General features: G+C 40.3%; 7 protein-coding genes across 10 annotated transcripts in view; 2 read left to right on the top strand and 5 right to left on the bottom strand.

Moving 5' to 3' along the window:
• Window positions 1-3,447, bottom strand: part of med1 (mediator complex subunit 1) — a 10,772-nt gene extending 7,325 nt beyond the window's left edge. The window contains exons 1-5 of the mRNA XM_010749216.3: window positions 3,234-3,447; window positions 1,802-1,908; window positions 794-872; window positions 466-520; window positions 17-149 (exon numbers count right to left, since the gene is read on the bottom strand). Of these exons, the coding sequence (XP_010747518.3) occupies window positions 17-149; window positions 466-520; window positions 794-872; window positions 1,802-1,908; window positions 3,234-3,357 (498 nt within the window). The 5' untranslated portion in view covers window positions 3,358-3,447. The remainder of the gene's footprint in view (window positions 1-16; window positions 150-465; window positions 521-793; window positions 873-1,801; window positions 1,909-3,233) is intronic.
• Window positions 3,448-27,177: 23,730 nt separating this feature from the next.
• LOC104933574 (neurogenic differentiation factor 2) lies at window positions 27,178-30,904 on the bottom strand. Of its 2 annotated transcripts, none has more exons than XM_010749103.3 (2): window positions 30,498-30,904; window positions 27,178-28,542 (listed from the first exon to the last, which is right to left on the bottom strand). In XM_010749103.3, the coding sequence occupies exon 2, from the start codon at window positions 28,527-28,529 to the stop codon at window positions 27,459-27,461; it is 1,071 nt and encodes a 356-aa protein (XP_010747405.1). In that variant the 5' UTR covers window positions 28,530-28,542; window positions 30,498-30,904; the 3' UTR covers window positions 27,178-27,458. The 2 variants fall into 2 exon arrangements, with proteins under 2 accessions (XP_010747405.1, XP_019120274.1); XM_019264729.2 differs by lacking the exon at window positions 30,498-30,904 and adding an exon at window positions 30,448-30,471.
• Window positions 30,905-34,450: 3,546 nt separating this feature from the next.
• On the top strand, window positions 34,451-44,906 carry LOC104933495 (protein phosphatase 1 regulatory subunit 1B). Its single transcript, XM_019264728.2, has 5 exons — window positions 34,451-34,845; window positions 40,830-40,913; window positions 41,664-41,739; window positions 43,485-43,604; window positions 43,688-44,906. The coding sequence occupies exons 1-5, from the start codon at window positions 34,717-34,719 to the stop codon at window positions 43,822-43,824; spliced, it is 546 nt and encodes a 181-aa protein (XP_019120273.2). The 5' UTR covers window positions 34,451-34,716; the 3' UTR covers window positions 43,825-44,906.
• A 412-nt stretch (window positions 44,907-45,318) lies between these two features.
• LOC104933416 (phenylethanolamine N-methyltransferase) lies at window positions 45,319-48,035 on the bottom strand. The gene is made up of 3 exons (XM_010748888.3): window positions 47,833-48,035; window positions 46,900-47,107; window positions 45,319-46,175 (listed from the first exon to the last, which is right to left on the bottom strand). Exons 1-3 carry the CDS (start codon window positions 48,002-48,004, stop codon window positions 45,737-45,739), a joined length of 819 nt encoding a protein of 272 aa, XP_010747190.2. The 5' UTR covers window positions 48,005-48,035; the 3' UTR covers window positions 45,319-45,736.
• A 4,289-nt stretch (window positions 48,036-52,324) lies between these two features.
• Window positions 52,325-62,741, top strand: aldh18a1 (aldehyde dehydrogenase 18 family, member A1). Of its 3 annotated transcripts, none has more exons than XM_019264722.2 (18): window positions 52,325-52,671; window positions 52,909-53,020; window positions 54,545-54,696; window positions 55,380-55,529; window positions 55,752-55,856; window positions 55,951-56,109; window positions 56,805-56,895; window positions 57,277-57,401; window positions 57,579-57,723; window positions 57,905-57,978; window positions 58,181-58,280; window positions 58,572-58,792; window positions 58,881-59,018; window positions 59,159-59,354; window positions 59,571-59,692; window positions 59,892-60,078; window positions 60,935-61,030; window positions 61,213-62,741. In XM_019264722.2, exons 2-18 carry the CDS (start codon window positions 52,930-52,932, stop codon window positions 61,407-61,409), a joined length of 2,349 nt encoding a protein of 782 aa, XP_019120267.1. In that variant the 5' UTR covers window positions 52,325-52,671; window positions 52,909-52,929; the 3' UTR covers window positions 61,410-62,741. The 3 variants fall into 3 exon arrangements, with proteins under 3 accessions (XP_019120267.1, XP_019120268.1, XP_019120266.1); XM_019264723.2 differs by having other exon boundaries at window positions 52,325-52,710; window positions 55,951-56,103; XM_019264721.2 differs by having other exon boundaries at window positions 52,325-52,710.
• A 2,151-nt stretch (window positions 62,742-64,892) lies between these two features.
• crygmx (crystallin, gamma MX) lies at window positions 64,893-66,636 on the bottom strand. The gene is made up of 3 exons (XM_010748668.2): window positions 66,557-66,636; window positions 65,728-65,970; window positions 64,893-65,501 (listed from the first exon to the last, which is right to left on the bottom strand). The coding sequence occupies exons 1-3, from the start codon at window positions 66,563-66,565 to the stop codon at window positions 65,226-65,228; spliced, it is 528 nt and encodes a 175-aa protein (XP_010746970.1). The 5' UTR covers window positions 66,566-66,636; the 3' UTR covers window positions 64,893-65,225.
• A 419-nt stretch (window positions 66,637-67,055) lies between these two features.
• On the bottom strand, window positions 67,056-68,676 carry crygmxl2 (crystallin, gamma MX, like 2). The gene is made up of 3 exons (XM_010748552.3): window positions 68,649-68,676; window positions 67,841-68,083; window positions 67,056-67,368 (listed from the first exon to the last, which is right to left on the bottom strand). The coding sequence occupies exons 1-3, from the start codon at window positions 68,655-68,657 to the stop codon at window positions 67,093-67,095; spliced, it is 528 nt and encodes a 175-aa protein (XP_010746854.1). The 5' UTR covers window positions 68,658-68,676; the 3' UTR covers window positions 67,056-67,092.
• Window positions 68,677-70,361: the final 1,685 nt, after the last annotated feature.

Raw genomic sequence — 70,361 nt, 5'->3', positions numbered from 1 at the left:
GTCACAGTGAACTGACCGTAGGGTTTTCTCCCTGATGAGCCACTTTGACGTCCACTAACTGGCCAGTGGTGTCCAGCTGCACCTCCACATAAAACATGTCTGAAGTGATGTAACACTCTGTGCCTGATGGGCTGAGGTGAGAGCCAAGCCTATTCAAACAAGACAGAAAAATGACAGATTGGTTTTAGTATAAATTATCCTGTAAGACTGAATCAGCAAGTGATAGTTACAAAGAAAAAAAAAGCATAAATAACATCACAACCGCCAATGTTTTATTGCAGCCCCTTTAGCCATTCAGGGTTTTATTCTTATTTTCAGCTGAATTAAAAAAATAAGATCATTCTCAAATCTCAACCTGACCACCTTTCATCCTACATCAGCCTTTATTTCTTGGTCAGAAGGGTGGCCCTCTGAACCGGGTCATAGTTGGGTGAGAAAACATGAGCAAAAGGGGGAAGAACTCACATGTTTTGCCGAGCGATGGATTCTAGACGATCGGTCATGGAGGGCAGAGATGAGACTGAAAACAAAGGCAGAAAAAAAAAACAGGAAATTTAACAACCACACAATGAGACCTATGTCAAAGAAACACTACGCAGTGTTCCTATTCTCTCAGTGAAGAATCAATTTACGATTTGTTATAAAAAAACACCCTATAACTTCACATTAAAATTAACTAGAATGTTCAACAGTTAATTTCAGTCTAAATACAGTTGTGTTTCCTCTTGTCAATTATGGAAAATGTTGCTCCGCTCTCCCTCGTGTGTCTGTCCTTTACAGTTGACAGTCTCACCTTTCAGCGCTCTCTGCAGGGTCTCCAAACAGGTGAGCAGGAGCTGGTGACCCGCAGCATTCATCACACCGCGTTTCTCCTGTGACACAGCGTGGACAAAAAAAAAAAAAAAAAAAAAAACGGAGAAATTAAATAATAGCTGGGAAAAGATGAAAGTGCTTCATCGACAAGAATTGCTATTCAGGTTTGTTTTTTCACTGGCTTGGTCAGCACAATAGGTGAAACATTTAAATATCACTACTTTAGTTTAACTTACCCAGCAGGTAAGTTAATAAATTAACAGATTCATTGTTATAAATGTATTAAAATAGATTGATGGTTATGGTCTTTTACGAGATAGTCTGGCACTGCTGGGTCGTTATTGATATAATATATGTGTGTTCATGGCATTTTTAGAGGTCCTTGCAGGTTTTAATCTAATTACTCACCTAAAAAAGCTACAGAACTGATTTATTATTTTCAGTGTAGGGGAAGTGTGCTCTACCCCCAAGGAATGACAAAGTTTTGTGACCGACCTGCAGTACCTGCTGCCATGTTACACAGTGGAAGTCATGGATTAAATCCATTTGTTCCAGTGAAGGGGGGAAACGGCATTTCTATGCAATCATGAATTGATCTTGTACCTTTCTATCTGACTAAATCTGACAGACACTGGCAGTCACTAATGTTTGACTGAGAATGTGTGGGAGCGACCTCGTGTTCATCCAGTATTGATTGTTTTGCTACCTTTAGCAGATTCTTCTCGCAAACCTGCTGACGTGTTTTATCTTGCCCTGCGTGCTGTTTGTTAAATTTCGCCTTGTCAGGTCAGTTCAGGTCTGACCACAGCATCTGAGGGGAATCTAGTCTGTTTAGTTTGTCGAAGCGCAACCAATTCCACATCTACTGGTTCCACACTACTTCAGGCTATCTTCAATACTGAAACAGGCCACTGGTTTAAAGAGATGCTTTGTGAATTCAGATCATGTTTTTTCCTCTCTCTCTCAGAGAAATATGTCTCTGACTCACCATGGCCTGACGCACAACTTTGCAGGTCTCCTGCCACGGCCGTGAAGCATTGTGTTTGGCATGAAGCCTCTCCAGCAAAGCAGCCATACGATTCTGCTTCTCTGCCTCTGAAAAAAACACATGACAAAAATACAGGTTATAGACTAGATTTAGATTTAAAGATATTCGCAGCCTCGTCACACCAATTCCCTTCAATGTTCAGCTTACTTTGCCTTTCAACACAAACACACACACAAGTGAAATACAACAAGAACACCATATCATGATCTAATTAGGCTTATCACAGCACAACTGAGTAACAACCAGGCTTCATTCATATGACAGGTTAGTAAACAGCAAATAACCAACATATCTTATAACATACAGTATGACTGTAATACATGTACATGAAAAAGTTTATATTTCTACAATGTGGTGAATTCAGCTGTAAACAACATACACTACGTTGCAAGTTCCTGCTGCTACATATACCTTATGAGCTGTCTACATTTTATTCTGTTTCTTTTATATATTTCATATACTTTATATTTATACTGTTATTACCTTGTCTTCTGTTTTTATTCTGAGTCTTTGCGATGAAATTTGTGCAGCTAAATGACCATAAAGTTTATGATCAGCACTGTTTACTCTATGATTGTATTGTATGATATAATAATAATAATAATATAATAATAATAATAATAATAATAACAATAATAATAAATACATTTTATTTAAAAGCGCTTTTCACTCAAAGACACTTACGTAAGAAGAGCATCAAATCATCAAAACAATGAGACACCACACTAAAAACACAAAAGACTGAGCTAAACATTAAAAGCTATTTTAAAAAAGTGTGTTATACCAAATATACCAAATATACCAAAACATTCACCCTGATAGCACAGCTCACATTAGTTTTTCTAACTTTTTAGGGTTACTTTGGAGCATCAGCAGGACTTGACATGATTAAAAACAACAAAGCAAACATGGAGATAAGTCACAGACAGCAAACACTGACGGTGTCAACAAAACGAGACGAGAGCTAATGTGATCTGTCACAGAGAAACCGGCTTTACAAAGCGCCAAAGCTTCATAAAAAGTGTTAGATTATGTTTATACAAGTCAAACTAAGAGATGAAGTGTGTGTCGCTGTGCTTCACAACCTGTATCAACAAAGTTCATGTTAGCCTGCTGCTAACGCTAATTTAAAGCTAGCCGCTAAACACAACAACACCTCTGCCAGGTGTTACAAACCTCACAGGTAAGTGTTTACTTTTAATTTAAAATATATATACATATATATATGACAATTCAGCTGATTTAACACAAACAAACAAACAAACAAACAAATAAATAAACAAAACGGCCGTTACAACACTCAGGCTAGGTTAGCCTAGCCGTTAGCCTGAGTCGCTGATTATAATAAATAAACGTAAATAAATTAAACTACCTGTCGCCTCTTCGGGTTTGTTCCGATCTCCATGGGTCTGGTTCCCTCCTTGTTGGACCGAGAGAGAGGACAGCTCTCTCGCAGGACTGCCGCTCTGCATGGAGACACCAGGCCCCGCCGCCATTGTTCCCCCCCGCCGGTCGTCCCGTTTCAGTTTCCCGGCTTCGCCGTCCGGGCTTCCGTCCGTCAGTCCGTGCGGTGCCGTCCTTCTTCTTTTTTTGATGTTTTACGGCAGTGTGCATCCTTATTGTTGCATATACTGCCCTCTTCTGGACTTTACTTCCCTTTTCTTTTAAATTCTTTTAATTAACCCAGTTAAAACAAGATATCCCATTATGATTTCCCTCCCTTCTCTCCTATTATACTTTTAAAAACCACTCTCCACTGCTCCAGGCCTCCTCTGCGCAGTTGTTGTCGCCACATCTCTAGGACCTAACTATCCCATCAAACGCTTTACATAACTCTAATCAAAGGCTTGCAGCTGTTTTGCGTCTTGTGGTGCAATACTAGTACTAGCACAAGATTTACTGCTGGTGATTTGTGCATGCATGCAAGTCTGCATACAGTATCACTATTTGATGCAAGATTAAAAGCCGCTTAATTTTTACTGCCCAAAACACATAAAAACAAAGAGATAATTCATTTCATTATTATATTTGAAATATATATACTCAATGATGATGGTTTAATAATTTTATATTGGTGTTTACCTATTGTTTGGGGCCCCTGTCAGTCGTGGGCCCTGTACGGCGCCCCTGCATATCCATGACAATCAACAATCACATGTTCCACTGTCTCTCTCTCCCCACAGCTACATAGACCGGTTGGATGTTTCCCTACTATATTTATTGAGTGTGCTATTCAATCTGCTATGCCCTGTTCTTAATCATGGTCACCTGTTCCACTCTACAACCCCCCACCTCTCCTACTTCATCTTGTAGTTTATATATAAATGTCTCCCCCTTTTCCTGGATTTTCCAATATTGTTTCCATTGATTGATTATTTCTTTCCATATTAAACTTTTTCATTCTGCTTTTGATAATTTTACTTTCGCTTTCTTTACTGCCTCCTTTTCAATTTGATCTGCTTTTTCATTCCCCTGTATCCCTAAATGAGCTGGTACCCACATGAATGCCTCCGTGTGGTGTGAGTAAAAAAAACGTTTTTTTTTCTCGTCTGTGGTTTGTTTGAAACAAAGTTTAAATCACACCTTATATTCTGAATAACACAGTTTATTTAACCATTTTTAACCTCATTTACATTTACTGACATAATTAGGTTTTGTTTGATTACATTTAGATTAGATTAGATTAGATATACTTTATTCATCCCACCACGGGGAAATTTACTTGTTACAGCAGCAGAGGAAAGTGTAGCATACACTACAGAATAAATTAAAAAAACACAATAAACAGACAGAAATTAAACAGACAGAAACATCTATAACCTACACCATAAACATGAAAAACAATCAACCTTCAAAACAGACAAGTACTGAGGATAAAAGTGGCATGATATATAAAAAGAGTATTGTAATGTAAAGTGAGCATAGTGTAAGAAATATTGCAAAGAAAGTGACCATGATACAAATAAAAATATGCATTAAATTGCATTATTTATGTTTATTTATCAATATAATTTAAATAGAACGTGCTTTTGTGTTTATTCCCTTTTTGAAGCATTCATTGGAATGCTTTAAAAACAAAAGACAATGTCTGATGAAGACTCCAGATGGCGTACAACCGCCACAAGTAAATGATTCATGATTTGCCAAGAGCAACTAACAGTCAGCTTTGAAATATCCATATTAATCGACTTCAGAGATACAATAAAGCAAAGTCTAAACAGGACGATTGTTTTTATTTATTTATATATATATACACACACCTCTACAATTTGTACTTTTTTATACCCTCATTTATAAAGCAGTCACACACAAAGCAATAGATAATTAAGCAGTCGATGAAGACATTTTAAAACAGCAAAAGCAGCCATGCCCTGCACAGACAGCCGCACATGCATACACACACACCTGAGCCTATTGTACAGCTGAGCCTGTGGCAATGAGTGCTCTCTGGGGAGGATTTTCCCACCAACCATTATGACCTGCCTAAGAGAGGGAGCAGGAGTGTGTGCATGAATACATGTGCATTTGTGCATATGCAAAGATATATTTGTGAACATGACACACACACACACACACACACACAGGAGATAGCTATAGACAGCAGTGGAGATGGAGAGGGAGCAGATTGGCATCGTCTGAGACAGTAGACAGACCCACAGATAGACATGAGAAAAGAGGGGAGGTGCCGCTATGTAATTGATGTGCCCACCAGGAGCTTTAGCTGGCTGCCTGGCATGGAAGAGGAGGTGTGCACCGCTGCCAAGACAGCAATAGGAGAAAGGAAAGGGAGGCACGGGCCTTGGGGAGCACAGTAGCGGGCTGAAACCATGCCCATCAATCAGAGGCTAGTTCACCTTGCCATGCCAAGCGGGACCCCCCTCTGTGTCGAGGGAAGGGGTGGCACAGGGAGTGAGGCTGGCACAGTTGCTAAACCTTCCCTAATCCTCCAGGTGGGTGTATCAGTGCCACGTCCGAATGGCAGTAGTGTGGACGGAGCCAGACACGGGGAAAAGGGAATGAAAGTTCAGCCCCCTATTCTGACAGAGGTGTCACTGCAAGTTGTTAACATCACGATGTATAAATGTTAAAATAATTTTCAGCTGAGGGCTGCGAAATGCCACAGCTTCCCATAAAAATAGCAATGAAAGGCTATCTTGCCCACTGTATTACTTTGACATTCTTAGTACTCTCTTGTCTGTAGCTCTGGAAAGTCTTCAACAAAATTAGAACAATCTGTCCATTACATTTTGCACCATATGCTGTATGAAGCCTGTGATTTTTATTTTTATTTTATGTAAATTAATTCTATTTTTTTTTAACGATAAAACGATTATTGTAACCGATATCTGTGCTGATATGACAACAGAAGCCCTGTTGTAGAGCGGAAAAAAAGTTGTATTGTACGTACAAGCATACACAGACACCTATATACACACTATGTAGTGGAGAGCGGAGATACTATATATACACCTACGTACTGAGCATAGATACATACAGTATAGTATGAAGTATATACTCCTAATGTTGTCAAAATCTTATGGTGTTGAAGGAGATGCCCGTGTAACATATCTGTAAACACATGTATTAGATTTCCTCTGCATGTTTCCAGTTTTAGCACAGGGGATGGAGATGTGTGAACAGCTTGGCAACCTTACTGAGTGCTTTGAAGTTGACTACCCTCCTTTTTCACCGTCTCTCTAGGTGAACTCACATTTTACCTGCTGTGAATAAAGATAGCCCATTTGATTCATACTCGCCTGCTCGACAATTTCACGACTACCAGACGAATTAACCCAGACAATGCAAATAACAGATTTGCTATATGGGTTTTGTGGCTGTTTTTTTTGTCTTGTGCAAATTGTGCCAAACAAAAAGAATACAGTGTGCCATTTGCCTTTTCACCTATCGTACAAGTTCGAGATCAGTGAGCCTGAAGGCTGGAAACGGTCCAGAAAACAGTGAAGCATTATCAGGACACAGTTTCTGCTTCTTTGGCACCGAGTGCCTTGAAGTGCAAGGGCAGCTGGGAAGACTAGCTGGGAGGGTGGTAGAGGGAGGGGAGAGTAAGAGACAGAGGGAGAGGGAGAGAGAAAGGAGGGGTCGGCCCTATAGGACCATTTGTGATGAGGCTCATTTGCACAACGGCACTTAATTGGCTACAACAATTAATTAATGTGTTGGAAAGTTGGCACAAAAAGTTCATTTAAGAGGGTTTTAATAAGCAATTAGGGAGAAGTAACCAGTGAGGTAGAAGCAACCACAAAAAAAGATGCTGAAAACTCCGAAAGTAAAAACTCCAGCCAGGACTCTTTGGGAATAATGTGCCATATCTAGAAACCAGGATGTGGTTTTGCTATTATGGGTAGTTACTGTGCATCCCATTGTGAGCACTGATGACATTAAGATACATTATTTTTACCCCATACTTTTACAACCCCAACTGTTCATGGCACCCACTTTCCAAAAACAGCATTGTCTCCTCTCCCCTTCATTCTCCCACCCACTGTCTGCCTCCCTCTCTCTTTCTCACTCTGTGTATGAAATATCGCATGACTAATGAGTGGAGCAGGTTGAAATCCTGGGGAAGATGTCCTTGGAAGACGAATGCATTTTCAGCAGAATAATTAACTTAATTAACAAATTCACATGCATATTCATCAGCCTATTAATGTCTCCTCTGCGCGGCTTGATGAGCAGTGGGGTAATAACCATCTCATTTGCATAGCCTGTTCACACGACTCCCCGTTTAAAGACAAAATAAGGGAAGGAAGAGCACAGGAGGAAGACGGAAGAGAGAAATTGGAAAAGGAGACAACAAATAGAAAACAAGGGAGAGGCACAGCGGGGTAACGCGCAGAGGTGAGGAAGTGACGTGGACTGGTTTGAAATAGGCTAACAGTTTATCTGACGGATGGGTGACACGAGGAGGGACGGCAAACATGAGCCCCAACAGATTGACTCCATCTCTCTCTCTCTCTCTTTCTCATCCCTCCAGTCAACCTTGTAAACCATCTTCCCCCCCTCCTGCTGTTCCATCATCACCATTTCCTTGCATCCATGCCATAATGTTTCCTAAAAGCTGAAACAAGCTTCAGCTTTTTAATGGCCAGTTTTAGAGTTACATCCAAGTCAGAGTACAGTAATATGACCCCTCACATGTTTATCTCGGGAAAAATTGTTCCTATGCCATTCAGTGGCAAGCACATGATCATATCAGCGTGCCCTCTCCATGTTTCTCTCCCTCTCTTTCTGTCTGTCTCTTTCTCCCCTTCCTACGGTCTCTCAGGGGGAATCTTCTTGGCATTGCTCCACTCCTTTCTTCTCCACTGCCAGGCTGCTGCTGCCGTCTCTGCTCTGTTACCACTGTCTGCACGCAACCTGGTGCTCCTAGCAACGCCACCTCTCTCACATACACTCCACATGGCGGTCCGAATGCCATGCGTGAGTGTGTGCGTGTGCACCAAACACACACACACACACCTACCTCATGTTTACCGTAGCTTTATTGCCACTCTTATATTTGTGTCGGCACTGACATAAATCCTCGGTCTACAGTGTATAAGCTGAATGTTTATTCTGCCTCTTTGATAGAAAACAAAAGAAAAATGGCAAAATCAACAACCGTGCACATGCTGTCAGTGCTTCAGTCTGTTCTAGTCTGAAATAGTTCAGACTCAATACAATACATCTACTTTAGTTTTAAGCATGTGTTAGCCCCGAACAATATTATTTATTAGGTTAAATAACTCATCTCATCACAAAATGCATTACACATGCTCGGTATATTGCTTCATGAATTAAATAGGGGCTTTTTAACTGGCTTACAGTTACAGATACAGTTCCTTTATGTTTCGGCTCTTTAAAATCGGATTCATTTGTCATGTTTTTCCCGATTTCCAGTTTTGCTGGCACTTATTGGGATGGTTCTTTGTGTACTCAAAGTGAAAAGATCCTTCATACATATATCATAGTAAGTCTATGATATTTTTGCCTCTGCGACGTGTGATATAATTTAATTGTCCCTCTTTTTGTCTTGTCTGCAAAGTGTTCAAATCGTTCCAGCACCAGTGATAGACATTTACGTACATTACGGAAAACTGACAGTCTGCGGGTTTTTTATTCCCAACCCAATCTAAAGCCACTGATGTCACATATTAACACACAGGATAAATAAATCTACTACATACTACAGAAAACTAGAGAATACTACATAAACGTATCCCACAAACAAGCCATGGTGTAGACTTGGACATGATACATTGTTTCTTTGGCAAATTTGTGGGCTTACAGTTTTTTCATGTGGGCCAAGTCATGATTCGATCCTTAGCATTCAAACGAGGATGCAAAAATGTGCAAGAACATAAATTGAGAACGTGCTCTGTTGTATTAGCAACTGGCTTCATGGATTACAAGTTTCTTCTTCTGTTTGAACAGAGGACCACCTCCCTGTCTGTGATAAAGCGGTACAATGTTCCGCAAAGGGCAGAACTGTCCCTTTTTGTTCACTTGAAATTACAACTGTTTGTTTAATTTATCTCTTTGGACAGTTTTTGCTTATTGTGAGTAGACATTTCCTCTCTCAGTGTTGGTGCTGCATGAATTTTAAACAATGTTCTTCGTAGCTTTTTCTCTTTATCTGTGGCGTCTCTCAAGTTGGTCTGAGTTTGATGCCACGTAATGGGATTTCACCGGTAGGAGCAACACGCGCTGGCGCTTTTAGAGTAGTACATTAGCTCCTGTAGTATCATGTGTTGCAGATGTACATATAGCTGCAGGTGGGTCGACCTGTGGTCTATAACTCATACAGGGTCAAAACTGGATCATCGAGTGAATAATTGCATGAGTAAACTGTGGTGCAAGCATGTTGTACAATGGCCTACTTTTTGCACGCATTAGGGACTCTAAAGGTCCTGTATGGGTTTAGTCTTAATTATTTTCTCTGTGCCCACCCACACTATGATTTCTCTCTGGATGTCCGTGTAACTGGATTGGTGCAAGGGACTTTCACAGGGCAATAGCTAATGGTTTGACACTGATAACCAGATGATGACCAAAGTTAAAATCCCACTCACATGCTAAAGAACACAAACTATCCCCCCTCCATTATTATTATTATTATTATTATCGTAGAGTCATTACTTCTTACTCTGACCATGATAGACATGACAGACTGCATGTTGGTCACCATCTTACACAACCATCTTTGGAACACAGTGTACGTAAGTACCACTCATTAGCTATGGTAAGTTTAGCTGTCACTATCTGTCAAATAAGATACATTTTACCAGAACTCATCTGGTGGCTGGTGCTAATTTTATGCCCAGACTGCCCAGTTAGGATGTTCGGCATAACAACACAGGATCTGGCAACTAATGTACTGTGGTTACATTCACAGAGAGAGAGAGAACATGCAGAGGAGAGCAAAGTAAATAACATATGTTGCAATGCTACGCCATAAAGTTGTGTCAAGTTACTCGAACAGTAAAATTATGCTTACATTTTAAACTGATAGACTGTTATAGCCCACTAGACAACAGTGTTTACCGACCACGTTGAAACTGGAGTTACACTGAACTGAATGGGTTGAGACTACGTAGCTAGATGGGCATTGATGGTGTAGTCTACAGGTCAAAGTTGATATCTTCCAAAAATGTCTGACTTGCTGTTGATGGCATCACATTCCCGTTCCCTATTGGTCAACATGTCGCCCAGTATGATGCACTACACTGGATAAAATGTCTGATATTATGTAGCTTAAACATAGGATGCTGATGTCATGTTGTTATCTGTCACGGCAACACCCTGCTACAGCTTTGACATTTGTTTCACAGCTTAAAATATTATAATATTATTATTGAGATAATATTTGGTTTGATTTTGGTCTTTCACCATGACAACATCATTCTTCTCCGCTTAAGGCTGTCTGAGCTTCAGCTTTGACTTCAGTCCAAGTTATGTCATTTAAAAGAAATACACTTTAGAAATTCCTAAATAATTATTTAGACTTTTGTTAAGTTGTTGTTTTTGTTTTTTTTTTTGTCATGGGTTGTTTACACTCCTTAGGTCACCCTTTGGCCATGCTGATTGGCTCAGCTCCGTGATGCAGGCGGTTGTGTAGCCATCGTGAGAGGAAGATTCAGGAAAGGCGATTGAGATACAGAGCATTAGCCGGTGTCAGGAGGAAATTAAAGGCCAGATCGCTTTCTTAATCAGAGCACAAGCACTGCGTTAAGAAGGAATTAGGTCGACAGCTGCTGTGTCGCTGCTTACCTTGCTCTCTCTCCCACTCTCTCTCTCTGTCTCTTCCTCATATACACACATGTTCTTCACACACTCTCATAGTCATTCTTCTTTTTGTTTCAATCCTTCACCCCTCACTTTTTGTTTAGTCTTTGTCATTACACCTAGTTGTCACTTTTTTGTTCCCAAGCGCTGTCTCCTGGGCTCCATATCTACAATCTTTTCCCCAGAAAACATGAGAGTTGAGCTTTGGCCACTTGTCAGCACAGAACACACACTCAAACACACAAACAAAACAAAATCTGTCCAGAAAAAAATTCAACATTCGCCAAAACATGGAGACAAAAATATGAGAGAGAAGAGAAGAGAAGAGAAGAGAAGAGAAGAGAAGAGAAGAGAAGTGATGCATGGTGGATAGAGATGGTTTTTGGTTCTGTTCCAAGAGGCTCAGTAGTACCCCTGTGGCTGATGGATGAGCTGTCATTGTTGAGCTCTTCCATGTACACCTGAGATGAATGGACAAACAGCAGTGGTCCTTTCACTGTCTATCCATCTTCCTCTGTTTAGATACATTCTGCTGTCCACACTTGTCCCCCCGCCCACACACACTCATCAGATGTGAGTTTTTGAAGACTAATACAGTTATTTTTAGACTGAAGTTGCGAGTAGCCAATATTTTGTGCCATTAACTGCATTTTTAATTTCACTATTTAATGCCACAGCCTGGCAAGGATTCACTGTTTGCCCAAGATTTGTATTGTTGCTGGAATGATTAATTCTAAAAAATCATTTACACCACAGGAAACCAATGAGATGTAGGTTGGCAGAGGGATAACCATTTTTATTTATTCAATAATAAAAGTTAAAAACAAACATGAGGACTTTTAAAAGTAGAATTTATTTGCACAAATTGTCATTATGAAGATGTGAAGACAGAGGAACCTGCACAGCACTGACCGGACAGTGTCTGATAAAAGGCCAATATCGGCTCACTGCCAAATCGCGCTAAACGTTACGCCAAAACATGCATATTTGAATGTCTCGCAAGCAGTCCACATTTCCAGCTCCCACATGTATTTTCAAACTAGAAGTAGGGACGTTTGGTCACTAAGGTCAGAAGTCACTCCACTTTTTAATTTGGCAAATGCAGCGTATAAATTTTAATTTGTTGCTTTAATCAGTTGAATCAACTGGAATGACCCTGAGCCTGATTGCCAGTGTCTTTCCGCAGACTTCAGTTTTTTTCTGCCATATTGTACAGGCCGTGACTCTATGTAAATTACAACCACGTAGCAAGGCTCAATATTCAGGCATTCGTTTCAGGTTTTTTTAAGTTGTTAAAATTCTGAAAAAGTTTTCTTTTAAATTGATATTTTATGGTTGTTAATTGGATAAGGGAAATTAATCTATACATCCATGGCTCAAGTATCAAGGGTTAGGTATGAATGTGAGTGGATGTGTGAAAATACTTTTCTAAGATTTTATATGATTGTGATAAGAAATAATTATTAAATGTTTGACTTTAGTTCATTCATTTTACATACTGTATTTGTTGCTTTTCTGTAAAAACACACAACAGGACCCATGAACAACTGGTTAGTGTGTAAACATGTTAATAATATAAGCTTGGCTTTATGAAAAGGCACGTGCGATCAGTGTCTTCTGACTTGTTTTTGTTGGTGTAAAATAGAAATAAATATAATTTTGGATATTTTGCCTCCTGCAAAGAGGAAAAAAACTATTTTGCTTCTTTTTTTTAAATATTGAAAATTTCAGATAAAAAGCATCTTTGTGCACATTGCTGAGAGAGATTTCAAACAGCACACTCAGTATACACACTGCTACAAACCGCCTTATGAAACTGGATAGATACGTACAGTCCATATTAACCAACCTCTCGGTGGTACAGGCACACTTTGGGGTGAAACTACTCTGTGTCCTCTCCAAGGGGGAAGCTTTAAAAAACATTTAATTAGGCTTTTGGCATGGCTTCACTTTTAGCCTGGAGGTGTTGGAGGAGGTTTTACAGACTTCATCCCTTTTAGAGCCGAGCAGATTAAACATTCATGGGAGCAATCAGCCGACCCTATGCATTCTCTCCCGCTGTACAACTTCATTTGTACTTTGTGTGTGGCGTCACGTTTGTGTAGTTTTATGTTATTGAATGGTGCGCTTATGTAGTATGCACTTTGTATTTTACTTCCACTTTCCTATACCGATGCACTGAACTGTTTGCCTGTGAAACATAACATACTGAAGTGCTATTTAAGGATGCATAATTTTTATTAAAAGTGTGAATCTTAAAATCCTCCTGTTTGGTGGTGCCCAAAGCCGGTCTAGAGAGGTGTCGTATGGGTAGGATGGCGCAGGGAGGCGGAGGAGGTTTGGGGGGAGAAAGATGGAAAGGGAGGGAGGGGGGGTGAGTGGGGGGGGCAACAGATGGTACGCCAGCTGCGAGGGACGTCGGCTGCACGGGTGGGGGGGAGGTGAGTGGGGGCAGATAAATGGGGGTGGGAGGGGGTACTTTTCCCCAAAGTGCCAGCAGGGATGACGAGGAGGGGGACTAGCTGTATGAGTGTGTGCTTGCGTGTTTGTATGAGCGTGCCTCCATGCGTGTGCTTGCATGTGTGAAGGAAGAGCCATATTCAGACTTGAGTTTCTCATCAAGTGAGGTGAGAAGCCTTTGCCCCAGTGCTTCATGCCCACTCAGAGTCTGTCTGTCTGTGGACTTCCAGCATTTGAGAACAGAGTGATGACTCCCCGTGCGGCAGTACGCGGCTAGTTAATCGGCATCAAGACAGTATGAAGATGATGCTGAAATCACTCGTAACCCAGTTTTTGAGATGAACTACCCCACAAACACACACACACGCACACACACACACACACACACACACACCCCTTGTCTCCACTCTTACCTATGCATGCACAGACGGCACACATGCTCACACACATGCACATAAATGCACGCACCAACCCCCAATTACAGTGGCTGTCTGTAAACACACCAGCTTCAGTGGTATATATGGTGCTGCCTATTGAACAGATGTTGTGGAATTTAAGATGCAGGAGCGCCCCCCCTCCACCACCCCCTTATCCAACACACACACACACACATACATATATACACACACACACGCACACACACATACACACAAACCCTCACTATCTCCCTCCCCCCCCAGCTGGCCCTGCCATGAACGTGCCATGTGGCGCTCCATTCCCCCTGGCACTTCGACTCTGGCTGTGCCAACTCTGCCGCGTCTGGCCGCCGCCAACTGGAAAGACCAAGAAAGCAGCAGACTCAAAGTGGACTGTTTCTTTGTGTGTCTGGAAGTGTGTGTGTGTGTGTGTGTGTGTATGTACCTGAAGAAGCACAACGCTGCAAAACTTGAGCTGTCAGTCATTTGTAACTGTTATTTATGCTGAACTGAAGAAAGGAGGATCTGACATTTTATTTTCCGGGCGTGAAAAACGACTAAAATGTCCAGTACGGTTAAGTGAAAGATTGAGATTTGTGCGTGCGTGAGTTCGAGTACCTTTTTGTATGTCTGCGCAGGTGTATGGCGTATGCAGTGTTCACAGCGTGTCACACTGTCAGTCCGTACATGCTGGCCGTGAATCCACCTGGGAATGGCGGTGGAATTCCTGTTACCATGGAGATGTCCAAGCTCATCTGTAATAAAATTTCAACTTGAGAGAGATTAATTCAGGGGAAAGTGCTGATTTATTCATCCTGGTGGATACTGATGCACTTCCTCATTCGCTCTGATGTCTGAATGTGATCGCTGCCCATACGCTGACTGGTTTTCATTTTTTAAACCATGTCACAGCTGAAACGTGGCTGCTGCTGCTGCGTCTTTCGTCACATGATAAGTTACAGTCTTGTGATATTCTTCAAATATTCATCAAATTCTACGTAAAGACTAAAAATAAACTGAGCCTTGTAACAAGTACTGTCTATATATCCTCCGTCTGAGTGCACAGAGCTCCATTGTTGTCCAAAAACTATTAAAAACATATTTATGAGCACTAGATGACATGTTCCTTCATTACAAAGAACATGGGCACTGTAGTTCATTTTGAGTCCATCCCACATACACCACCCGGCTGCCGTAACATCACGTCCTCCAAATGAAACAACAGATTACGTCATTTATCCGTGTCCTGTAGAATGGCGCTGATCTGACACCGCTATCAGCAGGACAACATGAAATGAAGTGGCATCTATATTTTGTCCAACAGAGAGTAGTGACAAGTTAATGACTACCAGTGTTAGAGTTGTTGTAATTAATTAGTCAATAAAGAGACAAAATAAACAATAAAAGTTAAAGATGAATTTGACCAATGGCATTTTTGCTTTTCTAATTTTTTCTAAGTATCAGTGATAACGTTGCTATCATGAATTCTTTTGGCCACTATAATTGTGTAGTGGAAATCTAATATTGTGACAGCCCAAGTTACAATAATAAACACTTGGTGAAGGTTATTAGAGCACTGATTGTGGCCATGCTTAAAAATAAAATTCCTTCTGCTATAAATACTCGGTAGAGCACCAAATGTGTATTAATCCGCAGCTGAAAATCCACCAAAGATTCACAAATTATTCAATTTTGTGGAAAATTAGTTGAAAATAACTGACTTTTAAATAAATAAATCCCAAAAAATCAGTCGATTAACATCTTTTTTACGTGTGTATACATTTGTTCCTGGTGCTCGGTGTAGGTACAATGTTCTTTTGAAAGTAAGCATTAATTGCATCCTTTTGAGTTCAGTTCCCTAAATTAACATGCATATACATATCAATATATGACATATCAATATCAGTATATCAATTTACTTTACATCACCACTTACCACACAACATAGATGAACACGTACTTTTGTTATTTGAACACGAGAAGTTAATACATCACTCGCAACTCAAGTGTTGCCAGTCCCGTGCTAATATTTATGTTCACATAAACGTTGATGCATCCATGTTTGCATATGCATGAGCATGTGTTCAATACCAACGTGTCTCTATGCGACCCTCAAGTCTCTCTTTAATTCACTGGATGACCCCCAGTCCTATCCTTCCCCCCCATGCGGTGATGGAAGTGAGAGCTCCTCTCTTCGTTCCTCTTCTGATAATCTCTTTTAATCTGAGAAAGCAGGCATGGGCTGCTATGTCAATACCTCATTTCAAGACTGCCATAGGGACACACACTCAATTTTGTTTACTCCTTCTCGGCATGCGAGGAGGGGTCGAAGGAGACAGATTGGCAGACAAAAAGAGGAAGAGGGAGAAAGGCAGAGCGTAAGGTGTAGAGCAGTGAGTGGAGAAAGTGGGCACGAACCCCCGGGAGATGGCTGCGAGGAAGACAGAAGCCGTGACATATAGGTTTGACTTCTGATAAAAGCCATTGGAGAGCTGAGCTTATGTTAATGACAATGCCAACTAATTACCAGAACATGATTGCCAGTTGTTCAGTCAGTTGCTACTTACGTACAATACGTAGTACGATAGCAGAGGCAGATTTATTCATTTAGATCTTCAGTTACACATGAAAATAGACAAAAGCTGAAGAAAAAAATGTCCTGCGTTGGTAAAATAATCCAACGATAATTTAGGATTACACAACAGTTAGTTCCGGCCAAGTCTCAAAAATATTAATGTCGACTGGGCTGTGGTAACATGCAGACTTATAGTTGCAAACTACACCTGAGGAAAATGTTGATGTCTTCCTTGGCAACAGTGCAGTCCCTGTTCAGTTGCTAAACTATTGCAAAGCTAAGGAAAGAAAACAACAAACCAATAATAATCTGTTATCACTAATTACTGTAAACTAATACATGGCACTTGTAGAAGTGCTGTGTGAAAGCAGTTTCACACCTGAGGTCGTGCTGTTATACTGAATATCAGCACGCTGTGATTAACTTCAGCTACGACTGAATCACAGCTGTCCTGATACTCAGAACAACATCACTCCCTCTCAGGTAATAAAAACCAAAAGAATGTTTCGTTTTCCAACAGTCCAACTGTCCTTCAGCATTAAACATTCAGTACTGGCTGTGTCACTAATTAACACAAGCCACAACATATACTGAAAACATCTGGTAGTCAGTGTGAAAACAGCCTTTTAGTGTCAAACTCTGTGTCACTGTGAACTTATTAATGAATACTGAACACTTCTAGTAGCTGGTTTCAGAGAAGGATCCTACCTGAGTACCTGTGCACTGTAAAAAATAAATAAAATAATTCTATATTTAGATTCAATTGACTTGATACAAGTAAATATCACTCACTCTAATTTTGAGTTTCATCTTATTCGTCATGAATATGTACAAGCCATTGTGTCACTGTCAGTCACTGAGCTCTATCCTCTGTGGACCATGAATATCTGTACCAGATTTCACCGAGCCAAGTAAATCAGTACTCGCCAATGCAGCAGTGCCAGATGTGAATATGATGCTGAGAGAGTGATACATTTTGACTTTGCCGTCAAAACCAAATCTCCATATTGCGTACGCAGGTTCTTAAAATGGGAATGAAAGGACACACTGTGTTAATGTTGTTTGCACTCATCGCCGTGTGTAGGAATTGTTGCATCTCTGTAAATAATTACAACAATTATAAAGTGTGTGGTCTAAACCTGCTCTAGATGGAAAGTTTAATGAGATAACGTGTTATAATTTGGTGATATAGAATTAAATTGAAAATGTAACATACCAGAAGGGACATACAGTAATCATCATCCTAGTGCGTGTGTGACTGTGTGCCGTGGCCTGCTGATAGAAACTCATTATGGAAAAGTCAGGTGTCTGTGTTTGATGTGGACTCATCATGTCTTTTCTTCCCCTTTTTCTTCCTCAAATTGAGAATGGCTTCCTCCTCACCGAATTCAGCCTTAGCATTCAGTTCTGTAAAACGCAGAGCGACTCTTATAAGACTTCTGGGTTCAACAAAACACATGGGGACCTTTTTAAGACTCCTTCTGGGTACCATGAAGCACAGTAGGATCCTTCTTCCTCTTAGTTCAGCAAAATGCACAATTTGATGTTAAAATTATTTCTGTGGAGTGAAATTTGTGGCCGTGAGTTCCAGTTTTTTGTCGACAGATTTTCCTCTCCCTCTTCACCCTTACGGCCATGTGACAAACTCTAGCTCCGAACATTCTATCAATAAATTCCCATATTAAATTTTCCCACACTTTTTGGTGATTTTCTCGAAAAAAAGATTTTGTGAATTGCACAATTTCACATATTTTTTGTTTATGTGCGACCAAAAAGTGAGAGGCAAGAAATATGATAATAAAACAAAGTATGGCAAATAACAATAGTTTCTTTCAGGCACACTAATTTAAAGCCATTATCTTAGAATGCCCCATATCTATAAGCAGGATTTAGTAAAAGATAAAGAGGAAAGATATAATAATAATATTTATTATAATTTAATACTTCTGCAGAACATGCTAAAGACATTTCACATACAATAAAACACTTTCAAAACACATTAATATCACTGAGAAAATATAAGTCACACCACATTACAGAATATTCCTTTAAGACACAAAATAATCAAACTGTATTCAACGTGTTTTTAGCAATATTAGCAGCGCTGCAACAATTATTCCCCACAACAAGAGTCTGTTTGACAGCCTTCATAGTTGTACATGATTCCAATTAATATACTGTATGTATAAAACCCAATAAAAGTCTATTTTTCCTTGATAATATACAATAATTTACTCTATACAGTATCACAATATTGAGGGTTTGTTGTCTTTATGCATATAAATGAGATACAGTAAAATATAAATAAAAATATAATAAGTTGAATGAAGGCTGTTGTCTGTAACAAGCCACCTGTAACAGCGCCCACCTGTAATTCAAAGCAGCCACACTCTTAAATTACAGATAACTTAATATAATTTGAACACATGAGTTGAAAAAAAAAATCAGACTCAGTACAGTTGTCATGAACTAAAAAATTAAGCTAGAGAGACCAAAAGCATTTTTTGTACCAGGTTGTAAACATGTTTATTTGGGCATTTTAATATGGAGATTGGCTCATTCTGTAGCCAACCTCAAGTGGCCGTTTGAGGAACTGCAGGTTTGGGCACTTCTGTGTTGACTTCATTTTGCAGCCACAGAAGTTTCCACTTGGTTTTGCACTTAATAAATATGTAAGAAATTAAGTCAAACATCAAAAATAAACAATGTAGCTGCTAAAAACTGTAAATATAATCGCCTAAATAAATCACATTGCAACATGTCTTTGTTACTGATCTAAAAATGCAAATATTGTATACAATAGTAATAATACATATTACCCTTAAATGTGCAGCAGAAACATATGTATATATATATTTATTATCATTATCTGATTCCTTTTTGATCAAAGACTATTCCTCTATTTGAGCAAACAAGTGTTACACATGCACAAAATACACACATGGTCCAATGCACACTTAGAGGTCAGACCCACACAAAGTCAAAACCTGTGGGTGTGCTGCTAAGTCAAGGCCAGTGACTAAAGAGATGCACGTGTGTGTGCGTGTGTGTGTGTGTAGGTGTGTGTGTGTTGTGAGCATCTGCATGTGTGAGGGACACTGTGGTCGTCTCTGTATGTGTGAGAGAGTGTTTAAATTCTGTGACAGCTGTTCATTAGTCCATTACAACCCCACACTGCTGATTCCTCGAAGCAGCAGACACCAGCAGAAAGAGACGCCGGTGATGACGGCGTGAACTCTACGGGAAAGGACAAGATGCGTTTTATATAGTTGCGGAGAAAGTCGGTTCATTTTGTCATTTTTTGGTTTGTGAAAAAAGATAAAGTTTCATTTTAGGAGAACTGGTATTGGAAAAATCAAAATGATAATGTGCAGCTTTGATTTCTCTATTTAATCTCTCACTGACAAAGTGTTGCATCCACCTGTGTGGTCAGGGTGGTGGTGCCATTTGCACTTTGAATTACTGATGGTGGTTCCGTAGATTTATTTCTCTGCTTCAGTCTTAATTGAAAGCCATTACTGACCCTCTTCTGTCTTTTCTTCCATTCACCGTTATAATATGTTGTATTTGCTGTGCAGTGTGTACATCTGGAGGCTGTCTGTTGTATGTGAGCGGCACGTTATGGAAACATATGGACAGTGGCCAACATGGGTTTATTTCACTGAACTTTAAATTAGATCTACACACCTGGCAGATTCCTGTCTTACTGTACTTACAGTATAGGTATGAGTTTGTTTTTGTTTTTTTATGTGTTTCACTTAAATGTTCTACTTCAACCATATCAGGGGGGGAAAAGTTACAATTTTGAAGTGTCGTATAACGCATTTTCTCCTTTATGCTTCTTGTTTCATGGAAAGGTTCAACACATAAGAGACGAGCTGGTGTGAAGTCAGAACAAAGACAGCCAGATCTTTTCCCCTCCATCAAGAAAACTCTTCTTGGAGCACGCAGACATAACACCTGTGAACACAGACTTCTACTTTATTTGTTTCATTTCCCTACATTTGAAAAATAACTCTATTTAACCGTGTTGACAGCTAACAGTGGCAGTGAAGCATTTATTACTCATCATCGTTATCGGCAGAGGAATGCGTTTCTACCACATCCGGTCTTGAGCAAGTATTAACATCATTTAAGAAGAGCATATTGTGTAATAAATGAAATCCTTTTAATAGTTTAAAGTGTATATCCGGCCGTAATTTTGCAAGTCACAAAAAAAATACAAATTTCAAATACAATTCTATTTTTGGTTTTGTGTTTATCCAAACTCTCCTGCTATATAATCATATCATTTACATCTATAACCTCTCAGACATTGTTCTGTTGTGTGTTAAATGTAGGAGCAGCTCAGATAAAATGTAGCCGTTTGGGAAGTTACGGCATTATGATGCTATTTCATGGATTCCCAGATTTTTCTCGGCTGGGAGGAGATTTAAACTCACAACCACCAACATCGTCTCTGTGCTTAAAGCTCTTTGAGAGTGAACCTGTCCATACTGCCATCCGTGTGTCTTGGTAACACCACGCTTACAGCTTGGCAGTGAGCCTGGAAATCTAGTGTGCACGATAAAACCGAAACAAACAGTATGTTATGGCGAGTATTTCCTACAGCATCGCACAAAAAAACTCACATATCCATAAGTTTTATTTGGTTTCTCACCTCGTGTCCTCTCAGTGAGCATCAGTTTTTGCTATAACATGTTAAATGGAATACATTCAAATGAGCCGTCCAGCTGTTTTTCATGACCTCTAACTTGACCTGCATCAGCATCTGGCAAGAAATCTCTACTACATCATGCATGGAAAAAAAGCATGCATGAAAGAGCATTTGGACAGTATCTTGGTTAATGATCAGTCAAAACCTTCTCTACGATGACACACACACACACACACAGAAACAGAAACACTTTCAGGGATGGGAACTGTTGTGTGTTACTTGGTACCAATTACATGGGGTGTGTTTATGTGAAGAAAAGTGTGTCTGTGTGCATGTGGGTGACCAGCGATAGAAGAGCTAGGCGAGGGTGTGATGTACTTTAAGAAGTTGAACGTGTTAGATAGAAGTGACCATGTGCCACTGGTGAGAAAAACTGCAGAGAGGGAAACTAAAAGAGACGAGAAAGGTGAGGAAAGAAAGTGATATGCCGGGATGGGAAAGTGCTGTGTGGAAGGAAGGGGAAAAAAAAAAGAAATAAGTGATGGGTTGTGTACGATTAAAGAAAAGAGGCAGTTAAGTTTGTATGTGGGATGAAGCAGAAAGATGGGGGGGGGAGAAAGAGGGCGAGAAGGGAGAGAAAGGGGAACAAAAAGAAGTGAACATGCCAGAGAAGAAGAGGAGACAGAGGGAAAGAGAGGAGAAAGGAGCAGAGGAGCGAGGGCAATGAGCTGGATTGAATACCATCTGACAGGTCCAGCTGGGAGTTTGCCCACCCCGCAGCACCGCAAAACCCCTCAATATGGAGGCCAATTACTGCTGCCCGCGTGACCGTGGCATGGCAGCATCAGAGATGCAACCCTCCTCCTCGCCTCGCCTCTCCTTTCCCTCCTCCTCCTCCTCCTCCTCCTCCTCCTCTTCCTCCTCCCCTCCTCATTTCTCTCCCCCCCCATTCTAAAAAAATAAATAAAAAACACTCCCACCATCTGTGCAGAGTGACAACAACCTCTATACCCTACCATGCACAACACAGACTGTACACTGCACACACACACTCGGGGCAAACACACACATCAAACATGACAAAGCCTCACTCCGGAGCTCTGTGTGTTTTTTTTTTTACACTCGACAGCAAGTCTGCGAGTAGTTTGGTTTCAGTGTGTTTTATGAGCGATAAAAAAAATAAATGAAATAAAAAAAAACCCACAGTGAGGTCGGATACTTTCACACCTGCACATGTTTTTTTCCTTGTAACACACAAAGACAGTTAGCCACAAGCAGGGATGGGCATTCAGGGGAGTGTACAAACACACACACACACACACACACACACCACTACTACCATTGTTCCACAGATGCAGTGGAATTTCACCCTATGCCAGCTTCATCTCTCTTCACAGAGCTGGGCGTGGCGCTCAGGCTGGCAGGGTGGTGATGGTGGGAGGGTGCAGGGTGGGTGAGCATGATGCAGTGGCACCCGATGCCCGTTGCGGTGGAGGTGACTCCCAAATTTAGCTCCGTGTGCAGCCAGACAAGCTCATCTAAGTGGTGTTTTTTGTTCTCGTGCCCTCTCTTCAACTGGTTGTGTGTGTGTGTGTGTGTGTGTGCGTGGAAAAAACAGGGGAGTATGTGACAAATAAAACATGTTGCATATGCATCATGTAGCTTTCTACTGTCTGTTCACACACACACACACACACACACACACACTTTTCATATTTAAATTGGTATTCTAGGGTTGGTTTATTTCTGGTTTTCCCACCTCTGTCACTGTCCTCTCCCTCACAACAACACACTCAATGTTATGATGACACCGATTAGTCCCATGAAATATTTTCTCGAGATTAATCCCATAATAATTAATCCGATAAATGTGTACCTAATCTGACAAATGGGACTAAAACTCCCCAGATGGAGATTTACGCACAGTGGGCCTGGGCCCTACTTTGTGCCGTGTTTCTGCGTGTGCTGCGGTTTCAGCCCCCCCTCTATCTCCCTCTCTCTCTCCCTCTCTCTCTCTTTTATTTTTTTAAGCGGTCAAATTGAGCTCTGTGCTGGATTATTTAATTACAGTAATTGCGTGGTATTTTCTAAACATTCAATCGGACAATTACGCTTTAATAGGATCCCAATTAATTGATTTGTATGGACTTTATCTGCGTCAGTTAAGCCCATTTGTCATAGATATTTAGAGTGACCATTACATCATGATGATATCAGCCCACATGAGAGGTGACATGTATGTCCAAGATTGGAAAAATGTGAGTAAAAACACATTATAACACGAGTTAACGAGGGTTTGTGACTTCAACATACGTCTTGCGTCGTTGTAATGGTGTAATAATAATATTATAAATAATAAATAATAATTATTATTATAGTATTTTAAATAAGAAGAATAATGTGCATTTTTATTTGATTAATTCCACCTAAGTTTTTTTGTTAAAATATAATTTTCTAAACGAGATCGGACCCACAGGTGAGTGGTCACACCTGTGTTAAAGTCTTTTCTTATTTTAAAAAAAAACGTCTTAAACTCGTAGAAGAAATGCAGGCCCGCTGTGCAAAAATATACTATAAATGTCCGATTTGTTTCATGCGTGTATGTCCCTGCAGTCCCACGCAAAAGTGCGTGACCGGGGGGTGAAAAGGGTCTCCTCTTTTTTTTTGTCCGGGGCCGCGTGTGGATACTCATCCTCCTTTAACGGTGGAGAATAATGAACAGATGCTGAGTGAATTAGGAAAGAAATACTGGGTCCCTCCCACAAGGGCCACTTTGGCAGGGGCCGCCTGGCTGCCACGTGGCGCAGCTGGCACCGGGTTGGTGATGGTGGGCTTTACTGGTCTCTGGCTTTACTGGTGCTCAGACATTTAGCGACTTGGCACCGCGCTTCGCTATCAAATCCTTTGCCAGCCGCCGCCCCTCCTCACTAAAAAAAAAAAAAAAAACTCCACAGTCTAACTCAGAGGTTAGGAAATAAAATCAGAAAACGTGTCTCTCACCTTGCCCTCCGAGGCCTGCCCTTCACACGGGGACTGGGAACTTAAGCAGACTAATCGTGGCTCAGAGGGACGCTGGAAACACCACAGAGACTGTTTTCGGTATTATAAGGTGACCTAAATCTATAACCTGCTATACAAAGCACCAAAAATCTTTAAATATTTAAAAGACATACTCTCTTTTAGGCATCCGAGCACTCATACAAGTGTCTCAGGATTTTTTTTTTCTTTTGCGTTTACTGAATCTTGTGTGCTCCGTCGATGTATGATCTCTCTCTCTCTTTTATCGTCGTCCATCTGAATAAAAAATGTTTTTTCAACACTTCAAATTGACCAAAGTGTCTAAAAAAAAGACCTGTAGCCGAGATAACCTTGTGTAAATTGAATACACCTACACCCTTCTTAGTAGTTTGCACTATAAATAGATTTATAATGTCATTTAAATCATTAATGTTCGTTAAATTGGACTGTATAATATGAAATATGTTTTTTAAGGGAAAAACATCCTAAATTTTATTTTCTCTATGCACCTATTGAGTGAGGAAAATTCATCTTTCATATCAAACTGATGAAGGATATTCACAAAATCAAACCTGTTAGTTTGAGGAAAAAAATAGATGAGAAATTATATAAAAGCTGTATATTTTTCTTATTTGATCACCAACATTCAGCCTGTCCAATCATCACACAAAGCTTTCAGATGTGTTTATTTATTTATTTTTATGTATTATTATTGGTGGTGATAGTAACCGTTTGGACAGTGTGTAGGATGTATGGTGAGAGGAGTGTATGTATGTGTGTGTGTGTGTGTGTGTTTGTATCTGTGTGTGTGTCCATTATACTATCCCTGGGCTTCTTCATTTCAAACCAACGGGCCATTGATTCACCTGATTTTGCACCTGCACTCCTTCACTCATGTGGTGAGTCAGATTCGACAGAACAGAATCAAATCAAAAATTTAAAAATTTAACGTTACCACTGTGATAAATGCATATTTTTGCAGCGTAATTCTCACCATGTAATATTTACTTACATCTCTCCTGTCCCTCTGATTTGTTTTTTTTGTTTTGTTTTTTTGCTGGGGTCAGAGCTGGATGGGACAGTTTCCACCCTGCGGTGCCCGATGCTGATTTCTCCTGGACGTCCGCAGCAACATATGGGACCCAGGGCTGTGGTCCAAAGATGGAGCCTACTCCAACTATTGATGTGAAAAATCACCGAATGATGTGATCGACCATAAATTGTGAAATATTTCTATTTCTTCTCAATATGGTTATTGTTTAAAATACTAGCAATGGACATCTTTTGTAATTTAAAAAAGGCTTGTATTTAATATTTTCCCAACCGTGAAACAAGCAGCTTGAATTAAAATACTCATTTTTGGAACCAGATTTAAAATAAATAAATAAAAGGTTTATGTCATTTTTGGTTCGTGTTGATATTTTAATATATGTGCACATGTATTGAGTGTGTGTGTGACTTGTTACACTCACCTAGAAGAGTCTGAAATGTGCTTGGTTTGAATCAAACCATGCCGCTGTGACCAGGCCCTGATCCACTTTCACTGTGCTGGAGAACAAACTGATCGTTTTGATTTCAAAATCCACTTCTTGTGTGTCAAGTGTTGCTATTTTTTCGTCTGTCTTCTTGCTCTGAGTCACCGAGGCCTTTTGCTCAACGTCTAACTGATCAGTTACATTGCTGAATGTCCTGAAGGCTGAAGTGTCTAATTGATTTGGATCGTGTTTTAAGTCTCTATTGGATCTATAGAGCTCATTTCACTTTAAAATCATTTGCTTTTCTGGTTAATGCTTGCTACACAACATCAGCTGCACCGCGCTTCAAAAATGCTAATGCACAGAAAGAAAGAAAAATAAACATAATATGTCTCAGTTACTTAGTGGTGACTCACTCATGAACAGGGTTGGAATTTCAAATCATTTCGCATGAACACATGTTACAGTGTGTGTATTTATTCCCATGTTCTTTCTTCTTTGTTGTGCATAACCAATATTCCATCTGAATATGCACAACATCTCAATCTCACTATCTCTATCATTTTGCCTGAGGTGATGTATGAGGAGACGCACCTCTTGCACATTTGGCAGGATACAGTCTTTATGATGCGTCTAGTTAAAGAGTTTGAAGCTGCATTAATGTCCGAGGTGGAGATTAAAAGACAGTTTGTTCCAAAATAACACAGTTTATTGTGCATTCTGCTAATTCTCCTAATTTCTTCAACATCTTTGTTAGATTTGTGTGTCCTAACCAACCAATATTCTCTATTTATTGGAATATTTGAGCAGACATTTAATTCTACTTCTATTATAAGTGGTTGTTAATCTACTCATCCTGTACAGTAGGCCGACACTGTTATCAGTGTTGTTTTTGCTCTAGTCGTCAGATAATTTAGGTGCAACAGGCAAGGGTACTTATTTATCTCCAAAATCAAATTTAAAATGATATATTGTTGTGTGTAATGATCCATTTTGTTTCTTATAGTGTAACCCAAGCCATTACATTTTTAATTTGTGAAGCTAAAATTAAGATAAATCTCAGGGTTTCACATTGACGCCCAATACACAGGGTGTTATTTTAAATAATGACTTATATTATAAAATCACACATTAATATCATCTTAAATTATCTTAATGTTTCATTAAAGACAGACCAAAATAAAAGCCTGCTGGAACCACAGATGTGTTTTCTATTTGATTTTTCTTTTTAATCTCTGACTCGCAGCCAGATATTCCAAATTATTTTCATTTCAGATGAGTTTTTTTTATTTGTGTAACTGAATTTATATTTTTGATCCAAGATAATTTGATGACCGAGCCACTGCTTGAGGCCTACAGGTCCACACAGCCCCCAGAGTGAATGTTCCCCCTGATGTTCAGAAGAAGATTTGTTCAATCATATCAGACAATTATAAAACTTTTTTTTTTATTTCTGTTGTTCGGGTCATAACATGTTTAGGCCTATACATCTTTTAGATCAGTTGCACTCATTCTGCATACAGGATATTACTGGACACACTTTGATAGGAAGTACAACATTATAGGGATGACATCAGTAGAATACAGAAGGTAATCAGGGGACTCTTTCTGCCACTTCCATCTCTCATCCTTCCAGAAGCTCTTGTTTCCCAAACAATATTACACGTTATAGGATTGTCATTGTAAGATCAATACGTCTGATTGAAAGGGCTCAGTTGTGGAAAAAAGCATTGAGATCCTCGTACGGAGGAGCCCTGTCATGATGCAAGTGCACATCGTGGAAAGGTGGAATGTTTTCCGAGTGCGCACCTCCGCTGCGCGCTCCCGAGGGCCCAAAAGGGAGGCTGTGGCTGGGTCGAGACGTGGCCAGTCCGGAATAATGCATAGAGTAATGATAGTTCCTGTCTGTCTCAGAGGGCTCCTGCTGTCTCCCGGACAGTCCGCCGTTCAGGCAGACGGGCGGGCTGTGCTGGCCCTCGTAGTCCGGGCTGCTATAGTCAGGGGACGTTCCGCCTGGAGGGTACGGGGCCTCGTACCCAGAACCGTAGGAATGGCTCCGCAAGTTAATCGCACCGCTTCCTGGCTGGTAATGAGGGCTGGAGAGACGGGAACACCGGTAGGAGTAAGGGTGGACGGAGAAAGGAGAGCTGGGCATGTGGAAGCGGGCTCCATCTGTACACTGTTCAGTCAGGAAGTTCCTGGTGTTGAGCTGCAGACAGCCTGCGACCAGGTTGGTAGTGGGCTGTGACAGGCCTTTACACAACATCTGCACGTAGGTCACCACATCTGGACGTTTCCCGTTGCGTAAAATCTCCCCAAGGGCTAATATATAATTCTTGGCCAGCCTCAGAGTCTCTATCTTGGAGAGTTTTTGGGTTTTGGAGTAGCACGGCACCACTTTGCGCAGATTGTCCAGCGCAGAATTCAAGTCGTGCATGCGCGTGCGTTCCCGCGCGTTCGCCTTCATTCGACGCACCTTGGAGCGCTCCACGCGCGCCGCCGTCATCTTGCGTTTCTTTGGACCGCGCTTCTTGGGTTTGTCTCCACTGTTCTCATCCTCGCACTCTTCTTCTTCAGCGTCGTCATCCTCATCATCATCGTCACCGGCCATCTCGGACTCAGCTCGACTGCTGCCTTCCAGTGGCTCGTCCAGGTCATCATCACCGAGGTGACAGGGATCGTGGTCGTCCTTGTCCTTGTCCTCGTTCTCGTTGTCCTCCACCCAGTCAGCAGCGAGCCTCTGGACGTCCGGCAGCACCTCGCTGAACAGACGGCTCAGCATCGTGTCAAGCAACCTGCAAAAGAGACATAGTCGAAGCTTTAGCTGGACTGTGTTGCTGTTTACGCACCCCCAAAAGGTGCGCTGTCAAAAGCTAGAGAAGCTGCCTCAGTGAGCTCCCACAGGACTGTTTATGTCCCGCACCCAGGGGAGACACACTGTAAATATAAGTCTGTAAATGTTGCATTCACAATTGAGGCGGACAGTGGTGTTTATTTAGTTTTTTTAAATTAAAAGCCAAGACTTTCTTTCTTTCTCTTTAATTTCAAGTTTAAATCTCATATCCTCGTTTGTCTCATCTTATAGGGAGCAACAACAGACAGAAAGAAATCTGAAATATGTTTGCAGGAAATATTGATTCAATGCAAACAGTTTGTCACCTAATGTGCAAAGAATTAAAACACAGTTTTCATGTTTAGTCTGACACGAATCCAGTTAATTAATGAGGCTAACCTAGACTGGGGGAAATGGGCCTTAAACATGTAGAAATCTTAAAGGTTATTTCATGATGTATGTGTGTTTTTTCCACCTTTTATTTTTGCTGTATAAGATTTTTTCTTTTTTTTTAAAAAGAAATAAAAAAAAATCGGATTCTTTTTAATGGTATAAAGCAACAGTCTGGGACAGCCCTCGGCCTCCACGTGTGCCTCGGTCTGTTCCCTCCAGCAGTCCGGCACCAAGGAGCGATGCTGACCTGTTTCAGATGGCCCCCCAGGGACGCATTAAGGGTGCGGGTCCCTCCTCCGTCCTATAAATTACAAACCTGGAGGAATTCCAGCACAGCCAGGCCGCACACTGGACCACAGGATGGCAAACATTTTTTTTGTGTGTTTTGTTTATATGTCCCTAAATGATCTTGTTAAAAAAAAACATTATTCTACGTGATATCTCGTAAAAAGTGAAATAATAATACCGAATTAGAGTGCGAGCACACAGGCCACAGAAAGAAGAAGAAAAATAAATGTTATGTGACATTTTTCTTTGCTGAACTTTATTCCACCCACACTCGTATCACACGTCTGAAAGGAAGCGATGAAGCTTAAGATAGAGATTATCTTTTTTTGATTCTCCTTTAATTAAAAATGCAGATTTTTTTTAGGTCAATTAAAGCTCAATTTAAAGTCACAAAGCCACGTTTTAATAAAAAAAATAAAATTTTGATCATCATCGTTCATTTATTTGAAAGCTTACTTACTGGACGTGTGTTTCCCCCCTCGAGATTCATGCCATCACATCGACTTATAATTCAGACGAAAAAAAGTTTTTTATTATTATTCTTAAAATGAAAATTTAAACAGTTCCAAAATCTTGTTTCTTGTAATCTGAGCTCAGCTGTTCGTGTGGAGTCCAAGGACGTTTTTTTTTTCTTTCCTCCCCTAATCTTGTAAGCACAATGTAATTAATGCCAACCAATACCTTGTCAATTAGCCTGTGTATCTCTGTGGAGAATTCTACCCCCACAGTGCTCTGACGCGCGTCGTGCAGGAACACACACACACACACACACACACATACACACACACACACAGACTCACATACATCTTTAGGTTTCCTATTACACGATTTCATAATAAAAATCTAATAAATGTCACTCACCTTTCATTTCCTAAAGCTGGCACAAAGCAAACTGAGGATACCAAAGTGGCACAGTGTATAGTCTTATCTCCTAGGGATAAATTTGTAGATTTATTGAAACAAATTCTATCATAAACGAAACGCGGGTGGTTTAATATCATCGATGAGACCATCTGATCACCTTGCGAGAAAAGAAATATGCAAGAGATTTTTTTTTTTTTTTTGGAGAAAACATTCCCTTAATTTGATAAATGCAATTATATCTGCGTCTAGTTCCCTCCCCTCCCACACACACACACACACCAAACAACAAGAGGCGTTAACACAAAGACAAAAAAAAACAAACCTTGATCCATATCTGATCAGTCTAATATTGATTGGAGATGCGTAACCTACCTCCGCGGTGGAGCTCAGTGACGGGGCAAAGCGGGTTTGTTTACACCATCTCTCTCCGGGTGGGCATCACATCCACACGCCCTGCACGGATGCTTGTGCAGGCGAGGCGCTGTGTTTCTGCTCTCACACCTCTCTCTCCCTCTCCTGCCACCCTGCTCTGTCTCTCTCTCTCTCTCTCTCTCTCTCTCTCTCTCTTTCTGCTACTGCTGCTGCTGCTGCTATCCCGAGCCCAAACGCGTGGAGGGAGCCGTGTGGCACCTCAGAGGCAGGACTGGGTGGGTTACATACCAGCTCTGATGCCAGGCCCATATGGCTGGCACGTCATTGGCAAGAGCCATCACATGAGAGCCGGTGATTGACATGCGGCCGCATTCACAGAGACTGGCTTCCCCCTGGGGGAGAGGGACTCGCCATCTGTCACTGAGCTGAAAGAGAAAATGGAATAAGGAGTGAATGGCACAAAAAAAAAAAAAAAAGACGCAGCGGATTCAAGCAGCTTCTGTTAGCCTCCATCTTTGGGAAAAAACGGGGTTAATCTCATATAGAAGGTTTAGGAAAACAATCCTCTTATGAGGAATAATTAAAGCTATCCTATAATGATCAATTTTACAGTGATATCATTCACACATTATGGATTGTTAGAGGATTACTATAGACTAGTGATTCTATTGGATAAAGAAAACCTAATCCACATAATTTACTGAATATTTTACTGATACAATTAGAAGAAATACCCTCCAAATAGGCCAATAGGTGCAATTAAATCCCAAATGTTAGGAGGCAAACAAGAGGAAACTCATAAGATAGACAACACAAAGGCCTGGGATAAATAAGGGACCCGCCATAAAGATCAGAGTCAGGGTGCAATTGCCTAAACGAGTCAATTGAACTGAGCCAAGCAGAGCGTCTTGGTTTGGGTTGCCAGGCTTGGCACAGGTGCCAGTGGGCGGGCTGGTGCCAAAGGTGGCAGAGGCACAGATTGCGGAGAGGGGCCAGAAGATGGGGCAGGACAAGAGAGAGAGAGAGAGAGAGACGAGAATATAAGAGTGAGAAAATAGAAAGAAGAGAAAGGTTCATCTTCATCATCACCGCCATCATGTCGGTGGGGTTCTCAGTGAAACAAGCAAAATGTTTGAATGACCGGATCAAAGTGTTCCTGGTCATGGTTGTCCAGTCCCATCCCTCTGCTGCTGATGAAGACTTACTGTGTATGCAGGGTCACAGCCCAACATGGTGTTATCATCCTGGATGGAAGTGCTCATTGAGTTCAGTCAAAAACAAAGCCCACTGTCATTTTTAAATGTAGATTTTCTGATGCTATAAATGTTTGTGTATATGTGTTTTTCCATGCTGCAATGAAATTTAGATACAGGGAGTCTATAAAACATGATGGCTTATTGACATTTGGTTAAAAAAAAACTGAAACTAAACTAAAACTGATTATGATGATGATTTTTCTATCATTTTGAGGTTTTCTTTATCATGTCACGTGTTACAAACCATCATGCGATTCCTCTCACAGCTCAGCCTAATTCTAATAGTGCCCAGGTCAGAGATGTTTTCTCCTCAAACAATAAATGAGAAAAACAACATAGAATTCAATTAAATTCAACAATTAAAAACAAGAGTTTGGTTTATTGTGATGTGGCTTCTAATTTATGGTGTAAATGTGTTTTTCTTTGTTAAAAAAAACAGTTTAAACTAAAGCTTTCTGTCATAAAAAGCTCAGTCATTAAAATAATGCTGTTATTACCCTGTACAGTATCAGTATGGTTTCAGTTCACAGAGATTCTCACCTTGTTGCTTTCTCAGGCTGCATGTGGGTGACATCTACTGGTCATTAAAAGCTAGTGCACGTCTGCTAAAATAAATACAAAAAGTGATGTCGTCATTGTTTTAATTTAGTAAACAGTAATGTGTTGTAGATGTTTTATTTCCATGTGTGTTTATATGTTCAAAGATGTTTTTGAACCCAACACCTGTTTCTGTTTGTGATTTATATTTTGATGTTGTTTGAAATATTTGGGCTCAGTCAAATGCTACATTTTATTCCAGCATGTTCATTTTTTTCCCCCTGATTGGTTTAAATCATTTTCACATTTGTTCACAATCTATATATCTTTGATTTGATTTGGATATAAACAGCATTTAATCATCAGGGACTGTTGCAAGTAGGTTAGCGCCCCCTTGTGATGGTATGAAAAAATACACAGTGTCAGACCAACACTTCACATTATTGATACTGACACTGATGGATTATCTTTTGTGGTCATAATACCATAATCCTATAGATTATTTCTCTGCAGCTCGGTGTATTTTAATGTTCTCTGAGTGGTTGATTGTAACATATTTGAAATATTTCCTCAGTTTTAAACATTAGATGACAAACTCATTCATATCACACCTTGTTTCAGCGTTAGAAATGCTCATCATCAGTCCATATGTTCATTTTTTTCAAGGACAACAGTTGAACTGGGAGTGAACTGAGGCCCAGATGGTCTGTATTTAAAATTTACAAGGTGGAAGTTTTACTTTTCATCTCAAGTCCTCTCGCAGCAGGCAGGTCTGAGTTTACTGTCAGCAGCAAGCCTCCCCGGAGCTGGCAGAGATCCAGAGCCTCTCTCAAGTTCACTTCAGAACAGGGTGAAGAGCGGTGGGAGAGCTTCATGGGAATTGGGATCAAACGTGGGACCCCCTGGTCACAGGATGGCCTGCTCCTTCTCCAATCTAACAAGGAAAGGAAAATTACACAATGAACACAAGGAAAATAATAATTAGTGTGGCAAAAAAACAAAGTGTGAAACACTCAAAGACTATATTCACAAATCAAAGCCTCCTCTCGCCTCGCAAACAGCCTGTTCTCTTGTTTCTTGTGTCACCTCTTCTTCCTCTTTTCCTCCTTCTCTCCTCTGCTATACTTCATATCTCCAAATGCACAACATTTAATAATCATATTTTCTGCTGATTTACTCCCATCAAATGAAATGAATTTGTCAGAAAGCAATGCATTGTCATCACCTTCCTCTGTCCCTGTTTGTACTCCCCTGCAACTTACTCTCAAGCACTCGCACACACTAACACATGCATACTACGCTTACTGACTGCCAACACTCCAGCACCGTGAAGAGAAACTGTTGCCATGGCAATGAATTCCCCTACTGACTACCTCTTATGTATTTACAGAACATATAATATAGCCTAGCCACTGCAGGAAGAGCAGTTTTTATTTAACTCTACCTTCAGAGCCATAAAAAAAAAGTACCTTCCTATAGCAAAGTACTGTGGTGCACTGTGGTCCGTTCTCATCTTTTTTTAGATACTGAACTTTAAGAGCTGTCTTGGTTTTATTCTCCAGTAGTAAAGATTATGTTCCTTGATACTTATTCTAAGATACTTTATTTATCCAGAGGGAAATCATCATCATGCAGCACAAAGCTGGAATGTTTTAAAATATTTAAAAAATGCACATATAAATATCAATAAAGGTGTAACTAATATAAAAAAAACAGATATCCAAAATCCACAACATCCAAGAAATACACAATGGTAAGGATCATAAGATGCTCATATCTGAATGTACTGACTGTAATAATCTTTTTGACTCCTCTTTTATAAGGAGGTGATGTTGTTGTTACAGTTGGACTCAATGGAGCTTTTAAATGCTCTATTATTATTCTGTATTCCTTTTATTGAGTACCATTTTTACAAGACATAATTCTCCTTACAATGAGTTGTCATTATTAATATCTTTATCATTCAAAGAAAACATATGAAACTTGTGTGATATTTGAGGCATGTGGACAGCTTTACAAACGTCTGATTTTTTTAAATTTAAATATCAAGGGATATATTTTGCTTTTTTTGGGGGGCCACTTTTTGAGCTGCAAATTTCCAGACTGCAAGTGAATGCATCATCATGCTTCAGCAACGCTCTGCCCACCTTCACTCCTCTCCTCTCCCGTTTCCTCATCACACAGCAGCACAGGTTGGTACAGGCTCGGAGGGAGAGACATAAACGGACAGTGTGAGGGAGAGGGAGACAGAAAGAGGCGTGAGAGAGGAGGAAGCACGCAACTCAAGGAGGAGTGGTGGCACAGATGGACCCCTCTGATCACTAACAGCTCAATTCCTTTTGAATATAATATCATATTTTGCAACTTAAATCGGAGCTGACTCTTTATTTCTGTGGCTCGGCTGTGGAGGTGACAGGCTGGATGCCATGGACCCGCTGCTGCCCGCAGAGACCGAGATGATGGAGCGAGAGGCGGACAAAGATGCGAGGAGGAAGATCCAGTTCTCCGTGCCTTCCTCCGTGCCAACCCAACTGGACCCGCGACAGGTGGAGATGGTGAGGGAGTGTTTCAGTGTGTGTGTGTGTGTGTGTGTGTGTGTGTGTGTGTGTGTGTGTGTGTGTGTGTGATGATGAGGGGAGTTGTGGGTCAAACCTGTGTCATACCAAACCTGTGTCATGAGCACTATGTCCTTTTTGTGCAGCCTCATCATCAACACTTTTAGGCTTAGAGGCACATTGTCAGCTTTATCCATTAAAGGTTTTCAGTAAGTAAATACTCTGGGAAGGGCCAGTGTGAACATTTGGTAAAAGTGGTGATAAAAAAATATAAAAACATGCATGTTTCTAACTTTTATCCTGACTTTGGTGACTTTAAAGTGAGTGTTACCCTCATCTGTGGCAACTAAAGCATCAGGCCTTGTCACTTGAGGTTGACAGACAGTTACATAACCAGTCTGACTAGCACGACTTTGCAGAACTCTGTATTTTGATGTTGGGTATTTTCTCTGTGGGCAGCAGGCTGTGGAGAGCACACTGGGATTAAGCTGAGCTGTGCAGCCTTTTTTTTTGGAGCCCTTAAAAGTGATGAGGCATCTCTGCCCTTCAAAAGGAGTACGAGAGGAGGAGGAAGAGGAGGAAGTGAGGGGATAAAGCACTGTTAGTAATATTAAAACATGAGATTATGTGACTGAGTCATAATACCCTTACTACATTTGTTAAACAAACTATAGAAGGTCATGTGCTAGAGGGAAGTGGTGAGAGCATTATGTAAAATAAATACTGCATAACTGAGTTATCTGTAGCTTCTGCTGAACTGTCCCAAAGCAAATGCAGGTGAAACATGCTGACCTGGTAGTATAGACATTATGTTAGTGAAATAGTGCAGTGTGAACAGGAATAATGTTGGCCTGTGCAGTATGGATACAGACCAGCCGCTTGTCTGGCAACAACAGTCCCTAAAAGGTCATCAAGGTAACACCGAGATAACTTTCCACCAGCAAACGACAGCCAAACTATGTTTTAGGTCAATCAATTTCTTCTGCCTCTAAGGCAAAAGACGTTCATGTCATGTGCAGGCTTCTCTCAGGCAGATGCAGTGTCAACAATCTTTTTTTTCCAGCAGAAGATTTTGAGATTTCATGGGGCATCTGCTTGGACGGCATGTTTCAGCCTGGAATGTATAAATAAAGGAATAAATCAATAACATCCAGGCACTCAGATATTTCCCACACATCTGTTGTTTACAACCTAACTTGCAGTCTTTGCACTACTTTCTTTACCCCTTCATTTGCTTTCATTTGCAACCCCGTGTGTCTAAAACTCATGTCAAATCTGATTATATTCATTCTGAAGGTGTGTTTGGGCTAAATAAACTCTCACTGCTGTGGTAAGTTAAATATTTTCTTGTGGAATCAAACCAAATCTAGGAACGGTTCACATTACCACTGCTGCTCATTACTTTCACAGTCTTCAATTATTTAGAACCTTTACTCCAAAAACTTCAACCTGTTGATGTTTATCAGTAGCGTCAACGTCAGCTGCATCAGTTTTCCCAACAAGATGCTCTGACAATTTGCTGGATCGCATAAAGATCACTGCAAATCTTCTGCAATGGATGTAATGGGATTTAAAGCAGCAGCATTAGGTTAGAAGGTTCTTCTTATACGTCTTCTTATAGCCACCAAAGCGACCCTAACTCTGGTGTTGCAATGAACGGATGATCTTTGCGAGAATCACCTGTTGCTGAAAATCATAGTAGGAGGAAAATCAGCTGGATGTGAGGAATTTCTTCAGCGCTTAACATACCAGCAGTCCAGCTGAAGGGATTAAACTAAACTGCCTAATGGTCATGCTGTGTGGGATGTGATTCTTCCTGTTACTTCTTGGTAATGACTCCTGACCTTCAGCCATTCAGGAGATTTCATTTTCCATTTGCACTTGTTGTGGCGGCTGCGGCTCAGCAGGTTGAATCAGATGTGTGAATGAGTAGCTCCTATCTGATGAGTAGTTGGCACCTTTCATTGCAGCCAAAGTAATCAGCGTATGAATGTATGTATGAATGGTGAATATGATACGGCGGTATTTAAGTATAGTTAATTTACCATTTACTTGTCACTTGCCACTTGTCGTGTAATTTCCCACCACCCTGCTTTGGTTAATTACTTTTGTACTCAAGCATGACTGCTCAGGAGTCGGCAAACTTCTGCAAGGCTATTCTCATACAGCTCTGTGAGGTTCGGTCCCCTGTAAAATGCTGTGAAAAGCAGCCCATACCCCTGCGATAGGGTAGATGTGTGAGTGTCTGACAAGTTCTTACCGTAACATTTGCATTTAAATGGCAAAGCAGAGGCATGGAAAAAGATACAGGTAGAGAGATAAGACAAAAGAGGGCGACAGAATGAATAAAACAAGGACGGGATGAATAAAACAAAGTGTTGAGTTGACAAGGACAAGAGGGGTGAAGAAACGAGAACGTTAACTGACAGAAGGTATTTAAGAAAAGGGAAGAGAGGAAACGTCATCAGCCAAGTTGATGACTGATTAAAACCAAAGAGATTAGCTGTGGATGACTGAGGCCTGAATCAAGGCCAAGGACAGCTAATGCAAGGAGCAACATTTCGCCACAGGACAGCAAAGACCTCCAAAGTCTTATTTAGCAAACCAAGCATACTCCTTTCTGCTCATGTGGGGGTGATGGCTGAATACTGGTTTGATCTCTGAGATGACAGTAACTTCAGTTCAATGTTGAGGCTTTCAGTTTAAAGTTCATACAGTATGCGTACAATACATGTGTGTGCAACTCTCCCCATCCCATTGCTATGATGACTGTTGAGGCACTCAAGCAGCCTGGTTGATAAGGGTTAAAATCAGACACAATGTTCTTTAATCAACTCTCATCTATTTTTAGAGATTCTTCTGTGGAAAACAAAAGGTCAAATGGCAAGTGGGTTTCATTTATCTTTTCTTGAACATCTAATCAAGCTCTACACAGGATTATTCACAGAATAAATTGAAAGCATCGTAGGAACACGGCAAAGGATTTATGACCGGTCTGCGTGGTCTTAATTGTTAAGTGGAAAGGTTATTTCTGTAGAAAGGGCTCTTTAGGATGCTGGACCCACCCAGTACTGCCATCATGCATTATAAAAATCCAGATTAATGCTTTGAAACTGAATGTTAGGTAACCATGAAGGTCATCCTACCCTCCAAATGTGAGGTGGGGGGATTAATGATTTACTATAAGAGTGGCTTAAAGTCCTCTTTCTCTGGCGGCACAATGATGGCATGTAAAACCTTGAGAGATATTTCAGTGAATGCACAGATACTCTTTGTGCACCTAAAAACAGTATTTCTCTAATGTTAGGTATTTTTTAAAGGTGTATTGATATCCATTAATCATCAGGGTCAAGGTGGGGCTGGAGCCTGTCCCAGAAAGTCGCCAGCTTATCGCAGGGCACATAGAGACAAACAATTATCCACACTCACATTCACACTTATGGACAATTTAGAGTTGCCAGTTAACCTATTAAGTGCAGGTCTGTGGACTGTGGGAAGAAGCTGGAGTACCTGGAGAGGCCCCAGAAAGGCTTGCTGTGAGGCGACAGTGCAAACCACTGCACCACCGTGTTGTGAAATAAATTGGTTTTCAGACACCCCACATTGCCAGTTGGGAGGTAAAAAACTGGCCATTGAAACAGACATATTTCTCTATGGAGCTAGACATTTGAGTAAAGGTCAGCCGCCACAAAGAAACTCAAATACCCAAAAAATGTTGTTGGAGATATTTCTCCATCAATATATATAAGTTTATTTATATAGCACCTTTCAAGAGCAGAATACCAGAGACAGAAGGTAACAACTATTAAAATATTCTTGGGTTAATAAAAATATGTCAAGAAAATCAGAATAATGGGTTCAAAATAGTTTTAAAATTAATCAAAACAATTCAACACTGTACTGAGAGTTATTGGTTTCTACATCCTGCTCCTGTTACTTATGATCCAGTTATTTTAGCCACTTAGCCAATTCAAAAAGAAGTCATTAAGACTAAATAAGTTTCCTCGACTACCAGCTAGCTGCATCCTGAGAAATGTCAAACAAATCAGTTACAAATCAAATCAGTCTTCCAGTGCGGCTCCACTGAGCTACTGCGAGTATTTACAGGCATTTCACACGAGCACAACAAGGATCTGATGAAAATACTATGTTCCCTGTAGGTGCTTGACCTTCTGGCAACAAAAACAGTCCAAAAAGGTCATTCTGTCTGAAAAGGCTCTCAGATGACGGGTGCTTAACCTGTGCTTTGCTCCTTTGACTGCACATGTTTTGTTTTTTTTCCTGAGAGATGTGTGTGTGTGTGTGTGTGTGTCGGTCAATGTGTGTGAAACAGCTTCGATTACCGCATTTACATTTTCATGTTGACACATTTTTGACCTCTAATTGGACTCCTTCTAATTCATATTTAAATGTGTTCCCCCCACAATGACAGCATATTTAATTATAGTGTCTGAACGATGAATATGTATGAATCCAGCAGCAGAGCGAAGCAGAAAGAGTTACTCCAGAGTGAAAGCTTCCCACACATTTCATGCCCACGCTCTCTGCTGTGATTGGCTTGGCAGCCACTCGTATCTCACAACAATCTTTTTCCCATAACGGGTTACAAGCGAGAGTGATGAATCTATTGTATTGTATTTCATAACACTTTATCGTCATGCAGAAAAAGGTGTTTTATCGTTGTTTATTATTTATTATGAATGATCGAAGGTTGGTGTGGAAAAAAAGTATAGGGTATACTATATAGAGTATATAGTATGCAGCAGAATGGTTTCTGTAGTGTTATATTATAGGATCATTGACATGAGGAGTACTTTAATGCTGTAGCTGGCTGAGCTGGAGATGATTTGAACTACTTTATATACATTTCTGTGTAGTTATATAAAGTGTTTTGTATTTAAAATCGCATTCTGAAAAGTTATGAGTATTTATATCAGTAAAATAAACGTTGTGCGATATTTCCCTCTCTGAAATTGAGTGAAAGTAGCAAAATTAAAATATTTTAATTAAATGCAAGCATCTCAAAAATGTGCTTCGGTGCAGTTAATTGACCTTTTAACCAGGAAGAGGCTCATCGAGATTAAGTCTTTTAAAAATGTTCTGGCAAAGACAGACAGCAGCACAAACTAACGAGAAAACAGATACAAACAGACTTACATGTAACATCCCAGGAAATAAAAGTGCAATACAATTAACATTCAGATTTCATTACTGCATTTTGAATACTGCTAACCTTAACCCTAAATCTGTGATTGTTAAGCGTTTTGTAACACACTTCTCTTATCAGACCGAAACTGATGAGACTTTAAAATTTCAGTGCATTTTTTATCAGTTGCGTAACTGTTAGTTTCTGTGACTCACTCTGTTTCACACATGGAGTACATGAAGTTGAGAGGAAGAGGAAGAAGAGGAATTCAGATGTACAATCAGCCCACAGTTTCTAATGCACGAGAAGACATCATGTTGTCTCTAAGAAGTTCACTGGAATACTACTATACTATTATTATATTTGATGCCTGCTATGTTTATTTTACTGAAATCATAAATGAAAAGTTGTAAGATTAAAAAACAAACAAACAACAATATTTAAACCAGCCACCAGTCAGAGAAGGTACAGGACTATTACTTAGCAGTATGTCCAAGAGGGATAAAGTCAAAGTGGATATGCATTTGATGGCAAAATAACACACTGGACAGATTATTACAACCAAATGATGGGAACATGCAGTAAAATAATAAGCAAATTTAAGTAATCCAGCTGCCATCTATGACAAGATGTAATCACTATTCAGGAACATTACAGTGTTACGTAATCTCTCATCTGTAGACAAAACAAGGCTGAATAAAATACTGTTGAGTCAGCCACACCTTGTTCTGGATGAGGCTGTTTGTAGGGTTTTGCATATCGTACAAACATATTCAAATATATACAAATGTACACGTGCACAGCATGGTTTAACTGGTAACTTTCTCCTTTTACCAAGATTCGACGTCGGAGGCCGACACCGGCTACACTCTTCAGGTTGACAGACCAGCCGTCACCGGATGAAGACACTGGACCTCATCAGGTAGATGAGTTGGTGTACACTATCTGAGACTTAAAAAACCACAAAAGAAACTCACAAACTTATTCAGCATTTAAAAAAAACAAAAAACTTCAATGATGAGGACCCAAATGCAGACAAACACATAAACAAGGCAAGCAGGGAGGATTAAGGGACATTTACTTTAGAAAGCAACAGGTCAATACATAGGACCAGGTACAGATGACAACATGATACACTCTGAAAAGGGTTGTTGAGGTGATTGGTGGGAAAGTGTGGGGACATCTAGAGGACAGATGGAGAATGGCAGGTCTTGAATGTTTCTCAGAAAATGCATGAGCCTCGGGAAAGTGAATAGTAGCTGGAGACAGGGACAGGTAGAGCAAAATAAAAACTAAACTATGGCAGTGACAGCATCTCAATATCATAAAATAATTAAAATCCCCATTAAACTGCAAAAAAATCTTTTTTTTAACAAAAACAAGTATTGATATAAGTGCAAAAAGTTGCTTTAAGTAAGTAAAATAGACAAAATGTCATTAACTTTGCTTAACAACAGCCTTTATTGTCCTTTTTCCTTTGAATACAGCTGTTAAATCTTGTTTTATGTTAAATGATTTGTCTTGTATTCAAGTTTTTCTTATTGAAGGAATGTTTCATCCTTGCTGTCCTGCAAAAATAATAGTAATAACTATATTTCATGATTTATCCGAGGCTACATTACATTGAGGTTGTTGTATCTGGTATCCATAAACCATGTTGCCTGCTCCGCAGTGGGTTCTGGGGGAAAATGGAGCCTTGAAAGCCAAACTGGTTCACACGTCAACCTACCAGCCACCCTCTCTTAAAGGTAATTGCACAGTCTTGTGTGTGTGTGTGTGTGTGTGTGTGTGTGTGTGTGTGTGTGTGTGTGTGTGTGTGTGTGTGTGTGTGTGTGTGTGTGTGTGTTTCGCATATAGGCTGTAATATGCATGGTACGAATTTGCGAGACCTAATTCTGCCATGTGGTCTATATCTGTTTGGATTATGTGCGTATCCAAAAAACACAGTGAGAGGTGTGTTTTCTGTGTGTGTGTCTGTGTGTATCTGTGTGTGTTATGTGAGATTAGAAGCAGAGACAGCTGTGAGTCTACTCTGGATCATCCTGGATTATAGGACGGGCACACAGCTGTAACATGGTTTCACATGTACACATAGGCTCAGCAAACGTAAATGAAAAATTGCATATGCTGATACTTTTTTTTTTTTTCTGAAACACCAACTATACCAGACATTATCACCCACACAAAATCACCAGACTGCTTGAAATATTTAAAAATGTGACCTTATAATCCTCTAGTTTCTTGACATCCATTTGGTAGTGGAGAGAGTTTCTCACCTCAAGGGCAGCCCAAATTAAAAGTCAGTAAGATGATGCATCCATATTTTATTTTCAATGAAAGGAATTATTATCACTGCACATAATTCATCCTATAATATGATGCGTAGTTCATCGTATTATACCGGTATTTGTTCTCTTGCCTTTTATAACACTGCCATTGTATTGTACACTAACTTAACATCCAATGAACAAGGTTGGTTTCTTTAGATTAATTTAGTCTGGCTTCTATCTGTGAACTTGCATAGTGGTACATGCCACTATGATGAAGGACTTTTAGTTATCTGTTGTGGTGGCAGTCCTAAACAGGAACTGAATACAATACACGTCTGTATTAGGCTGCAACCTGAGCATCTCGCTCATTGCATAGTGCTGAATGCTAAATTGCCCTTGTGCAGAGAAGAGCTGAACTGAACATGCCACACACGCTGTGGTAACGTGTTACTACGCGGTGCCCAGAAAAAGAAAGGAAAATAGATTTAATTTTAAAATAACACAATATTCGCATAAACTATTACATTTTTTATCATTTATTTTAAAATATAAACATAAATATATACATATATATGACCTTTCCCTAACCAGTTTCCAATTCCCTACATTTACTAAATTATTAGATCTTTATGGAACATTTTCTGCTTACAAATTCAGCTATGCAAAATCTAATTTACCTAATCAGTCTGACAGGGTAATTCCTGGTATGGTCAAAGTTGAAACTGCCAATCAGAGAGATAGTTAAACAATGCTTCTGGGTGATAAGTTAATCTTTTAAGCGGCTGTAATCAGTTGATACATTCGATAAAACAATGTTTCTCCTGAGCGTGAGGAACTTTGAGGTCACTGCTTGCTGTCAGGACCACATATTTCCTGATGTCACCCTCATCACTCTCATTGCATTGTTTTTGGCCTTGTTTTTGGTGAAACGTCTAAAAATCCACTCTATGCTTCATGCTTAGCATTAAAAGGTGCAAAGTCAGAGACTAGCTGGTGAACAGTAGAGTATTTATCAGCTAAATAGACAGATATATAAGACCATAACACCATAATACTCCAAATTAATGGTGCGGTTGCTCTATTATTGTAGGTTAAAACAGCCGAATTGACAATCAAAACACAAACAATCACCTCCATCCATTCATCTACCCGTCAGCTGTTAAAAGGATATATTTTATCCTAATCAGCACAGTGTTACTCTTTATCCTGTTTTGTATCTGCAGCAGTCCAGAGGATGGCCCAGGCCCACCTAGACATGTCTTCTGTGGACAAAGAGGATCCTTCTTCTGGGGAGGAAGACGAGAAATGCGAGAAGGACAGCCAGCAGATAGCCTCAGCTACAGGTGGGTTCCATTTTTCTATCTTATACTGGCATGTGTACCACATATATAATTGCTTACACTTTTAAAAACCCCTTTGTTTTCAGATCTAAGAGAAGAACCACGCAAACCACTCAAAGATCAGTGCGCTCCGCCGGACAGTTTGACAGGAAGTGCTGATCTTAGCCGTCAGCGAGGAGATGAAGAGGAGGCCAAAGAAAGAGAGGCAGGCAAAGGAGAATGACGAAGAATGAGAAAAGAAAGATCTCAGGTGGAGACGGACTGTTAGTTAGAAACAGACTTGCATAGCACATATATGAGCCATACGTGTGCGTGCATGGGTGTACGTATGAGTGTGTCTTATTTGGATCTGTGAGTGTGTGCATGCGACAAAACAGTTTGTGAGAAGAGAGAGAGAGAGAGAGGAAAACAGAGAGATACTGAGGAAGGTCAGAATATTAATGAGCACGTGAGAGGAAAAGTTTAACCTGAGAAGTATGAAAGAAATCACGTCTCGGTAAGCCAAGGAAGTCATGGCCAATTTCCAATCAGCCAAGGACACCGCACAAGAAATATGAGAAGTGCTAAGAGCTGAGGCATTTCCTCAAGAAAATTAATGTGTGTCAGGTAGAACCGGATATGGAACAGAATATGGTATACAGGGCATGTCGTTTAGTGAAACTGGTGCTGAAACACACATCACAAGAGAAATTAGAGAGAGCAGATGATGAACACAGCTCAAGATAAGACTTCCAGTTGTTACAGGAGGTAACAAACATACATACAGCTCACATATCTACCATCTTATGTATATTTTAACATATAGGATCAAATTATATCTGTGTGATGGGCAAACTGTTATCGTATGTCTCATGCACTTTAGCCAAAGATTGTGGGTTATTGTTGTTAATGATACACAGACATAACGCGTTATATTACATGATATACGGTAAGACGAATACACAGGAATTTAACACAGAAACTGTAAAACGTTCGCCCTTCTCAACTCTGTGCATATTTGCGTGCGAGTTCATGTACATCAAAAGAGGAAGGATTACAAATGATTTGAGCCAGATTAAATCGTATGAGACTAATCCAACTAATCATGATAACGCAGCACAGTTTTTACGGTTTGATATCATGAACGGGCTTTTTGTAACATGGCGATTAGCAAGTATAATCTCTTTGGGATGGTAGAGATGATAGGTGGGAAAGTGAAAGAAGAAAAAAAAAATGTATACGATGAGCGTGAAGGTTAATTCTTGACCTTGTATATACAGTAAATGATGTTTTGTGTTGGTTGCTAATAAAACAGTTGGGAATGGGCTGCTGGCGTTTGTGTGATGTTTGCTGAGTTAATCTGTGGGAATATAAAGAAAACTGAAGACCGAAGCTTTGACTTGACATCTCAGTTACCACATGGAGTCAACATGTGTATCTAATATCAAGATTGCCCATGGAATTGCAATGATATGTCTTTAAAGAGCAAAATTTGGACTGTCTCCATCTATTTTATCATCAACAATACGTTTGCATCATATCATGTGACATAAATATGTCTGAGATAAGAAAACATCATGAAATAATCCTTATTTTAGCTTTGCTTCTTTATTCACATGACCATAAACTACAAAAAACAGCAACTCTTAATTGAATGACAGGCAATAGAACAGAAATATATAGTATATTAAAATGCTATGCTATGTTATGGTATGCTGAAAACTGATTTTGAACATTCATTGTTACATTCTTGATGCTGTAGTTGCTGCGTTTGAACTGCAGGAGGCAATGTGTAATTACATTTCACAACACAGGGAGCTGCTCTGGCAACAAAAAGGAAATGTCACAGATTCAACGTCAGAAACGACATTTACTGGACCAATAAAATAAAAATGGAATAAAATGTAGCCCCTTGAGAGGCAGTTTAAATATTTTGAAATAACTGAGGATCACCATCAAAGCAATCACTCACCTAAAACAAAGCAAAAAATAAACATATGTGTGGGCTTTATTATTAGCATCACCAATAATCATAAAATTACTGTTTAAAAAAAATAAATGAAGCATTACCAAGAATCGCTTGCTGTGCTAAACCATGCATTTACCTTGGCTAAATATATAATACTTTCATCTGGATATTGAATCTTTACTTTTCTTTAATCTTTCTTTGCCTTTGCAAAAAACACCCCGGTCACATCATCCACCCCCACCCTCATGTCTTGAGGCAGTGTGTAAACCTCCAGCCTGATCAGGGTATAGCCACTCTCCTTCAAACTTTCACACACTTGAGCCTCATTCAGTGGGACCACAGGAATCTTTACTCCAGGCCCCCCAAAATAGTAGCTCTCTCCCAGGGCTCCGATGAGCAGGAGGTGGCCACCAGGCCGCAGAAGCCTCCCTATGTGGCCCAGGGCCCTTGTAAAGGCAGCCAGGTCAGGGCTGACGCTCTCCAAACAGAAGCAGGACACGAGGCAATCGGCCCCTGATGAAGGAAGGGCATCAAGGGCCATAGGCTGTGGGCGATGCACGTCAATCGGAAGAATGTCGGTGATGACCTCACGTAGCTTTGCAGCTTTCTCTGTCCACGCTGAGGGCCTGGCAGAGACAATAGCAATGAATCACCACTGTAAATGCACAACACAACATTAACCTGCACTGGTTCCACAGCATTTTCAATACAATTCATACTGTGTGTGGGCGCTGAGGCAGTCTGCATAGCATGGTAGTGATAGCATGGTAAAGCACAGTCTGTTGGTTTGTCAGTTTTGTAGAGACATTCGTGGTCCCCAGAGGATGAATCCTAACAATTTTGGTAATCCTCTAACTGAGGTGGAGTGGGCATAATCAGGTCAAATCTTTAATATGACCAAATATTTGCAAAATTAATGACATTCCTTGCAGCCTCCGCTGTATTTTTGTGTTAAGCTCTAATTGGCAAATGTTGATCAAGGATGATCAGGGTGCTTTTATTTATGTCATAGTAGGCACAACATCATGAAGACTTACTGCTCAATGAGAGGGCCAGAATGAAATGTTAGATCTTATGCCACTAAAGAAGATGACTGATTAACAATGATGATTAATTCTTGTGATTGTGAAACCAATTATGAGGGAAAAATGTTTCCACAAGGAGAGAGAGAGAGGGAAGAAAGGAGCTATAGAATGCTATTAATCTAAATGATCTATCATTTGATGCTCTTTATTGTTTGACAATAAAGAGTTTTATCTGTTGTACATTACAAATATAAATCATTCCCTGATGATGATACGGGTATAACCATAATTCCTAGTAAGAGTTGAAAGGGTTGATCTGACGCACCGTCGTCCCTCCAGCTTGCAGACGTGCTGCAGGTAGGGTGTCCAGTCCAGGTTGCATCCCTCATCCTGGAGCCAGTGCCTCAGCTCCTGTCTGTTGACCTCTAGGAAGTCTGTGAGGAGCACTTTGTTGAAAACCTCACAGCCACTCAACACCTGGTACAGAGTGGGGCCTGACCCTACGTCCACCAGCAGCTCACCAGTCACATCGCCTGGAAAGGTAGAGGAAAAAGAGAGAGTCAAATGTGGAGTTATGCATCCAAAAACATCCCAAAAAATAAGGCTATATGCTTCGGGCCACAACTTCTGACTTATGTTGCTCATGAAAATAGTATGTATGTTAAATTATCCTGTGTATCATCGTCATGTTTTCTTTAATTGATCAGACAGGACCTCTGGTTAATATCTTAATTTGAAAAAAAGTGTCTTAGTTTCTTTGTTCGAAATCTTGCTTACTAATGCCTAGGGCCCTGTTGAGGAACGGAGATTAAATCCTAACATCAGAAAAAAGATGTTTGGTTTCTAAGGAAGAATGCTTGGAATATAGAGAAAGATGAATTTCAAAGAGCAACACAGGCCAGAAAAAAATAAAAAACATATTGTTTCCTTACTTCTATTTCCTCAATTCTTCAGGCATTTCCTCAAAGTTAAACAAACTATTTATTTCAGTTTATTTAACCACAACCCACGGCACATATTCTGGAAATGCTTGTTCCAAATCCACATTTTTGATGACAACAAATGCAAAGTTTATTTAGATTTTATACGCTTGTCTCTTTAATTCATCATGACATATTTGGTATGTTTGATTTAGGTATAGATTTAAAAAAAAAACAACAAAAAAAAAACAAAGATGTTTTGCATTTGAACAGTGTTTAGATCCACCATATATTTTATATGGACATAAAAAAGCATGGATTTACAGCCATTGCCTTACCTTCATTGAAAGCTCTATGCAAGCATGCCAGTTTCCACGGCACAATGCTGTCCTTTCTTTCGAAGTCAGCTCGTGGAGGAGTGTAGTTGTACTGTAGATACGCTGCAGGATCAAATCTCTGGTAGCAGGCTGCCATGGCCACTAATCCATCCTCTCTTTTATTTTCTTCCATCCTCTTGTTTTCTTTGTGACTCTACCACCTGTGTTTAGTGGTCTGCCTTCAGGTGCACTGCTACCCCATCAGCCACCTTATATACCTGTGTATGTGGGTGCATCTGTGTCATTATGTATGTGTGTCTGCACTTTGGGCTCATGGGCAGAGATAGCAATCCTGTTTTTGGGCCCATGCTGCTGCCTGATAGCATTTGTTCTATTCACGCTCCCGGCCTGAGGCACTGATAGCATCAGATCAGGGGGCTTCCTCTAACACTAGACCCACTAATGGACTCCTCACATGGCTTTCAGGTCTTCAAACCACCTCTCAGAGGCCCACTATATCTCCACAATCATTCCACACACAAACAATAGACCATGTTTGTCTCAGACTAGCCTGTTTGAAAGGCACAAACAGGTCTATCTCTCAGACAAACATTTTACTTTGGTGATGTTTGTATCAAGTGAGAACGTTGAGTAGTAGCAAGAGAAATACAAGTCTCCCATGCTGACAGTGATTCTAGATTATTCCAAAATCAAAGATGTGCATATACATGTATGCATTCTGGAGATTTATTATTTGTACACAAGAATGTCTTAATTAAAAAATGTATCTCACCTTACTGTATGTTCAGTATAATATTATCTTGTGCCGGGGAATAGCACAAATTTTTATTAAAGGTCCAGTGTGCAAGATTGAGTGACACCTAGCGGTGAAGTTGCAGATTGCAACTAAATGAATACTCTCCTACGTCTCATCCTCATCTTCTGTCTTCCTTCCAAGCATGTAGGAAAAACTCAGGCTGCAAAATTTACGTAAAAGGCAAAAAGTCATATGTACATCAGTGTTTGGTTTGTCTGTTCAGGGCTGCTGTACAAAAATGGTGGTTCAAAATAGTGGACTCTCACTGTAGATCTAAAGGGTTCAATTCATATATTCAGGTTATAATGAAAACATACTATGTGATATTGTATTCCTGCAAAGAAATATTCCTAAATCTTACACACTGGACCTTTAATTGCATCATTAAAATGGCTGTATAATGTTGAAATTACTAGCCACAGTGGCCAGCTGACAAAAAATAGCAGGCTTCATCCCCTGATTGAATTAATTTCTCATCTATTCCCATTGTAAACCAAAGCAGCAGCTGAACCAATGTGGAACATAGCCATGTAGTAATCAAACATATTCTCCCCAGGAGTCTCTTAACACCTCGCTCGTCCCTGGCAGCTGAACCAGAATCCCACACACACACACATTCACACACACTGACCCTCTTCAGACATCCAAAATATTACATTGTCCAAGGGAGATGAAGTATTTGGGATGTGGAGTTCTGCCAGTGATTCAAAAATTCAGATATTTAGAGATTACAATGAGAGTCACACAGAGTGAAAAGGGGTCAAGAGTTTTCTTTTCCAGAAGAATGTTAATGCAAAGCATATTTAATCCCTTTTGGCATTACTTCTGAGTCTGCAAACATTTAGTGCTTGTGGATTTCAGACAGAAATGAAGAATGAAGAAAAAAATCACATTTGCAAATACCTCAAATCCTCAACTTTATAAAGTTTAGTTAAAAAGAAAAGTTCTGTACAGAATCATCAGTAGTATTTTTTTTATTTAGAATGAAAAAGACCAACAATAAAAAACTTTGCCTAATGATATACAATTAGGCAAGACAATAAATAACGTTGTAACAAGAATCTAGTTGTATTCCAAACACAAACAATCCAAATAAGATGCAAACAAAAATACAAATGTGTTTGAGCTAATATATAGTATATTTTATTTTACCATCAACAAAAGTTTTAGCCCTGAAACCTTAGCAATTTTATTACCACTTTCCTTTCACTGGGCTGTAATATAACACTCTTTGTTTCTCATGGTCACACAGTTTCACCTCCATGGCAGAGGGATGAGAGATGGGCTGGTTGCCTGACCTGGTTGGGTGTGTTTTGGGATTCTTTCTGATGGCCCCTGAGAGGAATCACTGCATGGAGGAGCCTCCTGTCCTGTCCTCCCACTGTTTTGCTGAACACTCTGTCTCCATCACTGTCAATCTGTCAGAAGCCACACACAAACACAAAAACTGTACTGTACGAAAAATGCTCTGACTGCAGCAGTATCTTGACATTATATACCAGTGATGGAAGAAGTATTCGGATTGTTTACTTAAGTAAAAGTAGTAATAACACACTGTTAAAATACTAAGCAAAAACAAAGAGTAAAAGTGCTCATTAAATGGTCTTAGGTAATGTTTTACTATTATAATAGATGTTTTTTGGATTAATATTAGTGCTGCAGTAATGTACAATTTACATTTTTAGGTATATTAAGTGTATAAGGAAAATGATAACATTTATTTGGTAACATTTATCAAAAGAAAACGTGCTTGTGCAAATTGTTATGAGGATCATATTAAGTCAGTCCTATGAGTTGTTTTTTTCAGTGTACAGACAGACAGACAGACAGACACACACACACACACACACACACACACACACACACACACACACACACACACACACATACACGCCAGGACTTCTTCCCTTTGTCTCTGAGGTTTTCTCAGTGTGCTACAGTTTGTCCCATACTTTTAAAATCAAAGAAAAAACATACATAAAGACAGACAGACACACAGTTAGTGGATTAGTGGAGCCAGGAGTAAGGTAGGGGTCAGTTCCTTCCCCTGAGTCAGATGGACAGATAAAAGAGGAAGAGGAGGAGGAACACAGAAGAATAGATAAAGGGCAAAAGCGAGCAACAGAGAAAGGAACAGGACAAATATAATAGAATAATACACATTTAGCCAGAGCTACAGAAGCCAATTTTGTTATCTATGGTCCTAGGGGCAGTAGAAGTCCCACAGTGTTAGACAACTGTGCTCTGGGTTACTTTTCATTTTGTCACAGCAGGATAATGCAGGTACAGAAAACTTTCATCACTGTGCCCCTGCACATGGAGCCAATGAAAGGTGCACAGGTTAATTAAAGAAGTTAGCACAGTTGGGTCCTATACATCAGTGGTTTTCAACCCTTTAGAGTCACAACCCTGCCCCAGAATAATCAGGTTGGTGTTCATCCTGCGCAAGATTGTCCATGAATTCACACATGACGGTCATGCCACAAACAGAACAACGACAAGCTTGATTTTAGCTCTAATTGGTGTTTTTAATCAACAGTAATCAACATGTCTTCTTTAGGCCTAGAGGAACAATAAACAGAAACACATTCTCATATTACTGAGGTAACTGAGCCTGCATGAAACAGATTATTTAACCCATGATATATATTGTTTTTATTTATTGTACCCTATATGTAATGTCCTTCATTGAAGGTCCCTGAGAGCTGCTTCCTGTCTCATATGCCATGCTGCTTTTTATTCTCCGCAGTCATTTGCAGAGGTTTGTTTAACAATTGTTTTAATTGTTTTATTGTTACATATAAAATACGTTTATTGTGTGAAAAACAATGTAGAGTTGCTATCAATAATAATTCATACCTGAGTCAGGATTTCTATGTAATGATCAAACATATATGTGTATATATGTTTGGTATATACATATATATACAAACCATATATATACATATATGCATAAAAGCTGAAAAATAAGGTGCTCTGTGCCTCACAGTAACAGTTAAAATTAAATGGCATTACAGTCTGATTGAATGAGTCTGAGGGTGGTGAGAGTGTTCAAGAGCCTGATGGCCAGTGTGTGTGTGTGTGTGTGTGTGTGTGTATGTATATATATGTATATATTGTTTTATTGTTACACATATAAAATATTGCTATCAATAATAATTCATACCTGAGTCAGAATTTTTATGTAATGATCAAACATATATGTGTATATATGTTTGGTATATACATATATATACAAACCATATATATACATATATGCATAAAAGCTGAAAAATAAGGTGCTCTGTGCCTCACAGTAACAGTTAAAATTAAATGGCATTACAGTCTGATTGAATGAGTCTGAGGGTGGTGAGAGTGTTCAAGAGCCTGATGGCCAGTGTGTGTGTGTGTGTGTGTGTGTGTGTATGTATATATATGTATATATTGTTTTATTGTTACACATATAAAATATTGCTATCAATAATAATTCATACCTGAGTCAGAATTTTATGTAATGGATCATATATATATGTGTGTGTGTGTGTGTGTGTGTGTTCTGTATATTGTAAACAAATATAAATAATCAATCTGAAGTTATCGTTGGTTAAAAAAACAAAACATGATGCAATTCGGCATTTCTTTTCTTTATTTATATATATATAAAAAATATAAAAGGCGGAGTTTTATTTTGAAATGTGAGACTTTAAAACACACTTCCGTTCTCTTTTCCACGTTTCGCCGGCTCGCCTCTGCATCACATCCTGCCACTTCACCGCCACTTTACGAGGCTTTCTGCACAAAAGCAACATTTTAATGACACCCACGTCAGAGCAGCGTCACACCTTGTAACTGTGGCGTCAGGTAACTCGCAGACGTTGCGGTAACGTTGGCGAAACGTTTGTTTTCCCTCTTGTTGCAAACTGCTGTCACAGTTTCATCAGCAGCTCTGTCGGTCAGGGGAGGAGTCAGAGCCCACACCTCTGCTCCAGTGTCTGTGATCAATAAAAGAATAAGTGGTTAAAGAAGATGAGCAGGACTCAATAAGAAGACGGTGCAGAGGACAGGTACACACACACACACGGGACAAGCTCAGACTTCAAGAAGTAAGAACCTAATAACTTTAACATGATTATATTATGACTGCACTTTGGGATGAAAGGGGTCACACCTCATGTTTCCATTTAAATATAACATCTCTAATTTCTCAGGTAAATATCACAGTTTAATGTCTTTAATGCTGATCCTGTGTGTGTGTGTGTGTGTGTGTGTTTTCTCCCTCTCTGTGTGTCTTATTGTGACAGTCAAGTCACATTAAACACACCATGCTGCTGCGAAGGCTGACCCTGTGTTCAAGGAGCCCGCTGGATTTACAGAGACACGTATGCCGGGTGCTCACCAGACCACTGACACAAGGCAAGCCACGCTGCAGAGCCACATTGTGATGCATTAGAAACACACGTAAAACACACTGTAGATGATGCAGTCACAGTCATCCAGAGAGAGGATGCTGACGCAATAGGATCGCTGAAATGATTTGTCCATTCTTAATTCTTCAATTGGCAGAATATTAAATATATGTATAACTTTAAATGTGATTAATGGACATTTTTTCAGTCGTAGCTTCTCAGTTTTTAAAGATTTTCTGCGTTTCTTTGTGCCACGTGAACTCATTTCTGTGTTGTCATGACATGACAAACTATTCTAAGACATCACTTCGGGCTTTTTAGCTACATGTGATGGAAGTTATTCGCTCATTCGGATGTTTTATAGACTCAGCGATTCATTAATAATCGGCAGATTAGTCCAAAATATCAGAATCAGAAATACTTTATTAATCCCCGTGGGGAAATTGTTTATTGATATTGATATTGTTCGTTATAAAGTTAGCTATAAAATTAACAGTAGTTTTGATCATTTATTAAGCCTTTACCAAACAGAAACATTTACTTTTCCTTGTTTTGTGTAACTGTGAATTAAAAAATAGTTTGTTTTGACTGTCGCTCTGTCAGAACAATCAATTCGAAGGGGTCACCTGAGGCATTTTTTTAAACGTTGCCTGACATTTCGCAGTCTGCATGACTTATTGAATAATTGAAAAATAACAGAAGGATTAATCAATAATGTAAATGATTAGCTTCAGTTCACAGAATCGGTACTTGTTTCCAAATACTAGGGCATGTATGATTGTGTTAACAAAGTCGGTAAGGTCGCTACAAAAACTGCTGTTGTAACAAAGTGTTGTAGCAAACTTTGACTGAGTTGTTGTGCCTGCAGGGAGTTTTTTCAGACCGAGTCTAGTCTGAACAAGATGTCATGGGCCTCTCTCTCTCCCTCCGTCAGTCTGCCTCTGCCCATCTCTCTCATGCGCCTCATTGCTCCACAGAGATGTGTAATGTCAGCACAGGCCTTTCTGCTCGCCCTGCTGATGTGGCAGTTTGAAGGCCGTGATTATCTAGTTTCCCGGGTTACAGATGGATGTAGGAGGGGGGGGGGGCTTTGCTCTGTTTGTCTCACTCGTGTAATCAATGAAACAAACACCCAAGCAAAACATGCTCGTTTTCACAGTTATGCAATGTTTGCAGGGTCTAGTGTGGAAATGTACACACCAATATATTGATACATCAGGAAATCTGTGTTAAAGCAAAGTCTACAAATAGCTGAAGGTGCTGCCTACACAACTACATTCCTAGTTTCTTCTTATTTTGCTTTCTTATTTGATTTTCATTAGATTTAAATATGTAAACATGTAAATTCAATGAGAGCTAAGGTAAACTCAGTCATGGTAATGCAGGTTTACCCTCTAACATCTGCTGATTAATTAATTAATCACTACAGAGTTGGCTTTCTCCTCAATAACTGCTCTGGTTATTTCTCTTTATGTTTTGCCGATGAGTAACAGTTAAATATGTTCACACCACCTTCTCCCTGTATGTACAGTTCCCCAGGGGAGAGCCCGTGGTAGCTCCTTTGCACACCGCAGTGAACTGCGTCATGCCAAGAGGATCGTAGTCAAGCTCGGCAGTGCCGTGGTCACCCGTGGTGATGAATGCGGCCTGGCCTTGGGAAGGCTGGCATCCATCGTGGAGCAGGTGAGAGGCCAACACGAGAACTTTTGGGTCCTGTAGAAAGAAAAGAAAAGCAGCAGACACCATCTGTTTCAAGTTCTCTGACATATTTATTTTTTTTGTCTGATCCTCTCCTTTACCACCCATCTGTGAGATAAGAAAATTCAGAACAGTTCACCTGAATTACAAAAAGAACATTTTGCTCACTCTGTGGTGTTTGCTCATGCAGCTTTATTTTCCCAGGGTTTGAGAAATATTTCTTTCAACAGTACAATAGATAAACAGGCTTTTGTTGTGATGTATTCATAAAGTATTCAACAGCAAAATATTTTTCTTGAGCACAGTGTTCTTGTTAGTCTGGATAACCCACCAAACATGCTGTGAACAGTTTTCATAGGGATTGTTTCTTTGGTAGAAAGTAGCTCCAGTGAAAAGCATTCACATTCTTAATGTAAAAACACACTGCACGAAGTGTAATTTCTTTTGCTTTGAGCACCACAAGCATAATTCCATTCACACCAACCACCACATCGATAATTCAAACAAAAAATAACATCATGGCTAGTTAGTTTTTTTATTTTTATTTGGGTTAAACAGATATTTTTTAAAGATGAATCTTCAGTATGAAGAAACCAAAAACAAAAATAAAGAAATAAATGTGAACCCAGCTGTGTGAATAAATCCTAATTGGTTGTGTTGCTGTCCAGGTGGCCATGCTGCAGAATCAAGGTAGGGAGATGATGATTGTCACCAGCGGAGCAGTGGCTTTTGGCAAGCAAAGATTAAGACACGAGATCCTGCTGTCCCAGAGTGTCCGACAGGCTCTGCACTCGGGACACAATCAGCTCAAAGACATGGTAAGAAAAGAAAGAATGCTTACAGTGGATGCACAGTACTGGTGACACCTGTCCAATATATCACAATATGATACAAAATACTTCAATAAATACATTTTGTGAAGCTTAATGTTCTGTGTTGTTTTCCCTGCAATGTGAGATGTTGAAGTGTCTCTCTCGACAGATAAATGTCTTTGCTCAGGGAATAAATGTAACCAGACGTCTGCTGCATTTGTGTTGCAGTCTTTGCCAGTGCTGGAGGCTCGGGCCTGTGCTGCAGCTGGACAGAGTGGCCTGATGGCCCTGTATGAGGCAATGTTCACCCAATACAGTACTTGCACTGCACAGGTACTTAAATACTTCAAAAACATGATAATTTAAAAAATAATTGCTTTGAAATGCTTGAATCGTTCATGCTGTCTCCTACCCCCTGCGCTGTCAGGTCCTGGTAACGAATCTGGATTTCCATGACGACGACAAGAGGCAGAACCTGAACAGCACACTGCAGGAGCTGCTACGCATGAACATCGTGCCCATCATCAACACCAATGACGCTGTGGTGCCCCCACCGGAGCCCAACAGCGACCTGCAGGGGGTAAATGTGGGTACAGATAGCATGGGGGGCGACGCTGGTAGTGGTGATGGTGGCGATGGCAGCTGGGGTGCTGAAGGAGTCGGTAGAGCCGGTGTTTATTTAGTGTAGGCAATCACTGTTCATTAGCTACAGTATTTCCTATCATTTGTGCACATCATGCACACACTGAAAACACCTCTGCCACCCTGCCTCACTTCATCAGCTCTGCCCTCAACCATTAACGCATGTGCATGCACGGTTGGAGATGGATGGATGGCAGTGCATGCAGGCAGGAGGTGCTGTCGGAAGGAGCCAGGACTAACATCTGTGGGTAGATGCCTCCTCTACCTGATCACCTGCAGAAATAACTAACACTTCTTTTTTTCAATTGAAATAATTCCACCTCACTCCCTCTGTCATTTTAATTTTGGGCCAGATTCTTGTGCTGTGCATAACTTAGATTAACTTTATATGGCTGTTTGTCTGAGGTATTGAGTTCATCATCCAGGCATGAAAAGCTGGATCTCTGGGCAATTTCACTTTTTCTCTGGATCTCTTAAATTTGCCCTGATTGTCCTCCAGATTGTACATTACGTAAATGTTTATTTTTTTTTGTTCATATTCATCAGCTAGACTCTAGATCCTAAGAAAGCCCAGACGGGTAAATGGCAGATAGCTGACTTTGTGCAACTGCTGACATGAACAATTTTCTGATTCCTTAGGTGATCAGCATTAAGGATAACGACAGTCTGGCGGCGCGACTAGCTGTCGAGATGAAGGCTGACCTGCTCATCGCGCTGTCTGACGTGGAAGGTATGCGTGTTACCACAACAACAGTCTGTGTCAGCTCTTAGGTAACAGCACCATCTGTCTGCGCTCAACACCGGCGACAAACACCTCACTCAGGGTCAACTGAGAGGGAGACAAACACAGACCTTCTGCATTCATGTTTGAAATTGACGCTGATGGGGTTGCCACAAAACCTGTTTTGTGGGGTTGCCACAAAACCTGTAGAATAATTACTTTACCAAGTTTATTTACAGTCTGTTAATTTATTTATTTGTCAGTTAAATTACCCTGGTACTAGTGTACAGTATGTGCTAGAAAAGTTTTAGGTTTGTCTGTCATGCTGCATAGTTTATTTTAGACCCATGTATGAGCAAGCAAGTTGAGTAAGATTTGTTGATTTCTTAGGACTGTATGACAGCCCCCCTGGAACAGATGACGCCAAATTCATTGACATCTTCTACCCTGGAGACCAGCAGTCCATCATCTATGGTACAAAGTCCAGAGTTGGGCTTGGAGGGATGGAGGCCAAAGTACGTTCTGATTTATTTTAGATACAAAACACATGCTCTTCAGCACATTGTAAAAGGCTAAATCCCCAAATGTGTACTTGGGGCTCCTTCTCACATTTCAGATGTCTGTGAGTTGCTGGAAGTTCCACCAAAGAGAGATTTCCCCTCTGAACTCTCCTTTCTGTGTTTTTTTCTCAGGTCAAGGCTGCTCTCTGGGCCCTGCAAGGTGGCACCTCAGTGGTCATTGCAAACGGCACCCACCCCAAAGTAACAGGTCATGTCATCACTGACATCGTAGAAGGCAAGAAAGTGGGAACATTCTTCTCTGAGATCAAACCTGCAGGTGACAAACAAACTACAGCCTCCAAAATGATCATAGAGTTGAATCAACACCTCTCTAAAAGTTTGAAGATGATAAGCTACCAAATGGTAGATTCATGGCGTTCATTGTACTGCTGTTTTAACTACATTAGTTTTAGAGTGTGCACTGAGTGAAGTTTGTCTTATCTCCGATCCTTCACCAGGCCCAACTGTGGAGCAGCAGACTGAAATGGCTCGAAACACTGGAAGAACCCTGGCATCTCTGCACCCAGACCAGGTGATACATTATTTTAAAATAAAAGATGAATCTCTATTCTGCTGTTCAGTTAATATCATTAAGTCATTTACCATATTTATTCCAGTTTATTTATAAAAATACAGGTTAAACAATTAAAAAGAAAAACCTCATATACAGAGAAACACTGACCCCTTGTGGGTAGATGTGTTACATACTCATTCTGCCTGTACTTGGTTGCCAGAGGAGTGAGATCATCTGCCATCTAGCTGAGCTTTTGACTGAAAGGAAGGAAGAGATTCTGGCTGCCAACAAGATGGACATGGACTTGGCTGCAAATGCAGGTAACAGAGCACCATGTTGAGTCAGACTGTCAGGGTTAGAGAAGATGTAGCATCTGGCAAAGTTTGCAGTGCTATTTTAAGTTTTAAGTTTTTAATTACTTTGCAAAGGAAAGTGTAGCCTCGATGTGATTTTCTGGCAGGAAAGAAGAAAATCTAATTGTCATTGCTTTCCTAATATTTGCACATAACTTTGTACAAATCTCCTAATAGATAGCTCAATTCATACCCCCTCCACCAGATGGCGACTGTATCCCTTTCCCTCTGTAACCTTGTTCTTCCTCCTTTCTACAGGCCATTTGCCACCAGCCATGCTAAACCGGCTAAGCTTGTCACCAGCCAAACTCAACAGCTTGGCCATAGGTCTGCGCCAGATCGCCGTGGCCGCCCAGGACAGTGTGGGTCGTGTGCTGCGCAGGACCAGGGTGGCTCACAATCTAGAGCTGGAGCAGATCACTGTGCCCATCGGAGTTCTTCTGGTCATCTTTGAAGCCCGACCTGACTGCCTGCCACAGGTATCCAGGCAGAGCTGCCATAACACTTTGAAGACTTTGAAATAACCGCAGTAATATCACAAATCCTACTGTGTGTGTTTTTCTCCAGGTGTCGGCATTGGCCATAGCCAGTGGCAACGCACTCCTGCTGAAGGGAGGCAAGGAGGCAGCCAACACCAACCGTGTCCTCCACCAGCTCACCCAGGAAGCCCTTTCCATGCATGGAGTCACAGAGGCTGTGCAGCTGGTAAAATGAGTTTCCTACACATTTATCACAAGACAACACAAACCTTATATAGCACATTTCATAGTCAGTTTATTAAGCCTTAGAAAAGCTGATTTGTGCATCCATATGTCTGTGTTTGACGAACCTGTATCCGTCACAAGGTGAGCACTCGCGAGGAGGTGGAGGATCTGTGCCGACTGGACAAGATGATCGACTTGATTATCCCTCGTGGTTCATCCCAGCTGGTGCGGGACATTCAGCGGGCGGCCAAGGGCATCCCGGTGCTGGGTCACAGTGAGGGAATCTGCCACGTCTACGTCGACGCTGACGCAGCCATCGACAAAGTCATCAAAATCGGTCAGCTTGTATTGAATCTCCCTGCTGATACTGTGAAAGTTCTTGAGTACATTTCTACAGTTTTAGTAAAGTAATATAACAAATATAACATCATGTTTTTCTAACTCGTCTGTGGTACTGCTGGTATGCCGGTTCTTGCCAGACATGCACAGTATGTTAGATCACAACCAACTATGAATATGCCTGACATAACTGACTTATATTTACCCATTCCAGTCAGAGACTCCAAGTGTGACTACCCAGCTGCGTGTAATGCCATGGAAACTCTGCTGATCCACAGAGACATCCTCAGGACCCCACTGTTCGACCAGATCATTGACATGCTGCGCACTGAGCGGGTGAAGCAGCGAATGCATACACACATTCACATCATTATAATAACTCCTCAAGAAATTTGGTCATAGTAGAATTTTTTTAGAAGAAAATAATATGATATTAAACTACTAGTTATCTAATATAAGCCGAATGTTTTTTTTAACATATGTTCTCCCACTTGTTATCTTATTCATTTACTTTTACTCTACGTGGTGTCACTAGGTGAAGATTCATGCAGGCCCTCGGTTCGCCTCCTACCTGACATTCAGCCCATCAGAGGCAAAGTCCCTGCGGATAGAGTACGGTGACCTGGAGTGCTGCATGGAGGTGGTGGACAGCATGCAGGAGGCTGTGGACCATATTCATAAATATGGCAGCTCCCACACAGACGTTATCATCACAGAAAATGGTAGGTGGCCCCATGTGGCACCACCACATAGTGTTTTTTATTTAGTTTAAAAAAAAAACCTTCTGTGAATTTGCCTTTTTAAATAGCAAAGATTTAGTCCTTTATTTAGGTCATATCTTCATATCTCACTTGTCAAATTCATCAATCTTCCCGCCCTCCTCGCCTCTTCATGTAGATGTCTGGTATTCATATCGAGTTATCCTTCTCACTCTCTTGCCTCCCTATGTCCATCTCGCTTTCTGCCACAGTGACTAATGAGTAGCGACACTTTGTTCTCAGAATGAGTGCACAGCCTCCCCGTGTGACTTCAGTCTAAGGGACAGACCTAATTTAAAATGTTGAGCAGATGCTAAAACACAGTTTAAAAGTCTTTGGGTTGTGTTTAAACACATTTTCTGCCTTTTCAAGTGAGCCATCTCACTGCATCTCTCTCAACTCTTGAAGTCTGTGGCCATATTGCGTGTGGACGTTTGCCATTTTTCTGACACTTTCACATAAATAGCGGCCTTATGGATGGACCACAATATAAAGAAAAAGATTGAAAGACTGAGGAACAAATCCCTCATAAAAGGTTTGAAATACAAACACGCAGAATATGTTACGCGGTTTCTTTTGGTGCTCAGAATGAAACGGTGAGCAGTGTTTGGAAAAATTCAAGAGAAAGTGTGCAGTTCACGTTTATTGTCACCTGCAGTGGAGGATGTGCTGCTGCCATCTGGTGAGCACAGGAGGTACCTCAGTGAATTAAAATGTACTTGTTTGTGTCAATGGTGGTATAGATAGATACATACTTTAATGCCTGAAAGACCAAAATCATGAGCTAGTAGCACTAATAAGTGGTCTCTCTCTCTCACAGAGGACACGGCGGAGCAGTTCCTGCAGCAGCTGGACAGTGCCTGTGTTTTCTGGAACGCAAGCTCCCGTTTTGCTGATGGCTACCGCTTTGGACTGGGTACGTGGTGGTCTTATCACAATATCGTTTGCCTCTTTTTCTGAGAAATTGTTTGCAATAGCCGTCATATTTTTACTTATGTTCATTTGTCAATATCTAACAACTCTATTTCAACACATGTGATGTGTTTACAGTTCTAACTGGCTGTCATTCTCATCCTCTGTCTTTGGCTGTGTCTCTAGGAGCAGAGGTAGGTATTAGCACGGCTCGTATCCATGCCCGGGGCCCTGTTGGCCTTGAGGGACTGCTCACCACAAAGTGGGTCCTGAGAGGTGATGGGCACACAGCTGCTGACTTCTCTGAGCATGGCACCATGAAGTACCTCCATGAAAACCTGCCTGTTGGGCAGCCTCTTCCTGGGCAGAGGGACAGCAACTAGATCAGAGACTTTCACAACACACACTTGGCCTTAACATTGGTCGAAATGGTTTGCATTGCCCAGCAGCTCCCCCTGGGGTTTTGTTGCAGATAATGACTGATGTCATTGTTTCTAAACCTCTTAAGCACACAGCATGGAGAGAGACGCTTAACGCACCAGTGGTTCATTTTTATCAGCACAACCAGAGTTCTCCCTGTTCAGACTATACTGTTGTTCCGGGATGAAGAGTTTACACATTTTAAATGCTACCTCAGCTTTAATATGATACTTTTTAATATGATCACCCTCATGTAGGACAGGAGGTAGGATGTGGTGATCACAACATGTGGTACCTCCACAATAATACATCAAATGAAACTGAGAAAGAGCAGATTTGACTTTAAGTTAAATAAACATTTGTTATCATTTATCAAGGGAAACTGAAGAGCTTGAATTCTTTAATCTCAGGACAAGATTTTGAAAGGGATGCTAATTCACAGAGGCATTATTTAATTTCATCATAAAAAAAGTGAATGAGAAAGAAGAATGTGGAAATAATTTCTACCAAAAATCTATTTACTTTTCCTTTTATTGTGTAAAGGTTGTTGTAGCCAATAAAAACACATTATTGCATGTTGTACATTTTATCTAAAAATCTATTTTATTTATTTGATATTGTACATCATGGTCTATTCTCTCCAAAAATCAAGTTCCAATTTTAATTGTACATTATTATCGAAGGCTCACTTCATGCTGATTATACTGTAAGTGCTTTCTTTGTTCATGTAACATCATTTATTTTATTTTCTTGCTGTAACTCTAGGTTAATATTCTGTATGTTTCTACAGCGCTGGTGTAGGTTATTTCAGATATGGACTAATGCCACTTCAGGCTGGCATTTGATAGTTGTTTCACTATGTCGTGGTGTTACAGATTTTAAGGCATTCTGCATTACAACTTAATTATGAGATTAAAATGTGACAAACATTTATAATAGTATAAGAAACATCTGTTTTATAGCAACGCAAGTTAAAAGACACTCCAACTTTTATGCATCGATTTTATTTACTTTTTTATTTATTTGATCATTGTTACAAGTTTTGCTCATTTTTCCATGCTTTGCTGCCTTCTTGCTTGTTCCTTGTGGCGCCCAGAGCCCCTGTCAGAGCAGGAACAGTAATTGACAAGCTGCCTCCTTCAAGCTGGAGGGGAGAACACGACTGCTTTTAAATTAAGCTCTGTAACATTCCAGCCTCTGAGCTCCTATCTGATGTCTTGCAATGCACACTTACGGATTGGTTTGAATTGTTTAATAGTAGTATTGTAGAATAAAAAAGAAATTGTTGAAAAATATAATTTATTTTGGGCTGTTTTTCTTACTTACTTTGATTTTTGCAGTTGAATTGTTGAGTTTTTTTGTTTTTTTTTTACACGTGTGTTCATCTCTGTCCTGGCACTAGTGTTTCTACTTTCACAAAGAACACAAATTAATGGGGAAAAAAATCCGTACTGATCTGAAAAACAGATGTCTAAAAAGGGGCTTTTTAAACTTGCCCACAGGGGAATTCGCATTGCTGGAAGTGGGGCAAGGAAGATGGAAGACAATACTATAGAGGTTTAATTATCCAGCCATCAGAAATGAAAAGAGGGAGAAGGAGAACTGAGACTAATAATGGAATCACAGGCTTGTGTTCTTGGTTTCTCTGTTTCTTTCGTTTTCTTTCTCTCTTCGAGCATCTAAAGAATTCATTCTCCAAAATGCACTACTTACCCTTCAATCAGCCTCTCATCACCAAGTCCAAAGGGTTCAGAGATGAAGCGAGAGACAAAACTCGGATCTCACTCTTTTGTCCTTTTTATGTGTGAAGCGATTTAAAATATATAAATGACTTGAGGTAGAGACGAAACAATCTAGGGACATTGAGTATTGCCTGTTTGATGCATAGAATTGTGTTTTTAAAATATCACATGCAACAAAGGTGTTTGCTACAGTAACTGTAGCTATTCAGGTGCAAGTGTGTTGTTCCCAGTTGCGGTATTTACACCGACCGATTGACAGGTTATTGAAAACACTGTTTTAGATTTTGCATAAAATAACATCATCATATTTTGTCAATAAACTGTGACACAGTATATCATATTCTCAAACTTCTAAGTGAAATGATTTCCAAAGTGTCTCATGCTCAATGTTATGAATGACATATAAACATCCATAAATATATGTTGAAGTTCTAGACGGAGAAGACATTTCCCTGCTGGGATCAATTAAGGTTTATCTTATCTTAAAAGTGTTACACTAATGATCCCCTGTAGTTGATACTGTCATGCTGCTCACCCCAGTTCTGTCCTCAACTGATGTGTCAACTTAATGGCTCCTAAAAAACTAACTGAACTAAGGGCAGATTTCAGTGATGTTATAAGTAGAAAATCCATTAGAACTTAGTTGATTTTACAACATTACTGTACTTAATATTTAAGCAAGACTGTTTGCATAGTTTTCATGTTATTTTTCTCAAGACTTGACCATAAACTTTAAACACAAATAACTATAGACTTCTATAGAGTTCTGTGAATGTTTAAAGTGTCTACTTCCTTTCCATTTGATTAATAAGGCACTGCCCTTCCGTGGCCTTAAATTAACTTCCAGTTATGACGTGGCCCCCAGACACCAGCTGATCGGATCCCATGTTGCACTCTGTTGATGTTCTCTTGTCTTCTGGGTATTGTTGTCCATAAATATAAAACGAATGATGAGGACAAAACACTGGACTTGTACAGCAAAGCTGACAGTCCTTTAATTGGACATTACTCAAGGCCAAAACTCATATTTCTTGTTGTGCTTGATCTTAAGAGACTCTCAAATGCACTCCCTACTGGGCTTCAAATTTTTTTGAATTAATAATTAATGGTCAAAGTTATTTATTCATGTGTATCTTTGCCAATTACGCAGCGTCTAATTAACAATTTCAATAATTGATATTTATTTCTGAAAGGATTTCAGTATCTTGGTCTGATGAAAAATGCATGAGCAGGGATGTGGACTGGGTTTTGTTTTTTGTTCTGAGAGAGCTTGATGCTCGGGGCTAATACCAGGCCACTTTGACTCCAACTCTTTGAGTTGGCACTGGCCCTGTGATGTAGATCTAATATGGGCATCTTTTATGGACCCAACGCGCTAACTCTGTACCATGTGATCTCATAAAGACTCCTACATGCTCATCCTCAGATAGCCTTTTTCTTTAGTCTTTAACTTCAAAGAATGAGCTTCTGTTTCCTTGATAATTTTTCTTTTGTGTATGTGGAATGACAATATCACGGCAAACTGTAGAAACTCTTGGTCTTACTAGGACCTCAGTGGTTACACTTCTACAACGGACTCTGTGGCCTGATGAAACGTTCAATCACCATACTAAAGAGAAAAGTACTATCCCCCCTGATCTTTTTGTAGTGACAGCTGTATTAGTCAGTAGAAAATTAACAAAGGCTCGCTTTAGTTGACTTTCATCAAGTTTTCGTTTATTGTTATTCCAGCAGGACAGGAGGTTGGGGACTGGCAGGGCAAACCATTTTGCTATGGGACGACCAAAGCAAAAAAAAAAAAAAATGTGAACATTACTTGAGCACTGAGTTGGGGAGGAACTTTACCCAACAATGCACAGCAATCCAACAAAACCAGAACCCAACATCAGCTGCACCAAAACCCCCATCATTAAAAAGGTGTGATTTCAGCTTTTGACACCACAGTGTTGAGACCACACTCAAACTGCTGACATTAGGGAAACGAGAGAGTGGAAAGCCTTACAGTGAGGCTCAATACGGGTAAAGAAAAGCTGGAAATCACTTGAGCTCAGTGACACGTCTCAGAGAGCCGAAGATGGGACTGGTGCTTCCCCAATCCATGTACCTCCTGTACTCTCCAGTACGCAAGAAGTACTGGCGCCCCCTGTAATGGGGATGTTCATACAGCATCCAGTAGCCCTCCATGACATTGAGAGAGGCGATGTTACGGGTGTGGAAAAGCTCCTGCAGATCTGGGCAGTCTTCATTTAGCTCCATACTCTGGCCCACAAAGTCAGGGCGCTCAAAGATCTTCACCTTGTAATTCCCGTCGTACTGGGGAAGAAATGAAGAGAGACTGAGATGACATTGCCATTCATGGTACTGAAACACTTTACATTACCACAAACAAGCAGAACAACAACATGCATTGTACTGGTACTGGCAATGAGTGGTTAAAATAGTAGGTCTAGAACTACATGGTCCTAAACTGGCACTGCTACAGAAAAGCTTTAGTGAGAACATCACTACAAACAGGGTAGGGCATCAATTAAAAACTCACATTTGGCACCATACGGCAGGAGCGGATACAGTCATTGAAGCCTGACCAGCGTTGGTAGTCAGGATACTCGCCCTTGAACAGCATGTACTGGTAGCCACCAAAGTTTGGCTTCTCGTAGGCGACCCAACAACCACTCTCCACTTTTATGGAGTTACAGCGGGTGAAGTAGGTTTGCATCTCGGAACAGTCACCACTGCACTCATAGTGACGACCCTGAAAGTTTCTGTCTTCGTAGAAGATGATCTGCACATGATGGATGGACGGATGGACCACAGGGTTATGCCAAAGACAAACTAACACGCACTTTATATGTGGTTGTGTATGATATTCTTCACGACAAAAATAGCCTTGAACTTTCAGTTTTGGTAACCATAACATTTGATATTCTGAGCCAGGTATAAAAAATTATAAAGTGTCACAAATAATGTAAATGCAAAATTCAGTAAAATACATTAAAGCATGTATATTTTAAAGAAGAGAAAAAAACCTTGGCGTACTTTTACTGGAATTTTTTTTACTTTACTTTTCACTAACATAAGACAGCAGCGTAATTTAACTAAACTTTCAAAAAAAGTAATATCTTCTAAATCTTATTTGAATGCTTTTTGTTGTGCTATCGACCATTTAACATTTATACCAACAAAAAGGTTGAGTTATCGCTACATGAAGATCATTTTATTTAATAAAATTCATTAATGTGTGTTTAATGAGTGTTTTTACAGCATTTATCAGCTTTACTGCCATTTTTGAGTTATTAACCCATAGATGCAGATGATAAATATACTACACATTAAGAACTTTTACTATAGAGATTTTAAATTGCACTTACCTTGGACATTGTAACTGTGTTAAGTTCAGACCAGAACAGATGCCATGCTGTACCAGACCTCTTTATAGACCCTGCCAGGATCAGGGCTTTGCAAACAACAAAGCTTTGTCGTGTCAGCACAGTACGCTCTATAGACTGCAGAACACTATAGTACTGGTGGGCTGCAGCAGCCTCTTTGTCTCTGTCAAAGCTCTGTCTGTCTATGGAAAATACTGTACAACTGCACTTTCTCAAAGAGTTACAATAAGAGTTGCCACATCTGCCTTTATTGGCATGAATGCCAGACACCTACATGCAGATTGTGAGGATAGGCCAGGCAAAGAGAAAAAAAAAGGTATATTCTATAGGTATTTGACAGCAACAAAGATCATAAGCAGCAATAGGCTTTTATCAGTTGGTAGAAAATGTGTCCAAAAAACTTTTATTGTACTTCAGACTTGTGTTTGCATGTTGCATGGATTGGTTGAAATAAACTCACTCAAGGGCATTGTTATTTGAAAATCAAGTGTTTAATGTTCATTTGCGTTGCACATAGTTTACATGAGAGTCCTCATCCTTCTGAATGAGCCAACCATGGGGTTGTGGCAGCCCCACTCACCACAGGACCTGTACTCTCCGGGGCGCATGAAATACTGGCGTCCCCTGTAGTTAGGGTGCTCGTAGAAGATCCAGAAACCCTCCATGACGTTGCAGGAGTAAATGTCGCGGTAATGGAAGCGATCGTACACATTGGGGCAGTCGTCCATGAACTCCATGGTGTGTCCCATCATGTCAGGCCTGTTGTAGATCCTCATCCTGTAGGATCCTCTATACTGTATGCGAAATAAATCAAAACATGATTATTATATGATGGTAGGTGTGAGAGCACTTTGGTAGCACTTTCTGCCCTGAGCTGATTTCTTTAACTTTGAATTCAAGTGAGTACTTGTACTACTTTAAGTAAGCACAGATGAGGTTGAGCAACAACTCTTTCGGAGTATGACAGAATTAGATTTTTTTTCCTCCCTAAACTGCCAGAAACACTCAGTGTGACTAACAGAATTAGAATGAAGGCACCAAGTCTTATGGGGAGTGTATCATATTCCTTTTAAAGGCTGACTGGGTCTCCTTGTGGGCCTTGCAACAGAGACTTTTAAGCTATGACCTGCGTGACTATCTGTAAATGACATCAAAAGGCCAAATGATTGACATCCATTTCTAAAGCAGCATTTGAAGTACAAGGTGAGCGGTGGGGGGCGCGGGGGGAGGGACTACAAATCCTATCTGTCTGTTTGATTGACTTACAGGGGCGAACATCTGGCAGGAGCGGATGCAGTTGTTGAAGCCCATCCAGTTGTGGTAGTCAGGGTACTCTCCAGGGCCCATGATGTACTGGTAACCCATGTAGTTAGGCTTCTCATAGGCCACCCAGTGACCACCGCTGACACGGATGGAGTTACAACAGTTGAAGTGCCTGAATGTGTCCATGCAGTCACTGCTGCACTCCCAGTGACGGCCCTGGAAGTTGCGGCCCTCGTAGAAGATAATCTTGAAAAAGGAAAGACAAGCATGATGTTATACATTTACTAGTTGCAATACTAATAAGTGGACTGTAGGGGACACTGCTCTCCCTTGAACAAACTCAATTATTTTTTCATGAGTCCTTTGAGAGTACAACCCTCTTCAGTACGCTTGTATATTATTTTCAGTGCTTGACAGGTGAAACCAAGGCAATTGAAACAATTGCTTCAGCTGATTTTTATAGTACAACTCGTGTGCTCGTCCAATCTGAACACCCTGTCAACACTTCAAATTTAAAGAGCCAGAAATGGATCCTGGTATATGATTACAATCAGTCTGTCATTTTTTGGATACCGTGTAATTGCTGATCTCCACAGATACTTCCCTTTAAACATCTAAATGTGTGTTTTCCCCTCAAATAGTCCATTCTATTTTTCGTAGCTACTTGAATGAGCACTTTTGCTCTTGCCCTCTGCTGCTTTTTTTCCCTCTTACAATATTTGACATGTTCCCAGAACATGCCAGTTTCTCTCTCTCTCTCTCTTTTCCCTTTTCCGTCAAACCTGTTACCGTAGTGCATGTGAGCTCATACCTTTCCCATGGTTGCAGGATTGTGGATGTTTAACGCACCATAGCCCTAAACACACTTACAGGTCCTTTTATACTCTCCCACTGGCGATGAGGCCTCTGACACGTCAGGGACTACTACTCTTTACCTTTTCATATGCCAACAACTGTTCTCTTTGTTTGACAGCCCATGTGTAACTTATCTCCTGTCTGCCAGACTTTACCTATAGAATTCACCCACCCCAATCCCCCAAAAAAGAACACCATACAAGTGACGTTCTTTGTTTATATGACCCTTGTTCCGCCATGACCTTGTGATACAGCCTTTTGAAATGTCACACAAAGGCACTTTAGGTATGTGGCCCCCCAATAACAAAGCCTTTAAAGTATACAGTGGGTTAGGTCATTTTTTTTGGGGGGGGGCATTCACTAAAAAAGTACTTATCCGTGTCATGAGTTTCATGGTGTGTGGAAAATTGTAACATAGTTACTTTTCATTCAGTCCCAGTTTTAGTGAGTTTGGGTTGGCGCGTTCCCTAAGTGATACAGGTCGTTTTTATTCCTTTCCTGTTAAAGGAAAGTGGTTTGATATTGTGGACTGAGTCAAGCTTTTTTGTTGATGTAGTCTACAGTGATCTGTTGATCTCTTTTTGCTTCCATAGCCTGCAGTGGTACTATGATACCAGACCAGACTGGTCTGTTTGCAGATGCACAGACAGAACTGCTTAGTTTGTTTGTGTGATATAAAAGGAGGGGTTTAGGGCATATGTATGTTTGAGTCTTTGTATAAAATGATAGATGTTTGCACTTGAGTCTTTGCTTGTAAGCATAGCCCTGAGCTGAAGGGGAAAAGGCCAGAAAGAGTTGCAGCTATGCATTGTGTTCCCAAAGCCCAGCTGATGCCAAAAAGGTCAGTCTCATCCTTTGGCCTTTCATCAGGATAAAGGGCTCGTGCCTTCTCTCCACTTTGTGTGGTTTTTGCAGCTTCAACTGTGTAAAAAAGGCAAATGTTTTCAGAAAACACAATAGCCATTATGTTCCAGGGCAAAAACACTGCTGGTGCGGTAGTATATCCAGAGCCATATGACACTGTTTCAGCGTTAAGGAACAGCGTTGATGAGCTTTTGCTCCTTTGATCATTCATGGACTTGAAACTCTCATAGGCTTCAATAGCTTTAATGTTTGAAGCTGCACTCGTTTTCTATGACATAAGTAGACCATTGATAGCGTTTCATCACAGTGTGCGCCGTAATTGTGGCAGATTATCAGATGGGATGGATTGTGTTCTGTTTTGTGAGTTTCTTGAACAAATATTTACTCCAGGAGGAAAGGTTTTGTCAGAACATATAAGAAAGAAATGTTTAGATTTTTCTCATACGTTCATTCATAGATTAATGATATCTTTCATCGTTCCTGTTAAATGTAGAATCTTTGTACTTTGATGCAAGAGGGCAGCAGACTGACAGGGAAATCATATCCTGGCTTTAAATAACTGGTTCAATCTCTGTATGATATGGTAGCAAGTATTCGCTTTTCCGTGGTGTCTTTGAGTGGGACTCAGCCTGACCTCTGACCTTTGTATTGAGCGAAGCGTGTAACTGAGGTGCAATAAAATGTCTAAAGAAAGAAAGAGAGAAAAAAAAACTACCACTACTACGACCCGCTACCATCATTGTCACTGTTTCACTGTGTCACTCGTTTTCATCACCGAGGAACATCAGCTAACCCTAACTCATTA

This window comes from Larimichthys crocea, chromosome XVI, assembly GCF_000972845.2.
Source record: "Larimichthys crocea isolate SSNF chromosome XVI, L_crocea_2.0, whole genome shotgun sequence".
Taxonomy (NCBI): Eukaryota; Metazoa; Chordata; class Actinopteri; family Sciaenidae; genus Larimichthys; species Larimichthys crocea.
Note: the sequence above shows the minus strand (reverse complement) of the source record. Positions and strands in the feature narration are given on the sequence as shown.

Coding starts and splice junctions, on each gene's coding strand:
- LOC104933574 (XM_010749103.3), bottom strand. CDS start 28,529: ATGCTGAGCCGTCTGTTCAGCGAGGTGCTGCCGGACGTCCAGAGGCTC.
- LOC104933495 (XM_019264728.2), top strand. CDS start 34,717: ATGGACCCGCTGCTGCCCGCAGAGACCGAGATGATGGAGCGAGAGGCG. Junction 34,846..40,829: donor ACCCGCGACAGGTGGAGATG/GTGAGGGAGTGT, acceptor CCTTTTACCAAG/ATTCGACGTCGGAGGCCGAC. Junction 41,740..43,484: donor CCAGCCACCCTCTCTTAAAG/GTAATTGCACAG, acceptor TTGTATCTGCAG/CAGTCCAGAGGATGGCCCAG.
- LOC104933416 (XM_010748888.3), bottom strand. CDS start 48,004: ATGGAAGAAAATAAAAGAGAGGATGGATTAGTGGCCATGGCAGCCTGC. Junction 47,108..47,832: donor GCATAGAGCTTTCAATGAAG/GTAAGGCAATGG, acceptor CTACCTTTCCAG/GCGATGTGACTGGTGAGCTG. Junction 46,176..46,899: donor TGCAAGCTGGAGGGACGACG/GTGCGTCAGATC, acceptor TGTCTCTGCCAG/GCCCTCAGCGTGGACAGAGA.
- aldh18a1 (XM_019264722.2), top strand. CDS start 52,930: ATGCTGCTGCGAAGGCTGACCCTGTGTTCAAGGAGCCCGCTGGATTTA. Junction 54,697..55,379: donor TGGCATCCATCGTGGAGCAG/GTGAGAGGCCAA, acceptor GTTGCTGTCCAG/GTGGCCATGCTGCAGAATCA. Junction 56,110..56,804: donor GCGACCTGCAGGGGGTAAAT/GTGGGTACAGAT, acceptor CTGATTCCTTAG/GTGATCAGCATTAAGGATAA.
- crygmx (XM_010748668.2), bottom strand. Junction 65,502..65,727: donor CCTGCCGTATGGTGCCAAAT/GTGAGTTTTTAA, acceptor TTTCTTCCCCAG/TACGACGGGAATTACAAGGT.
- crygmxl2 (XM_010748552.3), bottom strand. Junction 67,369..67,840: donor CCTGCCAGATGTTCGCCCCT/GTAAGTCAATCA, acceptor TTTCGCATACAG/TATAGAGGATCCTACAGGAT.